At 34.3% G+C, this 72089-nt stretch overlaps 6 protein-coding genes across 6 annotated transcripts; 4 read left to right on the plus strand and 2 right to left on the minus strand.

The window, feature by feature from the left end:
* The first annotated feature begins 511 nt into the window (after positions 1 to 511).
* LOC108474496 (hydroxyproline O-galactosyltransferase GALT3) lies at positions 512 to 5111 on the plus strand. Its single transcript, XM_017776437.2, has 8 exons — positions 512 to 822; positions 1250 to 2153; positions 3009 to 3244; positions 3355 to 3633; positions 3807 to 3935; positions 4112 to 4288; positions 4364 to 4471; positions 4719 to 5111. The coding sequence occupies exons 2-8, from the start codon at positions 1337 to 1339 to the stop codon at positions 4923 to 4925; spliced, it is 1953 nt and encodes a 650-aa protein (XP_017631926.1). The 5' UTR covers positions 512 to 822; positions 1250 to 1336; the 3' UTR covers positions 4926 to 5111.
* A 4502-nt stretch (positions 5112 to 9613) lies between these two features.
* LOC108474583 (probable protein phosphatase 2C 13) lies at positions 9614 to 11617 on the plus strand. Its single transcript, XM_017776552.2, has 2 exons — positions 9614 to 9868; positions 10374 to 11617. Exons 1-2 carry the CDS (start codon positions 9767 to 9769, stop codon positions 11367 to 11369), a joined length of 1098 nt encoding a protein of 365 aa, XP_017632041.1. The 5' UTR covers positions 9614 to 9766; the 3' UTR covers positions 11370 to 11617.
* Positions 11618 to 12359: 742 nt separating this feature from the next.
* LOC108476075 (dihydrolipoyl dehydrogenase 1, mitochondrial) lies at positions 12360 to 15025 on the plus strand. The gene is made up of 2 exons (XM_017778145.2): positions 12360 to 12885; positions 13538 to 15025. Exons 1-2 carry the CDS (start codon positions 12607 to 12609, stop codon positions 14786 to 14788), a joined length of 1530 nt encoding a protein of 509 aa, XP_017633634.1. The 5' UTR covers positions 12360 to 12606; the 3' UTR covers positions 14789 to 15025.
* A 1187-nt stretch (positions 15026 to 16212) lies between these two features.
* LOC108474623 (uncharacterized) lies at positions 16213 to 18685 on the minus strand. The gene is made up of 5 exons (XM_017776606.2): positions 18430 to 18685; positions 18021 to 18110; positions 17768 to 17892; positions 17417 to 17671; positions 16213 to 16914 (listed from the first exon to the last, which is right to left on the minus strand). The coding sequence occupies exons 1-5, from the start codon at positions 18461 to 18463 to the stop codon at positions 16549 to 16551; spliced, it is 870 nt and encodes a 289-aa protein (XP_017632095.1). The 5' UTR covers positions 18464 to 18685; the 3' UTR covers positions 16213 to 16548.
* Positions 18686 to 20247: 1562 nt separating this feature from the next.
* Positions 20248 to 22748, plus strand: LOC108476000 (30S ribosomal protein S1, chloroplastic). Its single transcript, XM_017778036.2, has 7 exons — positions 20248 to 20625; positions 21005 to 21280; positions 21409 to 21489; positions 21671 to 21952; positions 22036 to 22146; positions 22301 to 22387; positions 22489 to 22748. Exons 1-7 carry the CDS (start codon positions 20335 to 20337, stop codon positions 22591 to 22593), a joined length of 1233 nt encoding a protein of 410 aa, XP_017633525.1. The 5' UTR covers positions 20248 to 20334; the 3' UTR covers positions 22594 to 22748.
* A 216-nt stretch (positions 22749 to 22964) lies between these two features.
* LOC108475999 (uncharacterized) lies at positions 22965 to 28746 on the minus strand. The gene is made up of 14 exons (XM_017778035.2): positions 28516 to 28746; positions 28283 to 28395; positions 28108 to 28204; positions 27909 to 28033; positions 27174 to 27720; positions 26835 to 27020; positions 26390 to 26683; positions 25980 to 26132; positions 25578 to 25732; positions 25150 to 25255; positions 24231 to 25052; positions 24000 to 24087; positions 23546 to 23899; positions 22965 to 23467 (listed from the first exon to the last, which is right to left on the minus strand). The coding sequence occupies exons 1-14, from the start codon at positions 28618 to 28620 to the stop codon at positions 23268 to 23270; spliced, it is 3345 nt and encodes a 1114-aa protein (XP_017633524.1). The 5' UTR covers positions 28621 to 28746; the 3' UTR covers positions 22965 to 23267.
* Between the last annotated feature and the right edge of the window lie 43343 nt (positions 28747 to 72089).

A 72089-nucleotide genomic window follows, 5' to 3' on the forward strand; every position in this document is an offset into this window, starting at 1 on the left:
AAATTCTTTAGTATTAAATTAAAATAAATTGTATTTGAGTAAATATACAGTTTCTAAATAATGATATATTCATTTTAGTACCAATTATAATTTTCTAAAAATTAATTTGTAAATTATTATATTTTAATTTTTAATCATAATTTTCAAAACTGAAAAAAATAAAATATTATATGAAATAATTTAATACAATTTAATTATTAAATATAACAATCCCATGCGATGCATGGCTAAAGAAACCAATTTCTATTACTTAAATATTTTTTAATTTAATAAAATTATATATTTTATTATTTTTAAAAGTAATCATATTAATATATTATTTTTAAATAAGGATGCTTTTTATTTTATTGTTTTGATATTAATATAAAATTAAATATTATAATATTTTGTTATTTTTAATATTTTAATATTTTTAAATTATATTAAAAATAAGACAATTCATTAACAAATAACACTTTATAAAAATAATATATATCACAATTTTCAACGAATAAACCCTTTAATCTACTAACATTTAGTTTTTTTTATCTATCTTTTAATCAACCTGCCTATTTGAAAATTCGAAAGAGTTTCAGTACTCTCGTAAGGGAGTCAAAACGCGGCGTTGCAGCAGTAAAAGTTTTTTTTTTTTTTTTTGGGGGGTGGGGGTGTTGTAGTTCAGACAGGGAAACAGAACACGAAGAGATCTTTGTAAGAAAACGACAGCTTCCCTTCCATACCTTTCAAGTTTCTAGCTGTTGAAGCTTCTAAAGCTTAGATCTATTAGTGTTGGGTTCTTTGTTTTTAACAAGCCTCTTCATTTTCTTAGATCTCAGGGTTGAGGTAAGCTTAAATTATATATATAACCCACTTCATTCCATACTGTTCATTAAGAAACAAGAAGTCTTATTTTTGTTTGAATTAAAACAAATAAATTCAGAAGCACTGGATTTAAATATTGTAGAACTGCTTCTACCTGGTTTCTTCTTTGTTTTCTAAATGAGGAGATGATTTTCCAGATTGACATGCAATATTAAACTGTGAAGGGGTGTCTTGCAACAACCTCTTTGCAACTTTTCTACATATTTATTTATAAAAAAAAAAAAGGCCAACAACATTATTCATGCTGACTACTTATGCTTAAAATCTACTTGCTATGTTTATAATTTCTGCTTTCTGATTTAGATTTTTTTTTTGTAATGAACTGGATGGATCAGTTTATTTGCATATAATTGCAGCTAAAAGATTTGTTTTTATTTTCTTTCCACAGTGAGGAAAACCCTGTTGGAGCAAAGGAAAACAAGGTAAAGGACAATAATCCAATAATGGGTTATTAGGGTTTGCACTTTTTTCAGTGATGAAACCATTAAGATCAACTTTTGGGTTATTCAAAATGAAGAAATGGTATGGTGGAGTGCTGATTTTAGTTCTTGCTATAGTCATGGTTTTCAGTTATAGCCTTAGAGAAACCCAAAGGCCCCAACCAAAAAAAAAGCAGTCAGCCTATGATTTCTTCAATAACCATCCACCCATAGATTCTCATAGAAAGGGAAATGATTCCTTTAAACTTCCCAAGGTGGAAGCTAAAAAACCATCCTTAATACAGAAACCCAAACTTATCAATGTTGAAGGGCTTGACGAATTGTATGCTCCAAGAAATGTTTCTGAACAGGAGTCAAATGTCTTGCTTTTGTGGCCTCATTTGCACTTGCTATTGTCGAGGTCTGATGCTTTACCTGAAACTGGTCAGGGGATTAAAGAGGCTGCTAAAGCCTGGAAAGAATTACTTGCTTTGATCGAGGAAGAGAAAACTACTAAACTTAGTAATAACATCCGGCTGAAAGAGAAAAACTGTCCTTTCTCGGTTTGCAGCCCGGACAATGCATTGTTTAGTGGTGGAAATATACTTGAACTACCTTGTGGTCTAGTTGAGGATTCATCCATCACATTGATTGGTACCCCTAATGGGAGCTACCGGAGTTTTGAAATTGATCTTGTGGGATCAAACTTTTCAGAGGAACCGAAACCTCCTATTGTATTGCATTACAATGTCAGTGTTGCCGGAGATAACATGACAGAAGAGCCGTTTATAGCTCAAAATACATGGACTAATGAACTTGGCTGGGGAAAAGAGGAAAAATGTCCTTCTCATGTATCTTCTAACAATTTAAAAGGTATAAATATTTTCCTTAAACAGTCCTTGACTCATGTTATAGACTACCCGGTCTTGCTTTTTTTTTTTTTTTGCCTCTTCTCAGTATATTTTGTATGGTTATTAGGTACTGCAGCATATCTACTGTAAGATACTGTGCTTGTGAGATACAGAAAGAAGTAAAACCATAGGAAGACTTTCGATGGTCTTTTAGTACGGTGATATTTAAAATGGGAACAATCAATAATTTCTGCAAAAGCATGCAATAATACTTAGACTCCAACTTCATGAAATGAAGCTCATATTATGATAGATCAGTTTTGAATCAGCTACCAATCATCTTGAACTGCAAAATCTGTAATATGATTAGTGGAAAGCATGAAAGATGTTGTATGTTTCTATGATTTGATTGAGTTTATTACACTTAGGTGGTGGCCGATGTGAATGCCGTTGTACATGGCCACTTATGCTACTCAATCAACAAGGCTTATAGTCAAGATTTGTGCTCAAGCTCTTAACCTTTTTAAGCATGTGCATGAATGATGATCTATATTGATTATATATCACATTTATGATATTCATGCAGTAGTTGCTATGCATCAACTATTTCTGGGCTTAACTGATCTTGTTCTTAAACAAATATGAGACTATGTCATTGTAAGTTGTATTCTGAAAATTTGATGGAAAAGAAAGATTGGAGGGTGAAAAGGGTACATTTCCACGATCAGCAATTGAGTGTATTTCATGGGACGTTGTTTGATAATACTCCAGTACTACTTCAGCCCATACCATCTTGTTTCATTGTAATATCTTTTGCTCTTGTTTACAGAAGGATTCTTTTATTTAGTTACCTAACATATCTAAGCACATTTTGCAGTTGATGGACTTGGTCTTTGCAATGAACAACTTGTCAGAAGCACCATGGAAGAAAATCAGAATGTTAGTGTTTCTAGTGGCGATGCCGCGACAAATGCTTCCCAGCAAAGCAGCCATGCAAGTGCTAATTTCCCATTTGTTGAAGGGAACCCATTCACAGCTACCTTATGGGTCGGTTTAGAGGGGTTCCATATGACTGTAAATGGAAGGCATGAAACATCATTTGCATACAGGGAGGTAAGATATGAGTTTTATGTAAAATGAAAATGAAAAGCAAGTGTATTTTTCAAATTGTCCTATATGGATACAAGCAATCCCTCTGACCCTGTGGACGATTACATGTGCAGAAACTTGAACCATGGTCAGTTAGTGGAGTCAAAGTTGTAGGTGGTTTGGATCTCTTATCTGCGTTTGCCAAAGGCTTGCCTGTTCCTGAAGATCATGATTTAATTGTCAATTCCAAGATACTTAAAGCTCCTGTGATTACTAGGAAAAGACTTGTAATGTTAGTTGGGGTCTTCTCCACTGGAAATAATTTCGAGCGTCGTATGGCATTGAGAAGATCTTGGATGCAATTTGAGGCTGTACGCTCCGGGGATGTAGCAGTCCGGTTCTTTATTGGCCTTGTAAATAACAAATTTTTGGTTTTTGTTCTAGCAAGATAATAATCACATTCTCCTCACAATTCTTGAATTAAGAATGTTAAAGGGGCCTAAATCAATATGGATCAGCTTCATATAACAATTTTGACTGCATACAAATCTGTTTTCTGTCTGATTTATTGTTTTTGTAACTGCAGAATAAGAACTTACAAGTCAACTTTGAGCAGTGGAAAGAAGCTCAAGCATATGGAGACATCCAATTCATGCCCTTTGTTGATTACTATAGTCTGATCAGTTTGAAAACTATTGCAATTTGCATTATGGGGGTGAGTTGATGCATGCATTTAAAGCCATATTTCTGTCTTTGTTTGTGTCGGTATGACATCATATCCTGAAGCGAGCACGGAAATCTCTGCTCTCAATGTCTTATATTCATGGAAATGAATTCTACATTGACTAATGGATATCTATATTTTCCTTTTTCCTTGAATCGAATATGCAGACTAAGATCCTCCCTGCAAAATATATTATGAAAACAGATGACGATGCCTTTGTCAGGATTGATGAAGTTCTCTCCAGTCTCAAGGAAAAGCCATCCAATGGCCTATTGTATGGCCTTATAGAATTCGATTCATCTCCTCATAGGGAAAAAGACAGCAAATGGTACATCAGTGATGAGGTATTTATCTCACTCAAACTTTACTTGCATGTTAATCACCTTTGTGGACACTTCTAATGAATACTTCTTTCATAGGAATGGCCACATTCTTCGTATCCACCATGGGCCCATGGTCCAGGTTATATTATCTCTCGAGATGTTGCAAAATTCATTGTCCAAGGACACAAAGAAAGAGAACTCAAGGTAAAACTTACAACTTTTATGACTACCATATGTATAAATTTCGGAGATCTATCGAGGGAACTGAAGATGGTTTGCTAACCAATATATTTCCAATGATTCCATCTCGGAAATTCAGTAAACAACTTAGATAACCTTTAAATCTTTGTTAATGCAGTTATAGTGAGTTACATTGAATATTTGCACCGGAAGTCCAAGGACTGTATATCTATAGAAGCGTCTGTACGTTCTTAACATGTTCTTTTGACAGCTTTTCAAACTAGAAGACGTTGCAATGGGTATATGGATTGAAGAATTCAAAAGAAGTGGTCGAGAAGTGCATTATATCACCGATGACAGATTCTACAATGCCGGCTGTGAATCAAATTACATTCTTGCGCACTATCAAGGCCCAAGGATGGTGTTATGCCTTTGGGAAAAGTTGCAGAAAGAGCACCAGGCCTACTGTTGTGAGTAATAATTTAACCATACTTGAAGCTTCATACAGCTTTTACATGTAACATCATGTAACATTGAAACCAAAGCTAACCTTTTTAGGGAATAGTGTATGCGCAGTTCATGTAATTACGAGATTTTAAGCACCGGGAATCTTACATTACAACACCAATTATTTGATGTCATATATCATTTGTTCATTCGTTAATTCTTTAGCATTATCGTCTATGTTGGGTGTGACGATACATTGAAAGATTGTCCATGGAACTGTTTTTTTTGAGCTTATGGGAACTCAAAACTGAATGATCATTCATATATATATATATATGAACTCTTGAACTACCACGTAATTGTGGAACTACTCTTCAACTAACCTTTTTCTGCAAATTGCAAACTGCCAAATTATATGGGTATGGGTATGGATAGGGATAGTCCCTTCCCTTTAAAAGGAAAGTTTATTATCATGGCATGCAAGCATATGATGTTGATGGTGGAATTGAATACCTCTTCCCTTTTAAGGGTTGGTATGGCATGACATGCAGCCATCAGGTGATGATGCTGGAAAATGTGGTCTGTCCAAGATTGAATTATAAATATAAAGGGGAAAAGCAAAAGAATTTTATGCTAAAGGGCCAAGATTGAATTATAAATATAAATTTACCATTTTATTTCCTTGTAGTTTTACTAATTTATAGAGATAAAAAAATGATTTTAACAAATCATAGGAGTGCGAAGTAATGATAGCAAAACTTGAACCAGTGATAGCAAAACTTGAACCATTAAATGGATTTTGAATTGATTCACTTTAAATGAAGTAGATTTTAAAGATAGATATGGATGTGAAAAATGGGTAAAAAGTAGTTATTGTAATTGCTTGATTTGTTCTACCGCACCCATAATGTGAATTTATCATTTTACCTTTATATTATAACTTTTATATGGATAAATTTATCATAATATATTATAAAAAAATTATATGTGCCATTCTACCCTTATACATATAAGGGTTAGAAGGTTGTAAAAATGTGCTGCACATAAAACTCATCCAATTTATGTTTTATTTTTTTAATAATTATGTTTAAATATTTACTTCTTATAAAAAATTAAACATATTAAAAATAATTAGTAAAAATTGAAATTGAAATGTAATGGGTGGAGGTGGAGTAGACTTGATCATGGGTCGAATCAAGTCGAATTCGAACCGAACCGAACCAATGTAGAATTTTAAGCTCGCTTTCTAGGTTCAAGCTTGTCCCAAAATGGGCTAAAATTTTGCCCAAACTTGACCCATATTAAAAATACTAAATCCGAGCCCGACTCGGCCCGACAAGGATAATTTTTTAAGATTATTTTTATATAAAAACAAATTTAAAAAATAAAACATTAAAGAGACTAAAAATATTAAAATAAATATTTCCCAACAAATTGAAAATATAAAAAAATAGTATAGATATGTGATTCGGGTTGAGCTCGAGCAAAATAAAATTCTACTCGACACCCGACCCGTTTAAAAAATGGAGTTTATTTTTTGTTCAAGCTCACTTTTCGGATGGACCTTCAGACTTGAGAGGATGACTCAACTTAGGTTTAGGTTTTTCAATTTAGTCCTTTATAAATTTACACTGTGGCCCTCCCAAAAATATAAGTAGGCCCCCCAAGATTTTAAGATTTTTGCAATTCTCCCCTTTGTATATATATTATGGCCCTCCTAAAAGTATAAGTAGGTCCCTCCAATATTTTTATAGGATTAAAAATAATATTAAAAATTTATTCTTGATAAAAATAAAGAGAAAATCTTCTTGAAGAAGCTAAATTACCAAATGATGACTTTTGAATAATATTTTGTTAAATAATAATAAATTAATGTTTATTTAATAGTTTACTTAACATAATAATATTTTAAAAGAAATATAATAATATATATAAAAGAAAAGAAAAAATGAAGAGACTTTTATCATCTTTCGTTTCATATTGGTGCTTAGCAAGAAAAGAAGAAGAAAAAAATTCGTTATCATTTTTCCTCCAAATTTGAAGTATAAAGTATGTTTTTTTCAAACTTTTCATAGATTTTGAATATTTGAAACTTGTTTTACATATATGTACTAATAGTTTTTTTGTTTTATCAAGTATATTAAAAGTTGTCATTGAAGGATATTGATAGAACTTTGAAGCTTATAAGATTAAGTGAAATGTGTATGTTTTTGGATGGAAGATGATTAGGAGACGGTTTCTAACTTGTTAAAAGTGTAAAATGAAAAAAAAATAGTTAGATAATGTTATAGTAAATTTCAGCCAAAGTGAAGGAGAGGAAGAAAACATTGGCCACTTTGTTTAAAATTATCTCAAATGATAACTTGTGAAGCAATGAGCATTCCTGTGAAAATGGAATAAAAAATAGTTAACCAAGACAAATGATAGTTATTTTGTCTTAATTGTTGGAATATTGCTTCTTATGAATATATTTTTTTATATATTTAAATCGGTTGTCATGTTAAAATACTACTTCTTCTGAATCGATTGTTTATATGTTTAAATTGATTGTTACATAACATTTTTAATTTTAACTTGACCCCTCTCAAGATTAATATTCTGACTCTGCTATTGGGTGTAGATTAGTGTGGAGATATATGCATTTAGCATCCATAAAAATAATAGTAATTTTCAAGTATCGAAACCTACCGAACTGTTTAACCGTTTACTTTCATCTTCCTAACGTCAAAACCCTACTTATGGTGGCCTATATTGAATTACATATCAGGGTGTTGTCAAATAATATCATCTCGATAAGTTTGACATCCCCCATTTTGACTTTATAGCTTACAACACCATTGTCATAAGAATTGGTTGGTTGTGTGCCTTTTAGCTCCAATCCACTGAACTAGAAAACAAAGATGCCATCTCCACCATGGTTGTACCATTTAACAATGTCTTCTCTTAAATTGATTGGTAGAACTTTTGGTTTGTGGAATAAGGTAAGTGACTGGTGGTGAAGTGTCCCCACTTGAATGGTACTGATTGTAAAAGAAAAAAAAGAAAAGGAAAAGACAAAAGGCTATGATGTAATTGTGATGTGTGTTCCAAACTTCCACTTTCGAAAGTTATATTTCTCAGTAGGACACGTTATAAGCTTTAATTAAGAATCCCTTTTTTTTTTTTTTATGATTGTGTGGTTGGAAATAATTAATTATTTAAAGAAATAAAATTAACAAAAAAGAGAAATATCTAAATGATCTTTTTGTGATTGTGTGGTTGGATATAATTATTTGAAAAAATATTAACAAAAGAAATATCTAAGATAAATATCTAAACAAGTTACTAGATACAAAGTTATTAATTATTAGGATTAGTATTTAATATAAATTAGGGTTCAACTTATATGTCTTAATTTTTAAAATATTTGCATCAATCATGTAATATATCTATACATTAACTTAGGTATTTCTTAATTAATCTTCACTTTTAATAATAATAATATAAAGTCAGAGAGAATGGATAATTAATAGTTGCAATAATTGAGCTCAATGGGAATTCAATTAATCATTCTCTTTTTAATGAAAATTTATATTATATCATAATTAAATAAAATATAATATTAAATTAACATTAGGTAAGAATTTGTAGATACTAATCCAACTATCTTGATGTTGATATTTTTCTCATTAAACACATGAATTTTTATTTATTTATTTATTTTATTAATTTTATTAATTCACATAATAATTTTCTCAATTAATACAAGAATTACATCACCGCCTTTGAAAAAATAGCGATATATAGTTAAAATAAAATTAATATTTTTTAATTTAATAAAGTTAATATATTAATAAATATATAAAAAGATATTTTTAAATAGTAATTAATGCTTATGAACGCCAATTAAACTGAATATTTATACTACTACCAAACCAAGTACAAAAAAGAAGTTAGTTTTGAAATAGAATCTCCATTATTTTTACACTTCTTAAAGGGAACGCAAAACTTTTTTTTTTTTCATATATTTATCGTTTTCTAAGAATAAATAAAAATCTAATTATTATCCTGCAAAATGTGAAGGGAAAGCAACACAAAAAAGTCAACTACTCAATGCCCCCATTAGCCGCATTCTACCAATAAAAGAGGGTAAATCCGTCATTTAAATTCATCACGGCAGGTTTACAACTTTACATTACTCTGAATTCGATCAAATTATGATTTTGATCCCTCTACTGTGCTCTTAATTTAATATTTAGTCCTAAAATTCAATTTCACATAATTTGGTTCAACTAGTGAACACAATTAAATATTTTAGTTAAATGATGAAAATTAATTTTTCTTAAAATCATTATTTCCAACACCAAAAATACATTCCATTGCCATCATGATGATTTGGAAGTGATGTTTTTAAAAGAAAAGTTTATATCTAACATTTTAATTAAAAATTAAGTCTAATAAACTATTTAAATTAATTAATGATATTATTAAATTTTAATATTGTGCGTTGAAACTCTCTCTCCTTCCCTTTTCCCCATTAACAAAAATATAGTCGTAAAATTTGAAATGTTTGTTTTGGTAAAAATAAAAATATGGTATAAGGACTGAATCTCATATTTGAGCATAATAGAGGGACCAAAATATAATTTGACTATTCTGAATCCCAGTGGATCTCAATCTCAAACTTCACCTACACGTGCCGGTACCGACTAATCCCGTCTTTCATATGCCTTACTATATATCCATAAATAAAAGAATAATTTCAAAGCACACAACTTTCCATTTTGGCTAAACCCTAAAAAGTGTTCTTTGTTATTCTTGAAAAGAAAAATATTAAAGTTTACAGAGTTTGTTCATCAAGGAACGAATTTGTACGATTCGTCGTTTTAAGAGATGATTGTCAGTTCAAATATGGGAGCCGAAGCCGATATCATATTTCGCCACCAAGTTGTTGATGTAATGTCGATTTCCACCCAAGTTTCTCGCTTCGATTCGGTGAGTTTTTTTTCCCCACTTTTTCTTCTTTATTTCCTTGGATTATCTTTTATTTTCCTTATGAAATTACTGGGTTGAATTTTGCTATGGCAATTTCTTTTGATTAGCCGCTGTTAGGGTTTGGATCTTATTTGATGGGTTGGGATCTTATTTGATGGATTGATCGAAAAAGGAAATTTTCGCCCATCTAGTTTTGGTATTTTTAATAATTTTGTTGTGAATTTCGCCCACAATTATGCGACTTTGATTCTACTTTTTTGTGGGCAATATAGAATTACTGGATTTCAATTAGGGGGCAAAAGAAAAAATTGTTTATGCTTTGCTAGCTATTGTAGATCCAAAGTTCAACCATAGATTTTTCACGGGTTTTCTTGTTTATGGATGAATTATGCTTGTTTCCGTTGAATCTGATTAGAATCTGGAATCACAATGTAAAGATCTTATTTCCAGTTTTTTACGTGTCTATGAACCGGCTTAGGCTTAGCTTTTTCTCTCGTTTGTGTAGGTTGCAGCTTGTGCTGAGACCATTGGAGATGCTGTTATTGAGTCATCTGTTGTCAAATTTGTGCCAAGAATTCGTTCTGGTAGCTGTGCGAACATCGGTCCACGGAGATCTATGGAGGATGAACACATAAGGATTGATGATCTATCTTCCCATCTGGGTTCTATCTTTAATCCTTCAATTCCAACTGCTTTTTATGCCGTTTTTGATGGTCATGGTGGTGTGGATGCCGCTGCTTATATCAAGAGCAATGCTACAAGGTTATTTTTCGAAGATTTTGATTTTCCGCAAGTATCTGATATTGATGCTGTTTTCTTAAAAGAGTTGGAGGATTCTCATAGGAAGGCGTTTTTGTTGGCTGACCTTGCCTTGGCTGCTGAAAGCAGTGTTAGCAGTTCTTGTGGAACAACAGTGCTGACTGCTCTTGTACTTGGAAGGCATTTGCTAGTTGCAAATGCTGGTGATTGCCGAGCTGTTCTTTGCCGAAAAGGTACTGCTGTTGAAATGTCTCATGACCATAGACCATCTTACTTGCCAGAGCGCAAGCGAGTTGAGGAATTGGGTGGCTTCATTGATGATGGGTATCTTAATGGTTATCTTTCGGTCACAAGGGCTCTTGGAGATTGGGACATGAAATTCCCTCTTGGATCAGCATCTCCTCTGATTGCAGAGCCAGATGTTAGACAGATTGTATTATCAGAGGACGATGAATTTTTGATCATTGGTTGTGATGGCATTTGGGATGTCATGTCAAGTCAGTTTGCTGTCAGCCTGGTTCGCCGTGCTCTAAGACGACACGATAACCCGGAAGAATGTGCCAAAGAATTAGTCAATGAAGCATCGCGCCTGAATTCATCAGATAACCTCACTGCAATCGTCATCTGCTTTTCTTCCCCTGCTCGTGTTGAGTCATGCCCTCCCCATCGGCGAAGGTTTAGGAGCTGCAATCTATCTGAGGAGGCTAGGAATAAGTTGAAGAGCTTGTTAGAAGGCAATTGAATCTAAATGTGCAGGCAAATTTATTTCTCGTTTATTTACTGTTCTTTTTGGGTTACTCCTAGAAACTGTTGCAATCTGTTTTTAGGCTGTTTCAGAGAGTTTAGGAAAAAAAGCAGCCGACAGTTTTGTAGGTGTGAGAGAGTAAAAAATATCGGATTGTGTTTTTTATTTTTATGATGTTCTGGTGGTGTAACAGTACATTGCAGGATTATTTTTAATTGGTTGTAATGGGTTTTTGTTCACTCGAATATTGGTCTCATAACATTGATAACATCCTCCTTGTGAATGTGGTCTGATTGGTGGATATTTGAAAGATTATATTTTTATATGGTGTTTGAATGTGTGTCCCAGGAGATTGCTTATAGGGTTAGAATTGAATATGTTATCGTTTGGCCTTTTTGTCTGCCTCTGTATCATGAGGGGTTAAAATTTGCTTGGAAGGTATTATTATTAGCCAAAATGATTGGCGGGTGTTGCAGAACAATCTGATATCCTTAGCAGGAGAGGAACTTGAATTGCCTGCCATGCATGCAGTGCACTCAGCTTGTGAGGCTACCATTTTCTTTTCTGGGGATTTTTATTATCTTCCAATCCAAACACTATTCATGCAGAAACCAATGACGGTAGGATACAAAAATAATCCCATGCTGCATCTGTAATCACAATAAACAACAAACGAGCCCATCATCCAAGTTCTTATTGCTCCTTCCACCTCATTTAATATTTTTTGTTATATGTAAAGAACTAATCAAATTTATGAACTAAAAATGATTATCTACAATTTAAGCATATTTAATTTCACTGGGTTTTGAATAAAATTTTAAAATTTAAACAAGTGCTGTACAAAAAATAGTAAATTTAACCTAATTAAATCAACGGTTCAGATTGTGTAAGTGGACCCCACCTACCAAACTTCCAAACTGGCGTGCTAGGTCAGTCAATCTCTTACGGTCAACTAATCCGACATTCCAGATGCTTCATCATACACGCGTCATTTCTTTATTGGGAAGAACACATCTAAGTCATGCACAGTCACCGCAGAGAATCGCCAATTACAGAAATCTGAGGAGCCCCCAGATGGGCCAATGTGGCAAAAGACATTATAATCTGAAGTGAAGCAACGGTTTTGATCAGTACAGACCCAAAATTTCTCGCATCTTTGTTTGTTCATAAAATAATAGTATAGTTTTCTTAGAAAAACCAGAGTGAAAGAAAAAAAAAAAGAAGTAAAAGAAAAATGGCTTTGGCAAGCTTGGTGAGAAGAAAGGCATACCTTTTGTCTAGAAACCTGTCGAATTCGCCCGCAGATGCGTTGAAATACTCTTTTTCACTCAGCAATTTCTCGAGGGGTTTCGCTTCAGGATCTGAAGAGAACGACGTCGTCGTCATCGGCGGCGGACCCGGCGGCTACGTGGCAGCTATCAAGGCTGCACAGCTAGGTCTCAAAACAACCTGTATCGAGAAGCGTGGTACCCTCGGTGGTACTTGCCTTAACGTTGGTTGCATCCCATCTAAGGTATGCTCTGCGGTTCCAATTTTGGATTTTTTTTTTCAAAATTTATAATTTCTTAATCGATTTTGATTATAAATCTGTAGTAAGATTTGGATTTATTTGTATGGGTTCTTTCGTTTTTGTCTTTTTAAGGTTGTGATAGGTCATGGATTATATGGTGAGATGTATATAAAGCTGATCTTGGTATTCAAATGCGTCTCACTCTTGTTGTGAATACCTTAAGAAACTATGATATGATATGATATGATATTCTATCCGTAGCTGTTGGGTCAAGTGTTAAGGGGCTTGATTGTTTGGGTTTGAGTCTTGTGCATGTGAGAAAATAGCGCTGAGAGAGTTTTGCCTTCCGGGTTTGATTCAGCTCGACTTCGGATTTAGTCTGACTTAATGCGGCTAAATATATATAATCTATTTCTATCTGTGATTGGTATATTTGTTTTATGAATTTGAAGAGAGAAAAAAAAAAAAAATCTCATCTTCATGGTTATCTTTAATGTTGTCATTGTTGAAAATACCCACTTGATTACTACTAGCCTTTATCTTAGTCTTAATATGAATTTGGATGAACTTTATTAGTTGCCTTAAGAGCTTTTTTGTTTTTTAACGTTGCAATTTTTTTTCTTTTTTTTTTTGTGTGTGTGTGTTTTACATGTAGGCGCTTCTTCATTCATCCCACATGTACCATGAAGCTACGCATTCATTTGCTGGCCATGGTGTGAAATTCTCCTCTGTTGAGATTGATTTGCCTGCCATGATGGCCCAAAAGGACAAAGCTGTTTCTAATCTTACCCGTGGTATCGAAGGTCTGTTCAAGAAGAACAAGGTAAACTATGTCAAGGGCTATGGCAAATTCATTTCTCCCTCTGAAGTTTCTGTAGACACTATTGAAGGTGGGAGTACTGTTGTAAAAGGCAAGAATATCATAATTGCTACTGGTTCCGATGTCAAATCTTTACCTGGTATCACCATTGATGAGAAGAGGATTGTGTCATCGACTGGAGCTTTAGCTTTGCAAGAAGTCCCTAAGAAACTCATAGTCATTGGGGCAGGGTACATAGGGCTTGAGATGGGTTCAGTTTGGGGCCGATTGGGGTCAGAAGTTACTGTTGTTGAGTTTGCCCCAGATATTGTTCCATCAATGGATGCAGAAATCCGCAAGCAATTCCAACGTTCACTCGAGAAGCAGAAGATGAAATTCATGCTCAAAACTAAGGTGGTAGGTGTTGATACTAGTGGAAATGGTGTGAAGTTGACGGTTGAACCCGCTGCTGGTGGTGATCAGACCACACTTGAAGCCGATGTTGTTCTCGTCTCTGCTGGTAGATCTCCATTCACTGCCGGACTTGGCTTGGACAAGATAGGAGTGGAAACTGATAAGATAGGACGGATTTTAGTCAATGACAGATTCGCTACAAATGTGGCTGGTGTTTATGCTATTGGAGATGTAATTCCAGGGCCTATGCTAGCCCACAAAGCAGAAGAAGATGGTGTTGCTTGTGTCGAGTTTATAGCTGGTAAACATGGTCATGTTGATTATGACAAGGTCCCTGGAGTTGTCTACACTCATCCTGAGGTTGCATCTGTCGGGAAGACCGAGGAGCAGGTTAAGGCACTTGGTGTCGATTACCGTGTTGGGAAATTCCCTTTCTTGGCAAATAGCCGAGCCAAGGCTATTGATGATGCTGAAGGAATAGTCAAGATATTGGCTGACAAGGAGACAGACAAAATTCTTGGAGTCCATATTATGGCACCAAATGCGGGAGAGCTCATCCATGAAGCAGTCCTTGCCATTAATTATGATGCATCAAGTGAGGACATCGCTCGAGTGTGCCATGCACATCCTACAATGAGTGAGGCATTGAAGGAAGCTGCAATGGCCACCTATGACAAGCCAATTCACATCTAGAAATATGGATTTTTACATGTTATTCTTCATTTTGATTTATGTTTGAAAATTTTCGAGATTGACTCGGCAGCAGTCAGCACAACTGTTCATTTTCTTGTTTGTCCTTACTCGAAACAGATGGCGTGCTTGAATAGACATTTGCCATTCATCGTTTACATTTTCCCAATGGCATATAATAACTCAGCATGTTCAGTCCTCTGTTTGATCATTGATATGCAATTAATAACTTGAAGCAAATTTCATGTTCTGTTGATTTCCTGTTTTACATATATTGCAGTTTTCTCCTATCTGAGTTAATTTCTTGTTGGCCAATAGGTTCGTTATGAAAGTGAATGCAATTGTTTATTGAAGCAAAACTGTAATGATCCGAGAGAGTAATGAATTCTAAACAGGAGCAATGAATTTTACATTGTTGTGAATTAGAGATCAGGTATAGAAGTGTTAAATACTTTCAACTTGTAGGTATTTACCGAGGAGCGATGAATTCACATCGGGTACGTGTCACGGGTTGAGACTTTCGCGCGAATCATGACATGCGCAACACTCTCTTCAACTTGAGAGTCGTAAAATGGATCTTTTATGGACAAATTTGTGAAACTTAATAGATCAAAGTAAAAATTTACTTGCAAGTTGGCGTGAATTGTAATATATGGTATCAAAACCAGCTTTAGGGTAATAATCAGAAAAGAAAAACAAAATCAACGTTGGTGTATCATCATAGTGGCATTGAGAACAATTGAGTGAATGGTGAATTTACCCGTAGTTAATGTAAAAATATCAGTAATGATAAGATTAGTATAATAGCATGAGCAAAAAAATATTTATACATGTGTATTACAATGGTTAGGTATAAAATAAAGAATAATTCATATAAATTTAAATATGAAATTAAAAGATGAGTAAACTTTATGAAAAAAATAAGACATTTTTAAAATAAGTAAAAAAATTCTTCCTCTTTTTCCAAAACAAGCAATGTGAATAGCTAAAAATTATGAACTGAAATTAATTTATTGCTAACTCATATGCTAAAATATTTGTAAAAAATAATGCTTCTACCAAATATAACATTATTATTTAAAGATTTACTTATCTAAACGGCACTTATTTTATGGTACCTTTTCACAATGATACTTAAGCTGCTTTTGGATAAAATGACTTTATTATCCTCACATCTCTGAACTTTTTCACCACAATACCAAACACCATCAGGACCACACTTATTAAACACGCTTTTTCAACCCAAACTTTTGCTAACAAGAATGCTAAATTAGCTCTAAGCATACGTTTGCACCATCTTAAAAGTGCCTTTTTGGTGGACAAAATCTTGACACACAATGAGCCAATGCAAACATAAGAAATCCCAAAACTGGAGAACGATCTCTCTAAAAACATTAAGCAATTTTTTAGGTTCAGTGGCACTGGCATTTTAGATTAGCAAACATCATCATTTAGTACTAAGCTAACTTGGGTTTGTAAACTTGCATATTAAATGGCAGCGCCATCGGTGATGTTCTTTCTGAAAAGAAACATTAGATGCATACATTACAAGCAAATAACAAATATGACTGATAGAGGGAGAGAAGGAAGACCTCAAAAATATTTATTTGAAACACAGATGAGTCAGAAATGTATTTGCTAAAGGCTTCCATCTCTAATTATGGGAACAAAAGGCTGCTGCACAATTGTCAACAACTCCGGGTTTTTCCTACTACAGCTCGGGCACAATGATGCAATAAAAAGCAAGTCATGAATGTACACAATCAAGGGTCCTCCCGCATTTCCGGTCTCCTCCTAGCCTGTAGAGCAAGCCTTGCATCTCTCTCCCTCTCAAATTCCCGATAATCAGTCCGCTGCAAGAAAGAAACCTTATCCAGATACTGGTTCGAACTCTTCTTGTAAGCATCCAACTCGTCCTCCATCCCCTTATTTTCTTCCTTGAATTCTCCCCAATCTTTTTTCGTCTTGTCAAGCACACTGAGCTTTGGCTTCTTCTTGATTTGTTCAAGAACAGCATCTACTGCAGAAGGTGCATAAGCTTTTGCCTTTTCAGCTGCCTCTTTTGAACCAGCATGGATTCGCTTTTTTATTTCAATTTCTTGACCAGCGAAGTCTCGTACCTCAGTGATCTGCAAAAGGGGAGATGAAATTAAGAACATTGCTTGACTATGCAGTTGACTCATATACTTACATTCCTATGTCTTCGAGTTTATCAGTTGGATGCCTCAAAATAAATTGACCACAGTGCTTAGAAGACAGGACATAAGTAATCTTTTGGAGTTCTCAAGTACTGAAACATAGTTCAAGCATTTAGTTAAAGAAAATTTTGAAGCTAAGTCAGAACCTAACATTGACGGAAAGTAAGAGTGCTCAAGTATTGAAACATAGTTTAAACACTTAGTGAAAGACAATTTTGAAACTAAGTCAGAACCTAACATTGACAGAAAGTAAGAGTGCTCAAGTATTGAAACATAGTTCAAACATTTAGTTAAAGACAAATTTGAAACAAAGTCAGAACCTAACATTGACAGAAAGTAAGAGGTCCATAGCCATACTTGCATGCTCAATACCATGGCTAAGTCAATTGGCAACTACAATTTTTTTCCTAACAGTGGTGAAGGATGCGCTTACCTCAATTTTCCCTCTATTTGACGCAGCTGCTGCAGCGGCTGCAGCATCTTTCACTGCTGACAGGGCAGCAGCTGCAAGCTTCTTTGCCTCATCACTGACATTGTTCTGCACCACAGTAGCTTCCTTCACTGCTTTATCTTTATTAAGCGCTTCAGTTTCTTTGGTGGCACTTGGAGCCTTTGCCTCTGTCCATCTTTCTTGCATCGTATCGCCAGCAGGCACTGCTGGTCTCATTTGCAGATACTTCATCCAATTCTACAAGACAAATCCAAGGCAAACAATTACTACAAAACACAACTATGATCTAATATGCAGTTCTATTAGAAACAAAGAGCATAAGAAACTGCTCACATTGGAAGCTTTGTGCGAAGTTTTATTTGTGGCTGAAGCTTTATTGCTTGAAAATTGTCTCAAAGCATCCTTAGGTATCCCCTTATTCATTTGCTCCCACATCGCTTCCACTCGTGATTTCACCTCTATCGTAATGAAAACAAACAACTATTCATACCCTTTGGCTCCACAAATGATAAACATAACACTCTCACCAAAGAAAAAAGGGGATCATTAAGGGAATATACAAGTTGAGAAAATCATAATAACTCACCAGTATTTTCACGTTGGAGCTCTGAATTCAAAGCCATAGCATTTTCTTTCACTGACTCGTTCAACGTTCCCTCTTTTCCATTTACATTACCTGAAACATCAAAGAGAGAGGAGAAGAAAAAAAAGGTTTTTTTTTTCTTTTAAAAACCAAGAAAACAGAAAATGACAAATACCCATACATAAAAAAGATTCAAAAACATAGAAACTAATGCAATTAGTCTCTTTGAATCAACAAAATAAAATTACTAGAACCCAATCCAATTCTATTTTCCTACTTTTCATGCATAAATTAAAATCCTAAGTAGAAAAAAGAACCCAGACAAAAAACCGACATAAAAATGGGATCTTTTCCTTGTTCTAAGCAAGAAAATAACAAAAGAGTTAAATTTGTGGGGAAAAGAAAAAAGCACCTGAGTCGTCAGGGCAATTCGAAGTCGTAGCCATTGTTGAAACCCAGATTTAGGATTCTATTTGAAGAGAGAATCTAATTTTCCAAAAGATTCAGCTGAAGGCGCTGTTTGGATAAAAGGAAAAAGAAAAATCAGAGAAAACTGGAAACCCTTGCGAGAAGGAAAGTACAAAGGAGAAGGAAAATTGGAAGATTTTGAGTTTGCAATTACATGCTCCCTCCTTCGTCTAAAGGAGTGAAACGATGTCGTTTTTGTTAACTTTTATTTATGGTGATTGATTAAATATAGACTAGTAACTAGGCCAAAATAGATATATAGGCTAGTAATTCAAATATTTACATTTTCTATACCACGTGTATAAAATTTATAAGTGACATTGTTACTCATAAGTTGAAAATATAATTATTGCTCATAAAAATAATTTTTAGGTTCAATTGTCAATTGAGAAAATTATCTATTTTATCTTGTTAGGTGAAAATTGAGAAGTTAGTCTCATTGTTCATAAATATATGCATAAATATATGAATTTAAATATAGGGGTGAATATTTAATCGAGTTTAGTTAAATTGAGTAAAATAAATTTAAATTTAGTTGAGTTGATTGAATCCTATTTTAATAGCTTAACTCAATTTAAAATTTTTGAATCAAGTTAAAAATTTTCAGTCTAGTCGAGTTAAATAATAATTTTACCTTTTTAACTTAATAGGTAAATATTTATCAAAACGACATAGTTTTGCATTTTTTATTCAAATTTTGGATAACTCGGATTGTGTAATATATATTTGAGTTAAACCGAAATTTTTAATTTTTATTCAATTGATCTTAATAACTCAATTAACTTGAACTATTTAATTCAAAATTTATAATTTTATCAAATTTTTCGAATAGAATCAAATTTTGTTCATTCCTATTTAAAAGAGTAACAATTCATTTTATTAATTCTTTACCCATAAACTATTAAATTACTAATTTTCAAGTAATTTAATGACAAAGTTGAAAAATATTATCCAATTTAATTAATTTTTAATTTTTGTAAATTGTAGGGTATCGAATTTTGAAAAATTAACGTAAATATATTAAATTTTCGATTTTAGTAAAATCATCAAAAATAAATTTTTATATTACAATATAATTAAATTGGGAAATTTTGTTTTAACAAATGCATTGTTTAATATAAAATTATTTTTATTATTGTTTTGAATCATTCAAGTAGTTTGCATTACAAATGAATGATCTTTGTTACAAAACCCAGATTCTTTTACTTGGCTTTATTTAAAAAATGAGTTGTTGAAGTTTGAATTGTGAATTAATTTTGAAGAATTAAATCGTATTAAAATTTATATAAGTTAATATATAAAATTAACATTTCATAAATCAATGTATAATATAATTAATTGTAAGATTATTACAGAATTTTTAAAATGCTAATTAAAAGAAAATATATATTATTTTTACATTTTTCTATGTCACTTTCTCATATTTTTTGAAACATTTTAATTATTTTATTATTTTAATATTATTAAAAATATTTATGTAATAAAATAAATATCTATTCATTAATTTTCAATTCGATTTCTCAAAATAAATTTTATAATTTTCATTACGAAAGATACATTTTTCTTACTTACTACAGCAATCAATAATATCAACACAAACAATGAACATGACATTAATGGCAAAAACTATGGTATATCAATTTACTAATAAAATTATAAAAATAAAGGATTAAATTATATAAAATTAAAACTGAGAGATTAAATTTAAAATTTACACATAGTATAGGGACTAAACCAGATTTAGACCTCCAAAATTGTGACATGAACCCGCTCTGTCTTCACCTTATCTCTATATTATTATTTCATCGACGAGAAAACACAGAAACAAAACCGAAGAACTAAAAGAAAAATGGCGTCTTTGGCTCAACAATTCACAGGTCTAAGATGTCCACCACTCTCCTCATCTCGGTTTTCTGTGAAACCAAAGCAAACCCAGAAAGTGGGCGCTTTTGCTTCTCCTATAGTTTCAGCCGTCGCTGTCTCAAATGCACAGACCAAAGATAGGCTTGAACTCAAGAAGATGTTCGAGGATGCTTACGAACGCTGTCGAACTGCTCCTATGGAAGGCGTGGCTTTTACTGTTGAGGATTTTCAAAATGCTCTTGAGAAATATGACTTTGATTCTGAGCTTGGAACCAAGGTTTGGGGTTTTTTCTCCCCTTTCTTTTCATTTGGTTGTTTTATTTCATTCAAATTCTTAAAATTTATCCATTTTAGATTGGATTAGGAATTGCTAGCGGATTATGTGGATTGGGTACTTATTTTATTGGCCATTTATTTGAAGATAATCATTCAATATGAATTATGTTAATGTATGAGCTCAGATGAGGTAATTAATGTGAATTATGTTGAAATTGTGTTTGAGGGTAGGTTTGGTTGGAATTTGTGTTTGGATTTTCTTTTTTTAGTTCTGCTGGTGTTTCCTAGGTGTGAAAAAGATTAATTGAAATTCTACAATTTTACTTGTGTTTGTGCTTGAGGTTTATGATTTGGATAAAAAGAAATGTATATGTTTTCAGGTTAAAGGAACAGTTTTCTGCACAGATGGCAATGGGGCGTTGGTTGATATTACTGCCAAATCTTCTGCATATCTACCGGTCCAAGAGGCCAGCATTCACAAAATTAAACATGTAGAAGAAGTTGGTATAGTTCCTGGTTTAAGGGAGGAATTTATGATTATCGGTGAAAACGAGGCTGATGATAGCTTAATTTTGAGCTTAAGGTCCATCCAATATGAACTTGCCTGGGAAAGATGCAGGCAACTTCAAGCTGAGGATGTTGTCGTGAAGGGCAAGGTGCGTATCTTCTGCCAATTGTATCTGATTGAAACTCTTATAGGTCTAGAGCTTCCAGAAAAATTTTATACTTAATTCAAGCATTCTCGCGCACTGCTCTTTGACTAACTGGTACTTGCAAGAAGTAGGTTGTTGGTGCAAACAAGGGTGGAGTAGTGGCATTGGTGGAGGGTCTTCGAGGGTTTGTTCCTTTCTCACAGATATCATCGGTTAGTTATGTGATCCAATTGCTGTCCTTATCTATGTTGTATTTTGCTTTACCAAATTCCCTTTAAGATCAAAATTTTTCACTAGTAGGTTAGCTGCTAGTTTGTATTCAAAATGTGATTTTATGGTGACAATAGTTTTGTGAATCTTTCGTCATAAAATTGATTCTTCATGTCTCATCAGAAAGCCACTGCAGAAGAGCTTTTAGATAAGGAGCTCCCTTTGAAGTTTGTAGAGGTTGACGAGGAACAGTCCAGGCTTGTCTTCAGTAACCGCAAGGCCATGGCTGATAGCCAAGCACAGCTCGGAATTGGGTCGGTTGTCCTCGGAACTGTTCAGAGCCTGAAACCATATGGTGCTTTCATCGACATTGGTGGAATTAACGGCCTTCTTCACGTCAGTCAAATTAGTCATGATCGTGTCTCAGATATTGCTACAGTTCTTCAACCTGGTGACACTCTGAAGGTGAATTGTGTTACAGCAATATTTAATTCTTGGCGAGAAATTCTGCTTCTTAGAAATGGATTGTAAAAACCGTGTAACAACAGGTCATGATATTGAGCCATGACCGTGAAAGAGGCCGAGTAAGTCTTTCCACAAAGAAACTAGAGCCTACCCCTGGAGACATGATTCGCAATCCAACTCTTGTGTTTGAGAAGGTAGTTCCCATTAATGGTTTCAATCTTCTTCTGCAGTTGCATCGGATTTTGACCATACTTTGTTGATATATACCACATTTACCATCCATTTCATTGTAGCTGGGAATAGATCAGCATAACTGTGAATTTGGTTTTGTTTCAATTCTTATAACAGGCTGAAGAGATGGCTCAGACATTCAGGCAGAGAATTGCCCAAGCAGAAGCTATGGCTCGTGCTGACATGCTCAGATTCCAGCCCGAGGTACGATTTTAGTTACCAGCTAGTTTACTGATAGTAGAACGGTGTTAAGATTAGTGTGTAGCTGTTAACCTGACTTTTCAATTGGTGATGGATTATTGCAGAGTGGGTTAACCCTGAGCTCTGATGGGATATTAGGTCCCCTTGCATCAGACCTGCCAGCCGAAGGTTTAGACCTCAGTGATGTTCCTGAAGCTGAAGAAGTTTAATTCATTTGGATTTGCTTTTCCAAATTTCCATATTATTTACTTTGTAAAAGTTGTCCAAGTGCTTTCTTACAGCCAAATGCCATACATTTCGCTGTAGGATATAGCTTTGAGCCTTTGACCAATCATTATTAGTATAATTTGGGAGTTTATTACAACCTCGTCTCACTATAGTAACACACAACTGCTCTATGCCTAAGTTCCATTAGCTGTAGGTAGGGTGTACGAGGTTAAAGTCATGACTTTGACATCAACTATGACAAAAAATAATTACAATACGACTCAAAACATAACAAAAAATGAATACAAACACGATATGCATATATACTGAATTTATATATTAAAGATATTATATAATATTGGATATATGATAATTGATCGGCACAGGAATCAGAAGATTTTAGAAGTCGACAAGTTTACATTTTGTGATGTCTCTATTATATATAAGAACTATCCTACGTACAAATACAAATACAAAATTCCCTATTTCAACTTATAAAGTTCTTGTCCCAAAAAGAAAACACTTAAACCCAAAGATAAGGGTCAAATTTGACTATATAACCGCAAATCCAACAGATAAAAAATAAGTATAAAACCACTTTCTCTTGTACATGAAAAAAAAAGGTCTAGAAGAAATGCTTTGATTCCTTGCTTCTACAACTACTACACTGGTACTGTTAGCTTCTATTTTCTCCTTTGCTGCTCTTCTTGCTTTTCTTTTGCTTCTGTTTCAATTGAGTAAGACCGGCTGCTGTTATCTTCACATTGCCGATAATTGCAGCTACTAGCTCGGGATCAGTGCATGCTTTCATCAATTCCTTCTCTCTATTACTTGCTTCCGGCATGTGGCTAAACAGATTCATGGCAGTCTTTGCAGCTACACAAGAATACCAACAGTTAAGTATCAGTGGAAAAAAAAACACGAACCGGAATGGTAGGTAGAACATTTTGAGACCTTTTCCTTTCTTTGCATTTCCTGGAATTATCTTTACGCGGTACTTGTATGATTGCACTGCACTATAAGGGCCACAGACAGGCACAGCATATAAGAGAATGTCATTGGGAAGAGGATTCCCTGTCAAGTAATCCACATCATTTAATCTTCCTTTCTCTTCTTCACCTATCTCGTTGACATCGTCTTCCTCCATGGCCACCCTATCCAACTCATTACTGGCATCCAAACCTGCACGGCGATCATCTGCAACTCCAGTTGCAAGATGCAAAGTGTCATCAGGATGTTCAGGACAATCCCGGGCAAGGTGGCCTACCTTTTTACATTTATAACATATTTTTGGGGCATCTTGAGGACCTGAAAATTTTTAAAAATAAGTGAATTTAAGCCCGATAACATGATTCTCCACTTTGAATCACTAGAAAATTTGGTATCAAAATTTCTGGAAAAAGCATACCACTAGCATTGGGTTTCTGGTTGTCGCTGGCAGCAGTTTTAATTTTCCCATCATCAGAACCTTCATTTTTGTTAGCTTTCCCAGATGACTGCAATTCAAAATATCATCTGTTTTTAAGTCTAGACTACAACCAATACAATTTGAGGCACGAAAACTCCACAAAGAGAGAGAAGCCTACAACATTTATAAATATTTTAAGCATGTAAGAAATAATCAAGTTGGTGTACTCACAGCTAATAATGCCATCCGAATGCTCCTCTCTTCCTCATCCTGGTCAGCATACTTCTCCTTTATTTTCTTGAGTTTGCCCCTCTGCCCACGGCTTATTTTTCCACCGCCTGGTTTCTTATTCTGCACACTATCTCCAGGTACATTGACAGCATTACCATTCTCTTTTGCCTTCTCATTGCCCTTCTCAATGTTAGCATTGGCAGCAGTACTGCCTGGTCCTTTCTTGAGCTTTCTTCTTTCAGCTTTTGAAATATGAGGTTTATCCCTAACTGTAGCATTCTTCTCTTCATGGCTATCTTCATCTGCCCAATTATTTAGAGATGTGTCGAGAACAGGAGTTTTACCCGAGAGACTAGCAGATCCAAGCACTAAAGTGCGATCAAGGAGATCCTCAAGTTGGGGACTCACAGAAGCAACATCACCGCCTACAATGTTGGAGACATTTGGGTTACCAACATCATTCAAACTAGTACTGTTCTCAGCAGCTACTGCAGGCACATCAGTTGCTTCACCACCTTTATCTGATTCTGACTCAGAAATTTCTATGTGAGGACCACTTTCTTCAATATCATTTATCCCTTCCCCCTCGCCCCTCACCCTCCTTTCATTTAGATGTGATCCCAAGGAGCTCTCATCCAAGCGAAACAATAATCCAAATCCCATTATAAGAGGATGTGGAGGAAGAAAATTCTTCTTCCCACGTATCATGAAACTTCCCACAGTAAGATATTCCCCTGTAGGAGCAGTTTTACTAACCTGGTGAGGATAAACCCACCAAGCACTGGTAACAATCTTTGAATCCCATGCCTGGCTATGACAAACCTATTTCACAACAAATGAAATATGAGCTGCAAGTATTCTATTTTGTTCTTCCTGAAAAGTAAAGTGAACTAACAGAGGATGCGGGAATATTATTTACTGTGAAACATCCTGCTTGGTTTAAAGTAAGAGGTGGTACTGGCAGCTCGAGTCTGTGATTCTTGATTATTGTACTAGAAGCCCCATGCAAATCTGCATGAACATACCTGTTTCAATATGCAAATGACTATTAAAATTGCATTATAAACCATATTTTCAAACCAGTAACTAGAAAAACGCTACAAAAAAAAATGAAGGAATGCTCATTTCTAAGGAAAGAAAAAGCATAACGAAATCTCAGGTACTTCCACTTGAGCAACTTTTAATGAAACTCTTTCCCAATGCAAATTAGACTATTGAATTTCATAGATATCTCTAATGCTCAGCACTTAAGACCAAGAACATCCAGGGGAAACTCAAAATGCAATAGCTCTGAAAGTATTGAAAAAGAAAGAAGACAAAAATGTAAACCATTAAAAGAATACTTACAGATCCCCCTTTGACATATATCTCTTGACGATCATTTCATTCTGTTGAGCATCACGTCCACTAATAACCAAATAGTTTTCACTGCTGATGAACCAATTAAATTTCTCAAACCAATGAACTTTGCGCATATGTGAAATTGTTGCAACAGTTTTTTCCTGCAATACGTTAACGATGCGTTCAGCAAGCTAGAACGAAGGACATTTAAAGAATGATCACAATCATACAACCCCAAAGAGCCAATTGAAGTCCATCAGCGTAAGAGCAAGTCCAAAGCCCCAAGTGAAAAGGCTGCTAAAAAGTGCATCTTTAATTTTACATAAATATATTTCATTATATTCTCTACCAGTGAAACTTGTATTTCTAGTTGACAACAGAAATAAGTATCTGAACAGTTACAGCTACCTGTGAAAGCTGAAGACGAGTCTTTCTCTCAGCTGCCTTAAAAGCCTTCTCATGTGCTGTGATAGTCTTCTCCTGTTTGCTCGCTTGCTTTTTCTTCATCTCGTACCACCGTCGAGCATTGGCATGAGCTGAAAGTGCCAAATCAACTTCAACCTTTTCAAAGTGAAAAACAGCAATAGCAACTCAGATAATTAGGATGCAGTTTGTGGGTGTTAAATCATTTCCTATTTTTACATACATGAGTAGATGAAGAGAACCCCTTCGAAGGAGGGAATAATCAAACTGAATAAGATATGATTAGGACAATGCATGAAAATTAATAAAAGAAGCATATATAAGCATTATAGAAACAGATAAGTATAGAGATTAAGCAGTGGCAAGGGAAACCTAAATTTAAACTGAAATAGCACCTTATCCGCTGGGAGTGTCTTTTCATCATCATCCATTTCATCAAGATTGTTGCTCAGTAGCAATGTCATGCAATTCCTTTCAAGATGCAGCTGATCAATTAGGCCAGCCACAGGATTTCCAGATTTCTTCTCTTCCTTTACCATACGAGCAAGATCCTCCCAACTCATACCCTTTGCAAGAGCTACACGAACAGCCAATATGGCAGCATCCACATCTTCTAGGTTGTACTCTATCAATTCTGCCATTCGGACACAATTATCAACTTCTTTCTTCAGTATATGAACACGATTTTCCTGTAGCAAAACATGGCTTTCATTAACATGAAAATAAAAAAATTTAAAAAGAACAAAAAAAAGAGCATGAAATGCCTTTTATGATCCTCAAGGATAGACATGCTATCAAGATCATAAAGCAACAATATATTTTTGGAATTATATCACAAACCTGATCCAAGCGAATCTTGTTTAATTTCTGATTGGCAGTGCTCTCCTTGGTCTTTTGCTGTTGCTCAACCCTTTGGCTCTCAATTTTGCTGTAGAACTCATCCAAAGCTGCATCAAATGTTTCAAAATTCACATACTCTCTTGATTTGAACTGATTCAATAGAATAGGGCAACATTCATCATACATCTGCAGAGAATAACCAGATTACAATTAGCGAGAACACACATGGATCAGGAAATTCAATCAATGTAATAGTTTTGGTAATTGTTTTTGAAGGATGAATAAACAACTCGGTTCTCAGCAAAATTGCTAACAAGTGTTACTTAATGATAAAACAACCTGGCCAGTAGTGCCTTCATAGTCGGAGCCATCCTTTCCTGGATTCTTTTTCTGCATTAAAATGTATCCTTCAGGAACCTTGTCACCCGAAATAACATCTTGCAGCCAGTCCTCAAATTTTTCAACAGCTTGGGCCAAAGCTTGAATCTTATCATCATCAAGCTTGTTATCTTTATTCACTTTTGTATTTGAAACCAGACCAGCATCTAAAATGATATGCTCAGCGAGTGCAGGACCATAACCCAATGCCTCTCCAAGAACGTTCTTCAATGTAGCCTGTTTAGAACGAGTATTATCACTGGCACTTTTGTTTGGCACAGAAGTTTTCCCACCCTTGTGACTACCCTTCTTGTCTTTTTCTTTTCCTTTAGGTGCGTCAAGTGAATTATTCCCAGCTTCAATAACCTTAGTAGCTTGATTCTCATCTGGATCACTAGAAGAAGTGAGGGCTGTCTGCAGCTTCAAGATGGTGGTTCGCTCAAAATGCCGGCAGATCTCAGTAGGGTAACGATGGCGTGACATGATCGCAACCCCTTTATCATCATCCCTGCCATGGATGAATGTGTACAATTCATTTATCAAACTAAGTTAACTTCAATTACAAACTGGAAAACATCAAAACCATGAATTTTGAAAAGGACGAAAATGCCACAACAAATAAACATCACTAAGCATGACATTCTTACTCCATTCCCAGAAAGATGAATTTAAACTGAGGATGAGAAAAATTGTTACCTATGGGAACGAAGAAGTGTCAAAACAGTGAAGTCGGAATCAGTGAGGATAATGTTTCCTTGGGCGTACAATTCCAATATTACATAATGAGCATTAGCGCCTAACCCGAATTGGAACAGAATTATCTGCGCACAAAAGCTTAATAAATTGAGAAGTTAAAAAAACAGAAATCAAAGCAAACTAATATATATATATATACCCTATCATAACCGAGTTGACGAACATCTTCAAGCCTTCTAGTTCGAATATGCTTTCTTAGTTTGAGGGTAAAGCCAGAAGGTGTATTGCTCTTATCCCTATATAACATTTCGAAAATTTATTAAATGTAAATTTAAAAGAAAAAAAAATTGACATTACAATAAGAAGAAACATACCGAACGTAAGCAGTTGTATGTAAACGGACCCCGCTCTCCATTAACAACAGTACTTTCTCGCTCTCTCCCGACTCCGTAACGCCGCTACTATTCATTAGCTTGAATATATATGTCTACAATCGCAAACCATAAGCATTAATATTCAGGTTTTAGAAAGAAAAAAAATCCTCGTTTCTTCATTTGCTGAAGAAAGGGGGAAGGGATTGAAAAAATTAAAAAGAAAAAAATAAAACCTTGGGAGTGAGATCGTAGACGTTGGAACAACGCATGCCGATCAATCTTCGCAAGCACTTGACTTCGGCGGCAACATCGGCGGTGTTAAGGCGCACCTTCACCATTTTCCCTTCTCTTTCTTTGTTTCTCTGTGTCTTTAGTTTTGGGGAACCTTTGAGCGCAAGAGAGGTGATTATGGTGTTGCAGTGAGGCTCAGTCTGGGCTTGGAATTGGGTCTTTGCGCTAGTTATTGGGACAATTAAACCCAACATGGTTGGGCTCTATTATGTCTGGGGATCGGACCAAGGCTTGAGCTCAACTCAAGGATTTTGTTTAGTTTTACGGATTATTGTAAGAATAGAATCAGAAATTAAATCGGTTGGATTTTCTGTATTCCATTCAATCGATTGAATTAGTTGAAGCAGATGGTTTAATCAATTTAAAATTAATAATAACTGAAAATAATTATGAAATATTTTTAAGAAAAAAATATGTATACAAAAAATCAAAATAATAATGAGCAAAAAATAATGAAAAATTCAAAATATTTTGTTTTAAAAAGAAAAAAACCAAAAATAATTTATTTGTCTAGTTCTTTATATTTATACCAATTCTAAAAGCTTTTAATTATTTTGATTATACATCACTGGTTCGAAATCTAATTTTTGGTTTTGATTAATCAATAGATCAGATTTACTTCATATAATATTAGATTCACAAATTATTCAATTATTAAATTCATCTAAAATATGATATGTAGTTTATAATTTCAAAAGAAAAAAAATTATGCCAAGTTTGAGCACAACTTTTATGTTATAGTCTATGCAAAAGGCCCATGATCAAGATGCATGTAACAGTTTAAGATAACTATTTGAGTGAATCAGTAATTTTGGAATCCTATGGATAGGATAAAAAAGTTTAAATTCCTTAAAATTTTATCTTGTAAATAGATTTGAATGTAAGTCATAGATATAATTCAATTTTACCATTAATTACGAGGAGAGTTGAACTATAAATAAAGGCCTCCCTCACTTTATTCTTATCTATAAACTGAGTAATTAGTAAAGAGAGCATTTACTCAAAGACATGAAAATTAAAAACAACAACATAATACTTGTCATATTAAAAGGTAAAAAAGTTGAATTTTAATTTTTTCTAAGTTACTTAGAAAATATAGTAAGATCAAATTAAAGGTTGAATCGGTTGAATTTTAATTTTAATCTAAATATTTAAAAATAAAATAAAAAGAAGAAATTGATAATAATTAAGGGTGAGTATTTGATATATTAACAATGTATTCTTTTTATTTCACAAACAGTTTAAAAACTTTACTTATAATCTATCAAATTATTTTTAATAATTAAATACATCATAAAAAACTCAAAAAGTATTTAAAATTATTAATTTTTTTTTGAAAATGAGTGAAAACATACATAATGAAATGAAATTTTTGTTTTAAAATGCTTCTTCCCATTTCTAACCTGTTTTCTAGTTTTTACAGGTTCAAAATGGTTTTGATTATCTCTTATTAGAGAAGTGAAAAGTTGGAGAAGAAGAAAAGAATCCCTCCGAAAGTCAGAGATGAGTATTTATAGGTAAGGGGACATTAAATCTAGACATGTATCCTCCTAGTTGGCCATATAATGAGCAAAATAATTTTTAGATAAGTGACGATGTGATTGATATAAATTAAGTAAAATCCTATCGTAATTCATGCAAAGAATAGTCTAACACATGTTACTCGTTAGGTGAATCGAGGGAGCTCCGCGTACTGTGCATATGCCCATCTACAAGGTTTGTAAGTGATAAAGTAATGCTTACTGGTAAAGTGATAGTGGCTAGACCTGCTATTGTGAGGTAGTGCTAGTAGAACCGTTAAGTCTTTTGGTGTAATTAACCTACTAAGATTCATGATATTATTATGAATAATGTTTTCATATTCCGAGTGAATATAATTGTGAAAATTGTTAATTTTATAATAAAAGAATAATTTACTTTTAAGTTAAACCATAAAGTCGTCTCAAGTAGTTTTAATTTTTTCTTTTCTTTTTACATCTTCATTTTAAATTAAATATAAAAATCAAATTATTCATTTTATACTAAATTAAATGTATTTTTTTATTTTGGTCAAAATTAAAGTATTTATCATTAATAACGGTGATTATCTCCTATCACAAAAGTTTTTCAAAACAATAAACAATTACTTATAAAATATACTTCATTACAATAAATTAAGATTAAATCTCGATTATATAATTAAAAGATAAAATAAATTATAACCTTAATTTATTTATTTATTTATTTTGAGGTAGACTTTTATTTATAGTCATTGACATAATAATGGTCTCTCACGTGATACTCTTGACATGACTTGTCCCGTTAGAGTACTCAACGTGAAGTACGATAATCTTATCAGATAATAATTACCATTATTCGTTTGCCTGTTTAATTCATTTGCCTGTTTAATCCTCAGTTATGCTAATCAACTCAAAGGCTTTCACTTTTCCTTTTTCGTTTTTGTTACGAGATTAGAACTCTTTGTTTATTCACTTTATAGAAACATGTCACACGCACAACATCATTACTTCCTTCGTGTTTTGTGGAAAGCTTTCTACACTTCCGTCTAATTCACGAAAATTGATAAATTACACTTTTTTTTCTTTTTGCTTTCAATTTATCAAAATTTAATTTTAATTATTTATAAAAATTTTTAAAAATTATGCTTATATTTGATAAATTGAAAAAATGAGTATTGAAAATTAAAGATTGAATTTAAATTATAAAATTTATTTAATTTAATACTTAAAATTATAATTATATACTAAATACAATTAAGTTGTTTGATAAATTATAACATAAATTTATATTAAATGAAAGAGAAAAAAAACAATTGAATCTATTTTATATTAAGTGATAAATAAGTCTCTATCTGACTTATCATTTTTCACTCTTTTTTATATAAATAAGTCTCTTTTTCATTGTAAGTTATCAAATATGTTTCAAAAATAAGTTGCTAAAAATATTAATTTTAGTTAATTGAAATTTTTTCAACACTTTATCAAACATAACCAGTCTAGTTATTGATAAGTACATGAATTTTGTTACACCCCCAACTGTGTTAAGACACGTAGCAAGCCTAGAAGACGTTTGAATAGTAAACCTACCACCAACAAGTAGGGTGGCCACCTGTGAACTCACCCTCTTAAGATGACTACTCGAACAACGGAGGGCCTAATCTTCACAGGGTATATGAAGTCGTTTGGTCACCAAACATCATGTGGGTTCAACTAGTTTATTTCATCAAAGTCAGAATGAACAACATGATTTGTCTTTTCACAAATATCATTGTCCCATCAAAGACATCTCTCCCATGCACTTCGTAATGATGGCTAGATGACAAATTCAACACGTTAACACCATATTACACGAGACCATTGCCTATAAAAACCCTCAAGAATGATGAAGAAAGGATTGACATTTCAATGAGTACTAAGCCTACACTCTGTCAACATTCTTTCGACTCTCAACCTTCAAGTTCCCTTCACTATCATCTTCCATACCCTTTACAACAACCACCCCTCTTTCTCCCTCCCCTCCGTATGTACTCCTAATTGTATCACTATATTGACAAATATAAAATGTTGGTTTTAACTAATTTATTGCATATAAATTATTGATTTTGTTAATTATTTTCATATAAATTATTTAACTGTATAATTTTATTTAACAATAAAATATATCAATATTATTCAAATAAATTTAAATTTCTCGTACAAAATTTTAACAAATTAAAATAGGAAATTAACTTCTCAATTTTCATTGAAATTCATTATTAGACCAGTAACAAAATTAAAGCATGTCGATGGCTTAAGTTGCTAACCAATCAATTAAATTTGGTTTGGCAGGCAGCCTAGTGTATGGGTTTTAACTTCTAAATTAATTATGAAAGCTGTGTACGAAGGCACAACGGATTATATATAGAGATATATATGACCAAATATGTTGATTATATATATGAATAAAATATAAAATAAAAAACAATATGAATAAAATAAAAATAAAAACAATCAAAAGTATTTATTTTAAACTTGTTCAAAGATTGGATTACGTTTAAACTAAAAAATTACTCTAAACTACGAAAGATTTGAATATAATATTAATTTTTAAGTTTTATAAAAATTCATAGTTGATATAGAATGAATAAACAATTTATATATAACAAATTATAGACTCGATGGTTTACTTAAAATTTGTTTATAACTTATTTAAAATATGAGTTGAACTAAGATTTCAATATTCATAGTCCAAGAATGATTTGTTTTTAAATTTATAAAATACATATTTTTCTTTTATATATTATACATTGTATCAAAATTAAATATACTATATTATATATAAATATTAAAAATACATTAAAATTTTTATGTTTAAAATTTTAATAAAAATTATAATAGTAGTGTATGTATATTTATTAATTATTAAATAAAATTAATTATGTTCTTTTAAATTAAAAATATGGACAAATTCATATAGGTTTTGATAAACTATTTACAAATATTGATAGACTTTAACTAATTTAAAATCAATATTTTAAATTAAACTTAAACAATTGTATATAATATCGATACTATATATAGATTCGGTCTAACCCACTTTTAATCTATGCAATTTTTAATTGAATTTATCAAATTAATTTAATTTATGTATAATCTCAAGTTTAATGATTATGGAAATACTATTTTTTGTCTATCATTAATATCACAAATGGCATGACTTAGCTAGTTGGGGTAAAAATTGTGATAAATTATGATAATTGGGAAATTGCTTACCAACAATAATATAAGTAGGGAAATGATGTATCCCTAGTTATTAAATAGATCTAAACGTAGAATTTATGCAAGCTTTTTTTTATTATTATTACCAAAATTTATGTTTTAAGTTTAATATTTTGTTAAAATCTTCACAAATTTTAAACGGATACATAAGATAAGCATAAAAAAAATTTGGAAAATGCATGTCGTTTTCCATGGAGTTGATATTAGAAGAGAAGTGACATTGAATCTGGACTTTGGATATTTTGGGAGTTTTTTTCGTTCCTTTCTTATTCATCATACATATGAAATATCAAATCAAACCTCAATCCATGCCATAAACATCACAGTCTTAACCCGTTTTTTATTTATTTCTTCAATATATATAAGATATATATACACTGTAGTTGTTGCACCTCCATTACCGTACGTCAACTTCATTATCTTTATTATCGTCATTTTTACATGTAATCTAGTCGTCATAGTTTTTTTTTTTTTTATTATCTATTGTTATACTTCTATATACATTATAACACGTGATAAGTTAAGAAAATGTTTAAATAGTAAGCCTCTCATCAATAAATTGGGAAGTCATCTTCGAGTTTACCTTCACAGGATGATTATTCGAGCAATTGATGGCCTAATCTTTATAGGGAACCTGAAGTTGTTGGTCACTAAATATCACACAAGTTCAACTGTTTTATCTCATTAGAGTCAGAATGAATGATAGAACATGTCCTGTCACAAACATCTTCGTCCCATCAAAGGCATCCCTCTCAATGCGCTTCATAATGATGGCTAGATAACAAGTCCAACATATTAATGCCACCTTACACGAGACCATTGCCTATAAATACCTCCAGTAATAAGGAAGAGAGAATCAGCTCTCCAAAAATACTAAACTTATACTTTGCCAAAACTTTTTTAGCCCTCGACTTTTATATTTAGTTCTCCACTATTCTTCACAACTCCTTGCTCTCCACCCTGACTAGGCAAATCGACATCTACAGTAACCATCACTCTTATTCTCTCACTCTTTCATATTTACTCATTGTTGTATCAATGTATCAACAATTAGTGCGGCCAACATGGACGACATGACTTCTCAATCTCAAAGTGGCATCCCAGCTGATCATATCAACCAGGCCAACAACTCAACTGACTAAGTCAACTTTTTCGCTCTATTCAACACCTTCATCCTACTTGGCCCAAGTATTTCTACTAGTTTGAACTCTACACAAACCTTTCCTTCTTTCTTCATTCTTGCTGGAGCTTATCTATAGTATGCAAGCGTCCTTCTCCCCATCTTAGAACAACTGGTGAAGGCCCTAAAAGATCCTTTAGCCTCCAACTTTACTACTACTGCTACATCAATAGGAAATGCTACTTCAGCCACCTTGACTCCCTTGGCAGTTGCAACGCCTCAATCACAACCTAGTGTTATTAATCTTAGACCTTTTGACCATATAGCCCGCTTTCGTAAAAACCTATAACCTGTCTCATATCCGTACCTTATCCTCCAACCACGACTCCCATTCCACTAACCTAGGGTTCTCACCAATAAGCCTTAGGTCCTCAACCTCATGACTTAGAGACTCGAGAAAAACTGTGATGTCTGGAAGAACATTCTCTCAGCAAGAATGCCACTTTAAAGAGCAACAAGAGCAGTACTGTATCCTTGACCAAAGGAACACTCAGGATGAGTAACTTATTGTAGAGTTGAGAGATGTGTAATAAGTCTGGATGCAATAAAATCTAAAACATTGGGAGGAGGAAGCCCAATTTGTAGTTCAAAGGGGTCATGAGCACGATAATTTGGAAGGTCTTTGTAGGCACAATGTAGACCTCTCGATGGCATCCCAACACTCTCAAGGTAGCAACAACATCTCTATGGAAGAATAACTCAAGCCTTTCAAGACAGAGATGATGCAAGAAGTAAAAAGGGGGGAAAATCAAATGAATCTATTTGGAATTACTACAATGAAAAATTAAGATAGAAGTTCAAGAAAACCACATCTCTAATTCTTTCAAGTTTACGAAGTTACTATATATCGGATCGGGGGATTTGGAGGACCACCTGGCTCGATATAACAACCACATAAATATATTGAGAGTATCTAATGAAGAGAAGTCTAGAGCCTTCTCCATGACCCTCTCCCAGGCGACCCGAAAGTGGTACCTATCACTACTTTAAGGATCAATCCATTTCTTTGATCAGTTGGTCGAGCAGTTCATAAGTCATTTTTTAGATAACAAGACATTTTGACAATCCCCGACATATTCGATGACCATCTGGCAATGAGCAAATGAGTCCTTATATGATTATGTTAAAAGATTCAATGCTGCCACCATGGTCACAAAGAGAGTCACTGATGAATGAGACATTCATGCCTTCAGTACCGGGACCTCACATCAACACCTAAGATATATCATCATCGGGAAAACTTCAACCAAGCTCTCCCATCTTTATGAAATGGTAGACAAGTTCTCAAAGGGAGATGAGGTTGGCAAAGTTTACATAGATTTCTCAACACAGTATTCTGCTAGAGCAATCATCTGAGAAGATCACCCTCAAGAGATTTCATGGCTATCAGCAGCCTAGGACCAATTCAGAGGTAGGTAGACGTAGACATGGGCATTATAACTAGTTAAGCCAGAAAAGAAATCAGTGGGTGAAAAATGTCTATGCCATAGACCGTGAGAGACCCATTCGCAATTATAAGGGAGGCCAAGATTAGTGACCCAAAGCCTCATACAAACATTTCAAAACCTATCATGAACTCAATTGCTCCCCGACCCAAATATATGATTAGGTAAAAAAACTAGGGAATCCTGGAAGTAGCTTCATATCTCCCACTCATTAAACATCACAACAATTTTAGACATCATTGCAAATACAATAATGCTCAATGGTACTAGATTGAGCAATGTGTATATTTGAAGAACGCCATTGAAATCGTCATCTGAGTATCACCCTATATTTAGCCTAGTCGCCAAGTCGGAATATCAAGGAACCACACCATTGTCTCATGTTACATACAACAGGTAATAGCTCATTCTCAACAAAACGTCTTCCATTTTAATATTTGTACAGGTTTAAAGTCTATCTTAAGCTGTAATTATCGTCGTTACATACTAACACTCATCAAATAGCTTTAAAATAATAATTAAGCATGCATATAGTCCGTTTTAGCAAAATCTCAAAACATCAACATAGGAATCGATACTAAATACATGGTATTAATATTTTGCTCAAGAGGTATCGATACTGTTTAGAAAATCGATACCAAATTAGATTACTATTTCTTGTTTCAAAAACCCAACTTTTGAAAAATATCGGTAGCATTGACAAAGTATCGATAATTTCACCCCGAGTATTGAAACTCGAGATAAAATATCGATACCTACAAGCAAAATAAACTTCCTGAAATTCGAAAATAGCAGAGGGATCATTTTTTTAAAGCCCAAATATTGATACCTCTGTTCTAGACCTTAAAAATATAACATATATCAACACATTGATCATTCTCGATTAATCCTAAATGTCATACATCAAATACCTTATAAAATATGCACTAAAATACCTCAAATGGCAGTCCCAAACATCATATTTTCAAGTTTACAAAATACCAACTAAAAATTCATAGTAAAATCACAGAACATCTACCATATTGCCTTTTATTCCTAAAACCCAATTAAACAAATAACACCTACTAATAGCAACTAAGTTTCTGGCTTGGATCATTCCTCAAGACCACACCACTCACACCAAAACTACATATTTGCAATGGTTTAAAAGGAGTGGGTGAACTTAACAAGCTTAGTGAATGCTCGGAATAACCACTAAGCAAACAAGTCGTCATATATCAATCAAACAATTTATAGCAATTTTCCAAAATGTCTTTAACTTAGTGCCATAATTTACATATTTAATCATCTTTCATGTATCCTTTTTACATATTTATATACGAATATTTAGGCATATATTCTAGTACATATTAATTACATATAGTCACATATGATCCCATTTAAACGCAATTTATAATAATTTACATAACATCCACATACTCGTTTAGGCATACAACACATTACACATATATACATTTTTAAAGATAATTTGACACTTGAGCTATGAAACATAAAAGTGAGCTCTATCATCATTTATCGAATACACAGATCTCCAACACACCACACATAGAATCGTAGAGTCAAACATATCCCATAAGTGTAGCTTATAGCTAACACTCTCCAACACACCAAACACACACGTTTCGGTGAATGGAGCTTAGGTTGCATTCCCTTATCTCTCTAAAAATTGTCCTAAGGTCTCAACACCCCAAATATCACAACACACATATAGGTGAGTACTCAGAATCCTATGGCATGGCAACTATATCCAACGGTCTCATTAAGTCACAAACCTAAAATATCCATACTGTCATCAAATACTACTTTACCGATTATTCATACATATTCTTTGCATAACCATATCATTAGCACATTATACACACTGTCACATGGTATGAATAACATACCCTCATATTTACCGTCACAACAGTCATCACAATATGTTTATATTTTGTCACATCATAAGTCTTTTTATCACAATTCACAAAGATATTTATCACATATTTCGCATAGGTAAAATAACGCTTACACTTAGAATTTAGAGAAGGGCTTTAGGCTACCTCTAAATTCCCAAATAACACAATTAATCACTTACGAGCTAATCCAAACACTCACCAAAATATATACTTTTGTCGAAAACAGAAAACTTAGACAAGCTTTTCTTTGCCTTTATCTCTACTCGTTGAAGGTTCTATTCAACAATAAGTCATCAACTTCATTAAAACAGCCACAAACATAAGCCTAAGCTACCTTATCTTTTAACCGAAACTTTCGACATAGAAAAATTTAGATTCAAATATCTCAGTCTACACTTAATCTTTTCGCACTAAATGAATTCTGTTCATCTAGATATTAATCTATGGCTAACTATCAACTTTTAAATTACATAAAACTACACTTTTTAAGATATCAAAATATTCGACAAGTTTTGGCCTTTAAGACAATAATTCATTAAAATCAAGAATTTCTTAACGAACTTTCAAAGTAACTTTAGAAAGTTTCTAATCATGTTAAAAAAAAGTTGAAAAACACTTTAAAATCAAGTTTTTATCCACAAAACCAAAATTTACCATTAATGACCCGATTTTTGCCTTTTATTTAAAACATGTGTTTCAATGGCTAAAAGTTCAGTTTAAGGGACTCGATATCATTTTAAACTCATAGAAAGCCGAATGGTTACCTGTGATGGAAGAAAACTAAGCTTTGAGAAAAATTCGAAAAACTCATGTTTTGGAGAAGATGATGAAATGGTGAGGTTTATGTGATTTTTTTGGTTTTTATGGAGATTTAAAGTTCAAGGGAGTTAGAATTCAAAGGTACTTAGGTTGATTTTGGAACAAAGCTTAACATGGAATAAAGCTGTTGAATGGGGGTTTTTAGGTTGATTTGAAATTCTAGTCTAATTGCTTCATAAAAACTCTCAGTTTTGACTATTTTACAATTCAATCATATTTTCAAAATTAAGGATATTTAAAACTCATTTTCAAAAATTTACTTGATTTTATGAAAACCATTGTCGAAAACATTATCGGTTACCAAAATTATAAAATTTAAAGTTCATATAGGCTAAAATTCCTAAAATACCCCTAACATTTTAAGCAATTCTTAACTCAAGAGCCCTACCAAACAAATAGAGCCCAAGACAGAAAAGCAAGACCACTAAGATCACAAGGTTTTAACATGGGGAAACAACCATTTAGGGGGAATATTATTATGATAGTAGGGGGCAAGCACACCAAATAGGTTTCATCAAATTTGAAGTGAGAAGCCCACATGGGATGTGTCCTATTAGTTTTTGTCGCAATCAAGAAACCCAAACCTTCCCCATTGAACCTCTGATTTTCAGAGTGAGACAAGAAATATGATTTTGACGTGGAAGGGGAAGATCCTCTAGTTATTTTGACTAATACCTCTCCCTTTCAAGTCAAAAGGATTTTGGTTGATACAAGCAACTCTGTGGATATTGTAATGGCCTAAATTCAAGGTTATTGGAATAGTGGTTTCATAACCACAAATTTGATTTAAGGAGAAATTTATTTCAATATTTTTGCATGAAAATTGATATGATAGGAAAATCGTATGAAAATATTGATAGAAAAATTTTACCGATTTAGTGGTTAGTTAGAAAAAGAAATTATTGAAGAAATTGGGTAAAATAAGGTATCGGGACCTCTATCTTGTAAAACCGAGTCAAAAATAATTTTATAAATATTTATGAAATGTTAGTAATGTGGTATTAAAATTTTGTTAGGAAATTTTAATGTTTGGATAGTTAATTAAATGAAAAGGACTAAATTGTAAAAGGTGTAAAAGTGGATGGGATGATTAAATAGCTTAAGTGTCTAATGAGAGAGGATTTAAAAGGAAATTAGACCCAAAATTTATTTGGGCTGGACGGCAAGGGCATGAAATCAGCACGAAAATTGATAAATTAAGGGTAAAATTGGAATATTGCAAAATTAACTAAATAAAACTAGGACTAAATAGGAAATATCTAGATTTCTCTTTATTTCTCTTCAATTCCAGCAGCTAAAAACGCCATAGGAGGGTTCTCTAAGCTGGTATTCCATAATTTTTTCACCAAGTGAGTTAATCCTTGCCTTTTTCTTGTAATTTTTGTGTTTCTAAGACTTTTACAACTAGGTCCTACTATTAAATTCATTATTTTTTGATTTCATGGATGAAATTGAAAGTCACCGTGGTTGAGTTATGTAAGTTTGTGATGAAATAGAATGAAATTGAAGCTTTAATTTGTTTATGAGATGATTTTACTAGGTAATTTCAATAGAAATTGATTTTTAGGACCTAATTGTGAAAATGTTTGGAATTAAAGTCTATTTCTAAAATTTTTATCCCTAAAGGTTGTAAACTAGTTTTAGGTGATATAATAAAGTGTTAATTGAGAAAAATTAGCTCAATTGAGAGGCTAATTGAGTAGGGATGAAATTGTTATTTATTAAAAGTTTAGGGAAAAATGGTAATAAACAGCTTGCACTAAAACAATATTGGACAGTAGCAGTAGACTAACTTTGAAAAATCACCATAAATTTTAGGAATTGAATTAGAAGATGAACAAAATATGAAATTAAAGCTTATTTAGTCTAGTTTTTCATAAAAGAAACAGTATAAGCAATGGATCTGTAAATCATGAGATATAATGAATTTTTTGAGACAAGGTTAGAATGAATTCTAGTTCCCCTGTTCTGACTTTGAAAAATCATAAAAAAGTGAATAAAAATAATTAGGGGCTTAAATTTATATTTATAGAATTCTGAATGAGTCTATTTTCAAGAGAAACAAACTAAAACATCATATAAGTCCTTTATGAAGAGATAATTAATTTTTAGTGAAGAAGGGTCAGAACTGTCAGATAACAGAATAGGGGTGACTTTAAAGAATAAACTGTACTTATTGGCTAAACCAAAAATTCTGAAAATTTTATGGTAAGAATATATATGAGTGTCATTTAAGGGAAAATTAACGGATCTTAATTTGGAGTTTTGTAGCTTACAATAAAAATAATTTAGTGACTATGACTTAAGTAGACAGCTTTGAATGAACTATAAATAATAATGAAATTATAGAGAATGTTGCATATGAACATGAAATGTATTAAATTGATAATTAAATTTATTTATTTAGATCCAGAAGATTCAAATATGAAGCTACATTGAGGAAAGGAAAAAGTTTGGGATTAATAAATTTTTGTACACAAACAAGTATCAAGGTAAGTTCATGTAACTTGAATTATATTCTTAAATGCTTGAAATGTATGTTATTGATGTGAATATGCTTTGAAAGTTCATTGTATGAAAATTTATGAAACATTGATATATTTGATAAAAAGGGGAAGAAATCCCGGTTGAATGAAAGGAAATTTCGATGGATCTCTGAAAAGGAATTAACGGTAAAAAGGATCTAGCCCGGACGGGTGATCCTATCTTGATATAGCCCTCCCGAAGAATATGTGGAAAATGGATTTAGCCCAGACGGGTAATCCGAATTAGGGTCTGAATTTAGCCTGGACTGGTAATTCAGATCCAAGCTCATTAGAGTAATTATCGTTGTAGGGGATTTAGCCTGGACTGGTAATCCCGACAGTACTCTATGAGTTTATATTACAGGGGATTTAGCCTGGACTGGTAATCCCGCTGTAAGGATGAGGTTCGCAGGAGTGTGCTCTCTGAAATGGAAATGTGCGAACATGAATATGAATTGACGGACCCAGAAATGTACACTAAAAGTGTACCTCTAAAAATCCATTGAAAATTCCAAGAAATCCAACGAGATAAATATAAAAAATATATATATAAGGAAATGGAAATCATGTATTGATGAGCTCATCAATCATAGTATATATTATTGGTACATGGAAATTATTGTACTAACTTGAATGTTGAGTTTGTGCATGTTAGGGTAATAATGCATTGAATGGATATAGGAATGTTTATTGTATTGTATTGAAAATATTAGGTAATTATAATTCTTGTTACATGAGCTTACTAAGCACAAAGTGCTTACCCTGTTTTCTTTTCCCCTGTTTTGTAGTGTTAAGAGCTCGGAGGTTGGATTTGGTCGGAGACACATCATGCTATCAACCTTAGGATTTCGATATATAAAAAAAACTTTATTTTGGAAATCAATGGCATGTATAAGCTAATAAAGTAAATGATTCTGTGAAATTAATGTAAGGTCAGCCAATGGTATGGCTAACAAACCTGGTTTTGGGTATGTGATGACGTTATCTTATAAATATGCATGAATTTATCTTAAAAATATGTTGAATTGGATTGGTTGATGTGGATTATTTTTGGTTTAAAATTTCACGGAAGGTTAGATATTTATAAAAGGAGTTATATTGAAAAAAAAAATTTAACTCGTAAACTCCGGTAATACCTCGTACCCTATTTTGGCAATGAATACGGGTAGGGGGTATTACAGATATTCTGACGGTTAAAGATTTCTATTAGATGAGGCTTAAGGATGCACAACTCAAACCTGCAAGCCCCGTGTGTGACTTCTTTAACGAACCCATTGCGATTAAGAGAACTATTGTCCTTGGCGATGGTACTGGGGATGGTGAGTAGATCGGTACAAAGATGGTGGATTTTCTAGTGGTTGACCACCTAGTGGCCTACAATGTCTTTTTCGGTAAGCCAACCATGAGGGTGACAAATATATGGTGGTCACCTTTTGCATGATGTCAAAGTTTCCTACCCCTATAGGCGAGAGATACATGAAGGCTGACTAAAAGGTAACCTGGAAGTGTTATATTGTCTCGCTATAGATCACTGGGAAAGATTAAAACTTTTAGCCTCTCCTTCCGGCTTGCTACATATCACACTCTCATCGTGCTACTAGGTTAATGTGATTGGAAAATTGGAAATTGATTTGGAGGGTCTTGAAACCATACTAGAGAACCAACTACCTAAAATGTAGCTAATAGATGTCCCAAGGCCCATCCGCTTATACTAAGAGAAGCATGATAAGGTCAACTAAATCGCTTCAGTCCTTCCCTCTAAAAAGAAAGAGAGCTTAAAGTCCCTATTGATAGATTGTAAGGATTTTTTTCCTGAATGGTGGCAGACATACTAGGAATTCATCCATCAATTATTCAACAACCCTTAGTGCTTGATCACTGAAGAAGAGAAAAGTTTCTAATAAGAAGGTCATTGTGACAGCCCTAAATTGACCTTAGTCAGAAAGTGGTTTCGGGACCACTAAACCGAGTCATAAAAATAATTAACCGTCATAATTGATGCTCATTATATGTACATATGCATGTGTGAAAATTTCATGTTTGGATTTTGTTAATTGTAAGTGAATTTTATCAAATAGGACTTATGTGAGAAAATTTAGAAATGTGCTAGGCAAATGCAAAGTGGCCTAATAATGCATGTTGTGAAAATGAGGGATTTGCATGTCAAATTTCCCTAAAGATAGCCTAGTGGCCGGCCATGACAAGGATGATGGGCAAAAGAAAACATGTCATAAACATGTTTTGTTAATGGTTGATGTCAAAATTGATAAAATATTAAGGTTAGTAGGAAGAGAAACAAAAAAAAGAAAATGTGAGTGTGTGGTTGCCCCCCCCTTGCCGTGAATTGAGCAAAGAAAACAAAAAAAAAGTTTGGTTCATCTTCTTCCTAGCTTAGCCGATTCTTAAAGAAGAAAAAAAAAAGGGAAATTTGAAGAGGAGAAACCAAGGTATTCGGCCATGGCTATCCTAGTTTAAGGTATGCATGGTGATTTTTCTTTTTAATTGACTATGAGACTAAATGGATAAGTACATAGCTTATTTGACCCATGGTTTAATTTCATGAGTCCATAGCTCAATATCCATTCGGCAAGTGCTAAATTAGTGTCATTTTGATAAGTTTCTTTGGGATGTTAATTACTTGTTAAGTAGCTTAATTGATGCTTGGATGAGTAGGATTCATGGTTGAAAGGTACAAATTGGAAGCGGTCGTAAGAGTGTATATACATTTTAGAAAGGAAAAAATGTTGTTGTTAGTTAAGTTGCATTTGATATTCATTCGGTCAAATGGGAGAAGAATAAGATGAATTCAAATGTTGTGGTTTATTATTTAGTTGGTTAAATGATGTGGTCATTGCCGAATGCAATGGTGTTAAAGGAAATAGGGTCAAATGTTGGTTTGATGAACTAATTGCTAATGGGTAATGTGTTGTATTGAGAATGTTTGAGTGAATTCAAAGATGTTTATATGATGAATTCGGTTGTAGATGTACATGCCTAAATAAAATGCTCACTAATGATTTTGAATTTAAGTTTTATTATGTTGTGAAAGGAGTGGTCGAGAGAGCTATAGACTATTGCCGGATGTATGTTGGGTTAGTAGAGTCTCCAAATTGATATGTGGTAAATGTTAAGTGTTAAACGAAATGGAAATGGTGTTATATTGGAACATGCACATTCGGCGACATGATTGAATACATAGATGGGTGATTTCGTGTATTCGGCTATAAGTGAGCATATTGGTGGCTTAATCTTGACTTAAAAAATCGGCTAAAGGAGAATATTGGCTAATATGTGGAATTTGATTCATGATTGCATACATATATGACTCTAATGCCTAATATATAAGGGCTAAGTACCTTGAATTTCCCCTTTGATATTCAAAATGATTAAATCAATTTATTTGTTAATATTAAGCTCAAGAGCAAGGGGGAACTAGATCCGATAAAGGAAAGGAAAAAGTAATTGAATAGCCGTTGAAGACGTTCGACAACATCCGAGGTAAGTCATTAAGCATATATTTGGTATTGATTTAAATGATCATAATATCTATGCAATTGTGTTTAATGAGATGATATGTATATAAAAATGTATGTGTATGGAATGATGACATTGTTGAATGTAAAAAGGTAGTGAAATGTGTAGAGTGTTTGGTTTCGGCACTAAGTGTGCGGGCAATAAGTGGGCGCGGTGACAAGATTGGCACTAAGTGTGCAAGCTTGAAATATATGGCACTAAGTGTGCGAACTTAAATTATATGGCACTATGTGTGCGAGCTTAAATCACATGGCACTAAGTGTGTGAAATCGATTATTAAGCACTATGTGTGCGAACTTAATGTATATATCTCCGATCGATTATTCACATGGAGGTTGTGACTTTATCGAGTTGATCATGGACAATGGAAAGAGTAAGTACCTTGAGCTCATGGCGAATAGGCTCTATGTTCACGCTCGGGGTTGAGCTTGGTAAGTTTTGTACCTATGTGATGATTACAATTGCGGTCATGTAAATAAGGTATTGTGGAATAGATGAAAGTTCATTATTTGCATGATTGTAGCGAAAATGAGATGATGTATGGAAATGCCACAATTATCCTATTGAATAGTATATGAAATGTCATTGGGTGAATTGGTATGAGATTGAACCGAAGGGTCTAAGGGACCATGGTGTAGTTCGGTATGGATGGAGTATATATCCCCGTTTCATTGTTTCATTTTGTGATAATTTTTGTTGTGAAATGCTTATGACTTACTGAGTTATATACTCACTCGGTGTTTGCTTGTCACCTATTTTAGGTCTCTTGGACTCGTCTCTTTTTGTGTGCTCGGAACCGTCGTCGAAGTCATCACACCGGCGAGCAATCTTTGGTATTGTCTTCTTAGTCGATCTAGGAGAACATTTGGCATGTATAGGCTATTTTGTTTTGTTGAATTTTGGGTTGTAAACTTTAAGCCATGTGAAAATGGCCTATGTGGTCGGTTGAGTGGGATGCTAAAACCTATAGCCACGAGTCTTAGAAACCTTAATTTTGATAAGGTGGCCATAATTTGTGTCATGTATGATGGATGATTAGTAAGGCCAAGGAAAGATTCATGAAATTGGCATAGTCTACTGCAGTAACTGTTGCGGACAGCAGCAGTGATGTGAGATCGAAAAATCACTAAAAATAGTAGAAGTGGAATTAAATGCTAATAAAATTGTTTAATCGAAGCTTGATGGGTCTATTTTCATATGGACGAAACGAAATGACCATATGAGCTGTAATTTAAGAGATATTCAAGATTTCGTGAGACAGGGCCAGAACGGTTTCTGGATCCTCTGTTTCGACTTTGAAAATTTACCATAAATTATCCAGAAACAATTAGAAGTCATGCCTTACATGTATAGATTCCCCTTTGAGTCTAGTTTCATTAGAAACAAACGGCTTGAGCATTGAAGCTCTGTACGAGAAGATATCCAGGTCGTAATGCGCAAAGGTCAGTGTAGTCAAACCCTGAAACAGGGGTGACTTTAACTAATAAACTGTACCAATTGGCCCAACCAAAAATTCTAGAAATAAATCCACGGATGGATACATGAGTTTAAATTCGGGGAAAATTTACGGAACGGTTTTTTGAGTTCTGGAACTCGAGATATGATTTTTAAGGTGACAGTGACACAGTTTGCCAGCTTGTCTGGAAATGTTAAAAATAGTCTGTGTGACACATGAGAGATGGTCTGAGAACCCCTCGTGTCCGACTCCGGCGACGGTATCGGGAACGGGGTGTTACAGTCATGGTTATTAGAGAAGAGTTAAAGAAACTTTCAGTTGCATATTTGATTTGGTGAAACATTTATATGTCTATCTCGCCACCTCTGATGAGACAGTTGCAACAATATCGGTCAAAGAAGTTAAACTACTCTCAAGTCATGTGTAGGGTCTTGCAAGATAGATAATTAAATTACTCTCAAGTAGAGAAAATCATTTTTGCCTTGATTATGTCTACAAGGAAGGTCCAGCCTTATTTCCAAGCTCACCCCATCATGGTAATGTTAAACCAACCATTCAAAGATATCTTAGGGAAAGTTGACATTTTTGGAAGGATAATCAAGTGGAGTGTTAAATTGAGTGAATTTGCATTGGAGTATTCATCAGGAAAAGTAATACAACCTCATACCCTGGCAGACTTTGTAGTCAAGTGTTCATTTTCCTGAGGAATTGAAGCTTTTGAAGAAAACAATTCCACTGACACTCCAATAGAGATAGTTAATGAAAGTCCTTTCATAGCTTCCCTTCTAACACACAAAAAAAAAACCTTGGGTGCTTCACGTCGATGGTTTCGCAGGAAAAGAAGGGTCTAGGACCGGCAATACAATTTATCTTTTGCCTTTCCATCCTCCAAAAACATTGCTAAGTATGAGGCTTTGATAGCAGGATTAAAATTGGCCGATAAGTTGAATGTGCCAGACTTTTAAGTTCACATAGATTCTTAGCTGGTTGCAAAACAAGTTCAAGGAGAGTATGAGGCCAAAAAGCCAAACCTGGCCAAATACTACTCTTTAGCTAAGAATTTGTTGAAGAAGTTCCCTGAAATCCAAGTGAACAAGGTCTTTAAAACAAAAAATACTATTGCTGATGCCTTGTATAGACTCGACTGTCAGATCCAAGATTCCATATTCGTTGCTGAAGCAATTATGATTTCATTTTTATATCAAGTAAAAAAACTTATGCAAGCTATTATTATCAATTCTTAATTAAAATATGATATGTAATTAAATTTATGCTTTAAACAAGCGTACATAAGCTCTTATGATAAACTGACGTTGATTGAGAGACTAAAATGATAAAATTTCTAAAGTATTGAGCTGACATTGAGACATTGAGGGGATCACGTCGCGACATCAGGTAACAACTATTGTCACATTTGGCACATATCGGCCCAAGCGAATGGATGTGGCAAAGGTACCATGGACTTGGAACGGTTAAAACCTGCGAAGGTTTTATTTATAAATGACAAGTTGTTGGATGTAAACTGATATGTGATTTTGTGCAAGTATACATGTCAGTTCAAGTAATAAAGTGATGAGTGAGTATCGTTCCCACGAGGATTGAATTGAGGCACAAAATTGGTCAAGTTATTATAATCTGGTTAATGCTATGGCAAAATTGATGAATAAAAATGCTATGGAAAACTAAGGTAAGTATGATATGATAATTCAAAGGTGTATGCGATAGATGGAATTGATGAGTAATTGGAAATGCTATGACAAAAATGAAAGTAAAACCGTAATGGTAATAACGAGAGTGATTATCTTAATAAAATGTAAACAAAGAAATAAACAACTAAATATACTGTGACAAAGATACTACGACAAAGAATAAGGATAAAATGATCTTGATTCAGAAGGTCGAGATTACCCAGAATCAACCCTTACTGTCAATAATGCCTTGGCAAAATCGTATCTACTTTACTGTACAAAAGACTTATAATATGGCATGCATCTCGCGAAAGCAAAACCTCAAGTTACCTTACCCGTGTCTATAGGCTTTTTAGATATCTTGCATGTGTTCTTTCTGTATGATCGTGACTCTACGTCTAGAGTCGACTACAAGTTTCTATCGAGTACTTACTCATTACATTTAATTTTAATCCAACCAATCCAACGCTTTTGGAATTAGAATCAGTTTATATCATGTGCTATCTAGAGATCGTTGCATTTTAATTAAAAACTAAGAACAATCAAATGAAACAGTAAAGTAAATTAGATATATATGACATCCATAAAAACAATTAAATTTTCATCGATAGTAATCCCAACCTTATGAGATTTAGGTCATGGGATAGGAAATAAAATTCCAAACCAAAATATTATCCGACATTGTATTCAGCTACTTTAGTCCAATCTTTCGAAGGAAAATTAATGGAAATAACAGAAGAACTTCGGGGAGCAACTTTCGCTTGTGCAATCCACACTTCAACAGCACAGCATCCTATGATGGCTAATAAGGACTACCTTCAACTTCCTGTCCTTTGCACAATCGAAACCTTATTCATGCCTAAGGATCTATCTTACTTTTTCTTCTCATTTGTGAGGTCCCCTTCATCAATTTTTATGGATAGATTAGGCTAGGTTCAGCTAATAGCTCGTGATTATCTTCTCCTCTTTTAGGGGGATTTATCTAGTACAAGTTTGAATTTGAATTTGAATTGGGACTGCTACGCCTGAAAATGTTGACTTTGTCTTCTTGGTATTGCCACGACATCTATGCTAGCAAACTATCTGCACTTTGCCCTGACAAAACTTCACTCATTTATTTCCTTGTTCCAAAACCAGTTCCTGCCATACCAACACAAAGACTCCACCACAAGCGATTAAAAGCACCTAATTCCAACACAGTCTAAGTCCTAATGCAATATTAAAAATGCTAACTAAAATGTACTAAAATGCAACAAAATGTACTTAAGTGCAAGCAATTAGCTAGGTTTAAAGGCATGAAATATAACTCTTTTCAAGAGTCATCACAAGTTTGTACCCAAAATTGAAAACCATTTTTGTTATTTTCTTTGTACAATTCTGAATAGCATAAATAAAGAACTATAACTTGTCATTCAATTTTTTGTCATACATCATAAGCATTTGCACTCCCCCATGTATGGAAACAAGTGCCCCTAAGCCTTCCTCATGGTTTGGGAGTAGGACATTCCATAAGCCTTCCCGTATGTATCGAAGTAGGGCCCCCGTAGGCCTCTCCCATGCATTGAAAGTAAGACCTTTTGTAAGCCTTCCCCCATGTGTAGAAGTAAGGCCCCTATAAGCTTCCCCCCATATGTTAGGAGTAGGACCTTTTGTAAGCCTTCCTCACTTGTGAAAGTAGGACCCTGTAAGCCTTCCCATACATTGGGAGCAAGACCTTCCGCAAGCCTTCCTCCATGACTGGAATCAGGCTTCTTCCCCTTGTGCATTGGGTGTAGGACTTTCTGTAAGCTTTACCCTATGTGTGTAAGAATCCCCCTATAAGCCTCAATAGATTGGGAGTAAGACTTTTTTTAAGCCTTCTCCTATGTGTGGAAGCAGGCCCACTAAAAGCCTCCTCCAATGCGTTAGAAGAAGGAATTTTCATCAGCCTTCATCCGTGCATGAAAGTAAGATTATTTATGGATTGTTATAAAATTTCCAAATACAGAATATTCGAACAAGTCATCTCTGTCATTCAACTTCAAAGTCCAAAAATTTAAAATATTGAAATGGTCATTCAAGGAATCCTGCTTAGTACAAATAATCACAACAACTTTCCATCAATATAATACGACATATATATATTTTTTAAATTAATAGCTTTACAAGTTTTACAAAGCTAACAAGGTAAAGTTTAAGTAACGCAAGGTTGCAATTAAATTCAGTTTGCTTGAGATAAAAAAAAAAAGCATTACTAAAGATGTAAAAAAACAATAAAAGCATAAATAAATGAATGAAAAAATGAAAATTTTATTGAATTAATATTCTACATTTACAAAGGCTTCAAGCCCAACATTACAATTATTATCCTAGAAGGGTCAACAATATTTTTTGAAGGGGCAACGATAGAAGAAGGGCCAGCACATACCAAGTTGCCACCATTTGCTTTCTGCTAAGCTGGTCACCTTTCGTAGAGGTGTTGCATCAACAGAGGTTTCCTTTGGTGGAGTAGTCAAGGGAACTAAAAGCTTATCTCGAAATTCTTGCCAATCTTCATCTTCAAGATACATATTGTGCAGGCCAAAGTGCATCGCTTCCAAATCCTCCTCTATAAGAGGTTTCATGTTCACGCAATGAAAATTGAATGGGTTATAAACAACCTACAAGGCTAGAACTAGTTGGTCCTAGAATGAGTTAAGCAACTTCCCCTGAGCCAAAGTAAAAAAGGGTTCATTAAGAGCACGGGACTCTTTCTCTTTAGCTAGCCAATAACTTATTCTTGTCTTCCAACTCCTTAACCTTCTCCCTTAATTGATGGTTCTTTATTTCCATCTTTTTCTTATTCTCCAAATCCTTCAAAGCTTGCACCTCCTTAGTAAGGCTCTTCCCTTTCCCCTTTAGGGCAGAGCTTGTTTTCTTGGCATTAACGCCACCTCTCTTTTTATCTTTTTTAGAGGATTTAACGATGTCTTTCACTTTATCTTTGGCTGCCTGAAGGGGTGACACCTTTTGGGCAACTTGATCACATAATAGCCTCAAAACCAACACGAGCTTCATAGAGCCTATATAAACAAACAATGTTAGCAAAGGAAAATGTAAGTTAACCAAGATGACAAATTTTGCAGGAATACCTAAAGCAACACCAGCTATGGAAGAAAGCACCACAATAGGGCACGCAGGAGAACCAATTTTAGTGAGAGGATTCCTACTCACAATAGCTAGAATAGGAGAACCACTTAAACTAGAAGAGATGCCACCTAAACCGACAGTGATGGTAAGGGAATGAGTAAAATCGTTGCCATCACCACCATTTGAAAAATTAAACTCAACAACAAGGTTCTCAGTTTGGGAAGAAATAACCTTTCATTCCCACTCCTACGGTTTCTTCGAAATGAGCCCCTTCCTCTTCTTGTTGTCCCGTATCCTCGAGGCAAGAAGAGAGAGGCCACCTCCATTAACATGCTCCTTGCCTTAGCCTCAACCTTTTGTTGAACTGTTTCATTGTCCATGGTAAACCCTGCACAGACAAAGAAAGTCAAACACAAATTAATAACTTAACAAATACTGAAAATAAGATTTTATCTTATAACGACTTCTTCTTGCTGACTGATCAAGAGGGAAAACATAGATAACCTCCTTCAAAACAATTTAGTCTAGTCTTAGATGGTCTCATAAAAACCTCTGCTCGAGGGAAAGAGGGCCAAAGGATCTGCTACTACTGACTCAGGCGTAGGCCATCAAGATGAGCTCTTATAGCCACTGAATAGTTCAAAGGGTTTAGACCTCTCCCTATTATCATTTATGCTATAGGGCAGCTACTAGTGAAAGGGAAAAATTAAGCTTGAGGTCTCCAACATTCTCTTGTATCAAACCCTTTTACAAGATCTTTATATGTGTACCCTTAACCTCTTGCATAAAAAAAAGAACACTTGAAGACCTTTCGAAGGAAAATATATTGAGGAAAAACACTTGATTAATGATATTGAATTGCAATTGATCCTCCAGATCGTCAGCTAGAGAGGGTTTGAAGTTGCAAATATCTCTTAGAAGTAGGAGCCACTTAGTAGGGAAACCAACACCATCCCCAAAATTTAGCTGACAGTAACATACTTGCAATGATCAATGCCTATGTTGCTTGTTTTCCCATATAAAATGTGCTTGGCTTAAGGATTACCCTACTGGCGATAGAACCATATGTCGGAAAAACTTCAGTTTCAAAACAGTTTTCTTACATAGCGAAAAATTAAAATTTTGAAAAGCAAGTCAGTTTTAATATTTATAACAATAAACTTTTCCTGAAGCGACACTTGTGTTTTTGGCTAGATGGATTCTTGTCATTCCTGCCTTTGTTCAGAATGGCTTTCTCTGCTATTCTAGTACCACAAACTATTTTGAGTGTGGGCTCGAATGAATTCAAATCAAACACAAAACCTTAAATTATTTACTTTACTTTCAGTGAGAAAAAATCTCTCTTCAATAGAAATTGGTAGAATTGTTATTTCGAAAACAAAATTTATATTTAGAAATAAATTATTACTTTTTTTTGGGTAAAATAACAATATTTCATAGTTAAGTAAAACTTATTGTGTATTCAGCCCTACCGGTGCCATCTATTTATAAGGAAAAAGTGAAACCCTTGTTAAATTAGTAGAAGTCTATTTCAATAGGAAAAACAACTTCCTAGTTGAACTAGGAGAGAGTGAGAGAGGTTAGCAGGGTGTGCTTCCCCTCATATATATTATGAAGGGGATTCAGGCCTCTCATGTATTGAGTCCAATTATATTAGTTTCTTGAAATTTTAAACGAACACTTTATAATTTAATCCAACCTAGTATATGTTTTTCTAATTCTAAAATAGACATTATTTGTTAAATTAATTTTAATTAATTAATTTTCTAATTAAATAATTTTCTCATCCCGCTTCTAATTTCGTTAAAATCATGGAAATTTTACTGTAAAAGAATCTATGAGAAAATATATTTAATTTTTCTACATTCAACGGATTCACTATGACCAATTAATTTAATCTCATTTTTGAAAGCAACTTGATCAATGCTCGTCCAATGACCTTATCATAAGTGTTTTACCTTCATAACATATCCTTAATCTTTTTAGGATAAATTCGCTCTTCCAATATGATCATATTTTGTCCCTTGGAAACCATTAGATCTTCCTTTATGAAAAGTTAATTACTATCAAATAATAATTCCAATGAGAGGATATCATTTACCTGTGCCTTAGGCCATGAATTCCTTTTTTTAAATGATGCTACACTTTGAAAAAGTCGTATACTCAACACACCAGCTTCCGGTTCCTTATCTATTTTAACTCAGGCTTTTGCTTACATCAAAGTGTACGAGTCACGCATACAAAGTCCATCATCCACTCAGGATTAACGTATGCCACACTTTGAACGTCACAAGTGAATAAATCAATAAATGGGTTTAAGATCTATTCTTCTTGGGTACAATCTGATGTACTGTCAGTCCAGTCAGTCACATCTCCATCCCTATCTTCTAGGAGTCATCCTTTCTGATGCCCAAGACAAGGCATCTCTCCAGTTGGATTTGATAGACAATATATTAGTCTTCAATTTTTTTGCTAATTTTCGATTAAACTAAGGACATATTTATGTTTGTCTACTCATATAAGTTGACTTTTCGTATTACGATCCGACCACGTAATACCGCTTAATGTTAGTTGAAACATTAGGCAACCAGAGAGCTAATGATAAACCGTAATTTATACATATTTTTACCCAATGCTTAGCACATTTTTGGATGATTTATCCTTAGATTTGGTGAATTCGATACTCCTAATCCTTTAATTTCATGTTTTATACTTAGATGAGCATAGAAGAGTAAAAAGAGCGAGAAACGGGCCGAAAACAGAGAAAATAGGCCAACATGGGAAATCAACATGACCTGGACTTCCCCACACGGATAGACCACACGCCCGTCTCTATTTAACAGAATCGAGCACGATTTACACGGGTAGACCACACGCTCGTGTCTATTTAACAGCCTTGAACACGGGTTGAAGAAATCGCACAAGGGCGTGGCACACGGGCATGTCTCTATCAAGCCCAAGTCTAATTCTATTCGGAAAAGGGCACTTCGGAGGGCTTTTAGGCATTCTAAAGCCTATTTAAACACCCTGGGAGGCACATAGAAAGGACACATGGAGTAGGAGATAAGGAATTACTCGAGGAAAATAGATTGATCCATCTTAGAAGCCGGATTCACCTTCAAGACTGAAGATCTCCCTTCAATTCCCTTCAAGAGTTATTGGGTTTTCTTTATGTTTTGTTATCATTATTCTTTTGAGATGTTTTGTTTCATAACTATGAACTAAACCCCCTAAATACCTAAGGGGAATGAAACCTAAGACGGATCTTGTTATTATTTTTTGAATTGCATGATAAATATTTGACTTGTTCTTAATTATTTGTTCTTAATTATTGCTTTAATATTCTAGAATATTGATTCAAATATTGATGTGCTTATTCAGATGAGCAAAAGTCCCTGTCTAAGAGTAGATCTAGCATAATTGAATGGAGTTGATTGCACGCCTAGAGATAGAGTGACAAGATTTTGTCAGATTAGGGTGAAACCTAATAAGGGAATCCATAGATCGAGTTAATGCAACACTAGAGAGTTAATTAGAAAGAGATTGCAATTAATAAACCTAGGGTTAGATGTTGTTAGTCTCGAGAGAGATAAGAATATAAATTAGGAATTTCTACGGATCAAGTCAAATGAATAAATTGTCTGATTCAGAGTCAAATAACAAGTGAAGTCTAGGTGGATTTTTCCTTGGGTATTGTTTTAATCATTCAGTTTTCCCAAAAGCTATTTCCCCAATTTACTTTCTGTGCATTCTTAGTTTAGTAATTAGTTTAGATAAAGCAAACCTCTTTATTTTTAGGCTAGATAATAAAAAGAAAGTTAATACTAGTACTTTTAGTTCCTTTGGGTTCGACATCCCGGTCTTGCCATAAGCTATACTGCTATTCGATAAGGTGCACTTGCCTTTGTCATGATAATAGTTAGTTTTCAAGAACGGACAATCATAAATTATAGAACTTATCACGATTCACAATATGATCAAGTTTTTGGCACCGCTGCTATGGAGCTAAGATATTAGGAACACTTGATTTTTATTACTTTAGCCATTTTACTTTTATTGCAATTTAAATTTTTATTTTCTTTTCTAATTTTTCATTTATTCACTTCTGGCAGGTTTTTATAGTGCATGACTAGAAGAAACTCGTCAAGACCATTACTTTCTGACAGTGAGATCGATCGCACAGCTTGCAGAAACCGAAGAGAGATAAGGCTAAGCCTAAGATACACAGAGGAAGAGCAAGAGGACGACGTTCACACCACAACCGAGGAGATGGCTAAAAATCAGGAAAATCCACTACCTTCTGTGATTGCTGCTGATTCAGTAAATCAAAATCCTGCTCCACTCGCTATGAATGATTATGCTAAACCTACTTTAACAGGAACTGAGTCAAATATAGTTAGGCCTGTTGTTGCTGCAAATAATTTTGAACTGAAACCTAACACAATTCAAATGATCCAACAAGGCAACTTATCAACGCAGCTGCTGGTGGGACTATCAATAACAAAACACCTGAAGTGGCTTACGAATTTATTGAAGAGATGTCACTGAATAATTATCAGTGGCAAGTTATGAGAACAAAACCAACTGTGACAGCCTGAAAGTGACCCTAGTCGGAAAGCGGTTTCGGGACTGCTAAACCGAGTCACTAAATTATTTGAGTATGATAGTTACTGTCTAAATATGTGAATATGCATGTGTGAAAATTTCTTAATTGAATTTTTTTTGCTTAATTATAGGTGAATTTTAGTGATTAGGACTTATGTGAGAAAATTTAGAAATGTGCTAGGCAAATGTAAGGTGGCCTATTAATACATGTGGGGAAATGGTTTTCCTTGTATGTCAAATAACCCCTTTCCTAAGGTGAGTGGCCGGCCATGACAAGGTGATGGGCAAGGAAAACATGTCCTAGACATGTTGGCCTAGTGCATGATGTAAGGAGAATAAAGAAATGAAATTGGAAAAAAAGGGAATATGATGAAAACAAAAGAAAAAAAAAGTGTCCATTCTCTCATTTTTCTTTGCATGGCCGAATGTACTAAGAAGAAAGGGGGGGAAAGCTTGAGAAAATCAGCCATGGGTGCTTACTAGACTAAAGTGTTTTGATACAAGAAGGTATGTTTTATGCCACTCTTGAAAATGCATGCATAGTTTGGAGGATTGGTTCAAATTTTTCCTTGAATCTTGGATCGAAACTAAGTTGTTAGGTGAGTTAAATTTCGGCCAAGAATGTTGTATTTCCTAATTAGTGTTTTGATGTTGTTGTGATGAAAGCATGGAGATGAGTGAGTTCGAATGTTTAACAAAAGGAGATTTTGTGCCATTGAGTTCTTGTTGTTATGTGTGTATGTGCATGAGTATTCGGCCATGCTATAAAATTTATGTTGCAAAATGATTTAATGCTTAATGTGATATATAATAGTACTTGTGTATGAGCTTGAGAGCACCTAAATTATTAGTTGGAAGTGCCGAATGTAGTCTTGGATGAATTTTAAAGAACAAAGAAATTTTGGGTGACTAGAGGTCAAGGACATTCGGCCAAAGGCTTGTGTGCTAGCAAAATTTGGCCTAGATGGGGTAAATGTTAAGTGTTAAATGCAATGGAAATGCTAGATTAATGTTGCACATTCGGCTATAGTTAGGCATGTTTATGATCTCATTTAGACGATTAGACATAAAAAGGGTGGTAATGAGGTTGAAAATTGTTGAATGGCTAGTTGGGTAATGAATGTAGCATTCGCCATATGGGGTAAAATGGGTCAAATGTTCGTGAAATAAAACTTTGTGAATTGATGAATCAATGATGATAGTATTGTTGATGTCATGTATATATGTATAAATATTTGGCAAGACGGTTAAACTAGTTAATTTATTGATTAGCTCAAGAAGCTAGAGGGGGAGAATCAAGCAAAAGCAAAGGAAAGAACATCGAATAGCCGAGTTGGAACCATTTTACCCAACACAAGGTAAGTCATTAAGCATATATTTGGTATTGATTTAAATGATCATAATATATATGCAATTGTGTTTAATGAATTGATGTGTAAATGGAAATGTATGTGTATGGAATGATGCCATCGTTGAATGTATAAAGGTGGTAAATTGCATAAAGTATTGGTCTCGGCACTAAGTGTGTGGGTATAAATGGACACGGTGACAAGATTGGCACTAAGTGTGCGGGTATAAATGGACACGGTGACAAGATTGGCACTACGTGTGCGGGTTTAAAATTTGTACAGCACTAAGTGTGCGAATTTGATTATATAGCACTATGTGTGCGAGCTGATTTTATAGCACTAAGTGTGCGGATTCACTATATGCTCTTGCATTACAATTGGCACTGAGTGTGCGACATTATCGAGTTAATCTCGGACAGCAGATCGGGTAAGTACCTTGAGCTCATGACGAATAGGCAATATGTTCATGCTCGGGGTTGAGCTTGGTAAGCTTTAAATCTATGTGATGATTGCAATTGTATGATTGTGGTGAAAATGAGTTGGTGTGTGAAAATGCCTCAAATATCTTATTGTATAGAATATGAAATGTGGATGTATGACTTGGTATGAGATTGAACCGAAAGGTCCGAGGAATTATGGTATAGTTTCGATATGGATGGAGTACCTAGCCTCGTTTATCATTTCATGTTGTGATAATTTTATTAATGGATGGTTGATGAATGCTTATGACTTACTGAGTTATAAACTCACTCGATGTTTTCTTGTCACCCATTTTAGGTCTCTTGGACTCATATCGTTTGCGTGCTCGGAACCGTCGTTGAAGTCATCACACCGGCTGGAAATCTTTTGGTATTGTCTTCGTAGTTGAACTAGGAGAACATTTGGCATGTATAGGCTATTTTGTTTTGTTGAATTGTGGGTTGTAAACTTTAAGCCATGCGAAAATGGCCTATGTGGTCGGTTGAGTGTGATTCTAAAACCTATGGTCACGAGCCTTAGAAACCTTAATTTTGATAAGGTGGCCATAGTTGCATTATGTACGATGAAATAGTTGGCCATGGAAGAATTATGAAATAGTCATTGTTTGCTTTAGTAACAGATGCTGCCAGCAGCAGTGAGGTGAGATGTAAAAATCACTAAAAATAGTAGGAGTAGAATTAAATAGTGAATAAATTATGAAATTGAACCTTGATGAATCTATTTTCATATGGACTAAACAAAACGACCATATGAGCCGTATTTTAAGAGATATTCGAGATTTCGTGAGACAGGGCCAGAACGGTTTCTGGATCCTCTGTTTCGACTTTTAAAATTTACCATAAATTATCCAGAAACAATTAGGAGTCATACCTTATATACATAGATTCCCCTTTGAGTCTAGTTTCATTAGAAACAAACGGAATGAGCATTGGAGCTCTGTACGAGATGATATCCAGGTCGTAATGCGCAAAGGTCAGTGTAGTCGAACTCTGAAATAGGGGTGACTTTAACTAATAAACTGTACTAATTGGCTTGATCAAAAATTCTAGAAAAAAAATGTGTAGATGGGATTATGAGTCTAGTTTCAGGGAAAATTGACGGAACTGATTTTCGAGTTCTGGAACTCGAGATATGACTTTTAAGGTGACAGTGATGCAGTTAGCTAGCCTGCCTGGAACAGAAATTAAACATTTCAAAGAGAGGAATAAGGGAAGTAAGCCCGGTAACACCACGTGGTCAAATCCGGTGACGGTCACGGGTTTGGGGTGTTACACCAACGAAAGCAGCCAGTGTTTTCAACCTGGATATGGTTACTATGCTATCTAACCAGGTAGAACTCTTAAATAAAAAGATTGACGGCTTGTGTGTTTCTATACAGGTACATCCAGTGATGAGGTGCGATTCAAATGGAAGAGGAGTATACACGGAATATCAACCCTTCAACCCTAGCACCGAAGAGGAATAAGTTCAAAATATGGGAAATAATAATTCTAGATCTCAAAATAACAGATATAGGAACACATATAATGCGGGTTGGAGGAACCATCCCAAATTTTCGTGGGGTGGTCAAGGGAATCAAAGGCCAAAACATCCTTCGGGTTTTCAACAACCACCTTACCAATAGGAAAAGAAGCCGAACCTTGAGGAGATGCTAACAAAGTTTATCTCAGTGTCGAAAACTCGCTTTCAGAATATCGAAACAACACTTAAAAATCAACAAGCATCGATCCAATGGCTCGAAACTCAGATAGGATAGCTCGCTAAATTAATTTCTGAACGACCACAAGGTAGCCAGCCAAGTAAAACTGAATCTAACCCAAGGGAACAACTCAATGCAATTACCATTCAAGATGAGGAAGGGGTAGTCGAACCTGAACCAGAACCAAGGCAAGGAATTGTGGTAAGTAAAAGCAAAAGTGAGGTAGACCACAGTGAACAAACACTGGTAAGTAAAGAGTACAAACCTCGTGTGCCATACCCCAATGCGACAAGAAAAGACCGCACAAACAAACAATTTGATAAATTCCTTAAATTATTAAAAAAATTACATATTAACTTACCGTTTATTGAAGCTCTTTCGCAGATGCCAAACACAGCCAAATTCTTAAAGTAGCTTTTAACAGATAAGAGGAAGTTGGATGAGGCGTCGCATGTGGAGTTAAATGCAATTTGCGCATCCATACTACAGAATAAGCTGGCCAACAAATTAAAAGATCCAGGGAGTTTTATGATTCCTTGTTTAATTAGTGGCTTAGATGTTAAAAATGCTTTAGCTGATTTAGGGGATAGTATCAATGTCATGCCTTATAAAATGTTTAAACAACTATGTCTTGGGAAACCCAAATATACTAGGATGAGCATTCAGTTAGCAGACAAAATAATCAGATTTCCTAGCGGTATTATTGAAGATGTACTCGTTAAAATTGACAAATTCATATTCCCAGTTGATTTTGTTGTTCTAGACATAGAAAAGGATAGTGACATGCCTTTAATTTTAGGAAGGCCCTTTTTAGCAACTGCTAGAACTATAATTGATGTGGGCACAGGTGAACTCACACTTCGTGTGGGGGATGAAACAGTCAATCTTCAAGCTCAAAATTCTACTAATACTGATTATGTAATGCAACCTTCTTTACAAGAAACACATTCGAAGAGCATACATGAGCCTTGTTCAAGTAACAATAAAGGACCCATCTATAAAGAACGAAGGCTACAAATCGAGGAACTAGATGAATGGCAGACACATAAACAGAGGACACACGATAAACCAAAACCATGCTATGACGAGCTCAAAGTCTCACCAAATCAACTTAAGGTTGGAGACAAAGTACTACTGGATGCAGCAGACCCTCATATTGCCACTTCCGAACCTAATGGAGCAACCCCTCTTACAGTACTTAGCATTTTCCTATATGGTACAGTCGAGGTAATTCATCCCAAATTTGGCACTTTTAAGGTAAATAGTACTCGTTTAAAACCTTATTTTGATAAGATTGATAGCAGGAATAAGGAGTGTAAACTCCTCGAACCACCATGACCACAAAACAAGAGAGGTAAGTTGAGCTTAGACTTTAAATAAGTGCTTCTCGGGAGGCAACCCAAGCACTAACGATGTTAACTTCTTTAAATTTTTGTTTCTAACATTTAATTCACTAACTGAGTCACTAAACACAGGCTTTCCAGAACCACACGGCTAGGCATACGGTGTGCCTTAGGCTGTGCCTATACCACAGAAGCCAACACGACCGTGCGATATAGCCATGTGAAAACAAGGCAAAATTTGTCCCCAACACGGGAGTCGATAAGTTGGCACAGCCGTGCGACATAGCGTACGAGAATCTGTCAAGAAAACATGGGCGTGCGACACGCGCGTGTCTAGAGGCCATGATAGAAACTGATAAAACAACACGGGCGTATAACACGCCCGTGCTCACTACTCGTGGTCGAGAATGACAAAATAACACGGGCGTGCGCCTATACACACGGGCGTGGGAGAAGCGAACGCAGTAGAACATGGTCGTGCAACACGATCGTGTGTACCAACAGGCCCAAGAAACACGAGCATGGGCCTAATTTCAAACATGCCTAAATTTGAAAATCATGAAACACATGGGAAGAAATAAGGGGACACGGGCGTGCCCCATGGCCGTGTGCCTCAAAATCTATATAAACCCCTCACTATTCATCATCCATTTCCCCAAATCCTAACCCTAGCCGTCAGAATCCTCTTTCCCACCACCAACCGGACACCCCTAACTCTCTTATCTTCTCCCATTTTGCTCCACTCTCTTTCCCCTCTCTCCTCTTCTAACCCCTTGTGCTACTCACACGGCCTCACTACCCATGCCCATAGCCAACCCCAACAACACCCAACCTTCACACCGTCGCTCCTCCAACCACCGATCCTCTTCTAATGTTTTTCTCTTCTCTTTTACTTTCTTTTAATACTTACTAATATGATTTTTACCTTACTATTTGGCTACCAGTTGATTATCATAGGAATTAGTTCAGATACCTTGTTTTATTTTTAAACCATGCTAGCTACTCTTATCTAGTTCATTTTGAATTTAGTCACGCTTTCACTTTGCTACCTGCCATACAATTTCTATAGTCGAATTTGATTTCCAATTGGTTGAGTATAGGAAGTGTTAGTAGTTTTGGTTGTATTTATTAGTTTAATACATGTTAATTCCTTTTTGAATTTGTTAGGATGTTCTATTCTTTTCTATTCATTAGGATATAATAATAGTTCTTCTTGCAGGTATATCATGTCAAATTCATGAGGCAATAAAACAGCCGTCCCCTCCTCGAAGAAGAGGAAAAGAGTAGCATCATCGTCGGATCCTACTGCGAAAATCAGGCATCCATTCCTTCAGTTTCCCTCGGGACCACAGGAGGAACTTTTTCAAATACTACGAGCCCAACCACTAGGTGTGGGCCGTTGTATTGACTGGGCCGCATTTGAAAAAATCTAGCTGGCTAACGTAGTCCGAGCCCTTTTGACGACTGACCCATAAGGGCTCTTTTTCGAGATCATCGAGCCGATGTACTTCGAGCTTACACTTGAACTCTACTCAACCTTCTATCTTAAAGTAGTGATGACAAAGTTCAATAATCCTAGAATGGTCCAGTTCCGTCTCGGCGGTTTAGTCCGCCAGTTGAGCTTACTTGAGTTCAGTGTCGCTTTGGGGTTCTATACGGAGGAGTTCATAGACGACGATGATTTTGACACCTTCCATCGCCACATCCACTTGTCTCCCTCCAACTACTGGAGGGCCATCGTTCCTGCTTCGGCCACCTATGACCCCAGCCGCTCTAAGGCATTGGCCATCACCCCATCCCTGAGGTACTTACACTCCATCTTAGCCCACACTCTGACAGGGAGACGAGAGAGCACCAGCATCGTCAACACTCACAGCCCCTACTTTTTATGGAGTATGGTGAGCGGGCACGTCTTCGACCTTACCTATTTCATTGCTCTCGCCATTCGCCATCAGACGGAGTGGCATATGAAGGGAGTCATATCCATCGGCCCTTATGTGACTCGGCTGGTGCGATATTTCGGCCTTCTCAATATGGCAGCGCAAGCATCTTCCCTCACCCTTATTGGTCAGATGTCCCCACAGGGCATCTCGAGTATTCTACATATAAGGATGATCGAGCGTCGACGTGGAGTTGACCCTCCCTAGTACCGCCTGGTCCAGTTCGCCGAGGAGGAGAACCCTGAGGACATTACTGATGATGTCCCTCTATATCACGAGGACCCACCGTCTCAGCCACCACCCATCCATCGTCCAGTTCATGCGGCGACTTCATACTCTGACATCTCTGAGCGCCTTACTCGATTTGAGCAACAGTGTTTTCAGCGCTTTGATCACATTGATGCTACTCTACATTAGATTTGTCAGCACCTTCACATCTCATCGCCACCACCACCTCGCGAACCATTCGGCGATGACGATGTTTAAAGACTTTTCATTTATTATTTTTATTTTTGTTTTTATCTTTATTTATCTTCTTAAAGTACTTTTTATTTTATTTTCCTTTAATACTATTTCACTTTTAGATTTTATAATTTTTATTGAACAATTTTTATTTTCGGCTATTTCTTTACGAGTAATTATGCTTCTTTATATTCCCTAAAGAGTTCTTGATTTTATCACAGTTATAAAGAGCTTCAAAGCTCACCATCACTTAGGAACTTGAAAATCCACTAGAAAAGGTTCTCCACGACTGCCATGTCCTGCCCGACCACCATGATAACCTCTTCGCTGGACATTATGGTTGTGGAACCCAACCTCTACCACCACCGGAGTATCCTTCTCCAATCTCATCATTGCCTTGGCCGATTATTCTCCATAACTCCAACTCAAGGATTCCATTATTATTCAGGAAGTTTCACTTCTCTCCCCATCTCATGATCTTATATCTATATTTCAATAAATCTCGCTTTGTACTGAAGCCAATGTATATTTTAAGTATGGGGGGTCTTTTATATCATTATCAAAAAAATCCTTGAATTTTGTCTTATTCTTATGTGATATTCTCATATCATTATTAGAATGAATTTTGATTAATTTATGATTTTCATTGATATATCTTGGATTAAAACATAGGCATGCATGCATTGATTGTTTAAACTTTAAGGAATTAGAGAATCAAACAGGATAAGTTGATTTTTGAGAATTAAAAAAAAAATTAGGTTGTTTCCCCAAGTTTTGGTATTATCTTGAGTTAAAATTCACAAGTTTAAACATCAAAAAGCCATAATTTTTGTGAGATCTTGAGCCTGTAGAGCATATATCTTTTCTTTCATTGTCACTTCTATTATTGCTATGAGTGCGTCAATATTGAATTATTATCCTAGAACTTGCTTGATTATACATGTCAAGACCACACCTTTGATTTGATATGTCGAGATGATAAAGGCACTTAGGTTTAACCTACTCACTCCACAAAAACCTACCTTCATAATTAACCCTTAGTGAACCCTTTTGAGCCTAACAAACCATCCATTGATTTACCCTCAATATTAACCTATAACCTATTATTGTTGAAATCCCCTAAATTAATTTGATCCCTATTTTTGTTGAGATTTGATTTGAATAAATTGCTTAGCTATGTTTTATTTTTGATAGTTAGCCATTGTTATTTGATTTGTTGTTCTAAAAAAAATACAATACATACATTTATATTAGTAGTAATTCTTTGTTTTTGAGCTTAAGTGTTAATTTCATATTCTGAGAAGAAGCTCACATGTATTCAATTGATGGTTAGTTATTTTTCTAGTTAGGTAATTTTTCAATTCAATCTCGATTCTAACCTTCTTTTTCAGCTTATAAACACACCCCTAACCAAAGCCACGTTACAACCCTTTAAAAACCATTTGATTGATGTTTCATCTCAATTTATAGTGGTGGAGATTTGATTTTCATGCAAGCCTATGGTAATAACTTTTCATATTGACTGTTGAGTGCTTAACTTGTTGTCCTTAAACACCTCGAGTGATTTGAGTGAATCCTTAGTGAGGATGTTAAACTCTGTGATATTTTGAATCAAAGCTGATCACTTAGATGAGAGGAGACACCTATGTTTTCGGGATAAAATGCTCAAATTGGAATGTTTGAAACTTTGATGTCCTTTCAGTTGAATTCTCAATGTATGATTACTTATGGTTTATTTTGAGATATTATTGATAGGAATTATAAGTTGAGAAAAATGAATTCTTAATTGTGAGTTGATGATTTTGCTTGAGGACAAGCAAACGTTTAAGTGTGGGGGGTTTTTGATAAACCGTAATTTATACATATTTTTACCCCATGCTTAGCACATTTTTGGGTGATTTATCCTTAGATTTGGTGAATTCGATGCTCCTAATCATTTAATTTCATGTTTTATTCTTAGATGAGCATAGGCGAGTAAAAAGAGCGAGAAACGGGTCGAAAACAGAGAAAATGGGCCAACATGGGAAATCAACATGGCCTGGAATTCCTCACACCGATAGACCACAAGCCCGTGTCTATTTAAAAGAATCGAGCACGACATAGAAGGGTAGACCACACACCCGTGTCTATTTAACAGCCTTAAACACGGATTGGAGAAATCGCACACGGGCGTGGCACACGGGCGTGTCCCTGTCGAGCCCAAGTCTAATTCTATTCGGAAAAAGGCACTTAGGAGGGCTTTTAGGCATTATAAAGCCTATTTAAACACCCCATGAGGCATATAGAAGGGACACACGGAGTAGGAGGCAAGGAATTATTTGAGGAAAGCCGATTGATCCATCTCAGAAGCCGGATTCACCTTTAAGACTAAAGATCTCCCTTCAATTCCCTTCAAGAGTTCTTGGGTTTTCTTTATGTTTTGTTATCATTATTCTTTTGAGATGTTTTATTTCATAAATATGAACTAAACCCCCTAAATACCTAAGGGGAATGAAACCTAAGACGGATCTTGTTATTATTTTCTGAATTGCATGATAAATATTTGACTTGTTCTTAATTATGTGTTGTTAATTCTTGCTTTAATATTCTAGGATATTAATTCAAGTATTGATGTGCTTATTCAGAGGAGCAAAAGTCCTTGTCTAAGAGTAGATCTAGCATAATTGAGCGGAGTTGATTGGACACCTAGGATAGGGTGACAAGATTTTGCCGGATTAGGGTGAAACCTAATAAGGGAATCCATAGATCGAGTTAATGCAACACTAGAGAGTTAATTGGAAAGGGATTGCAATTAATCAACTTAGGGTTAGATGTTGTTAGTCTCGAGAGAGATAATAATATAAATTAAGGATTTCTACGGATCAAGTCAAATGAATAAATCGTCTGATTCAGAGTCAAATAACAAGTGAAGTTTAGGTGGATTTTTCCTTGGGTATTGTCTTAATCATTCAGTTTTCCCAAAAGTTATTTCCCCAATTTACTTTCTATGCATTTTTAGTTTAGTAATTAGTTTAGATAAAACAAACCCCTTTATTTTTAGGCTAGATAATAAAAATAAAGTTAATACTAGTACTTTTAGTTCCTTTGGGTTCGACATCTCGGTCTTGCCGTAAGCTATACTACTGTTCGATAAGGTGCGCTTGCCTTCATCGTGATAATAGTTAGTTTTCAAGAACGGACATTCATAAATTATAAAACTTATCACGATTCACAATACAATTAGCTAATATTTGTTTCTATTTTGCTTTGCATGAAAAAACTACGTGCGAACAATATACAAAGGGTATCAATGTAATTCATAAATAATTTTATTAACCAACCTATTCAAAAAAAATTACCAGTGTATAAAAAAAGTGCTACACTTAGGGCACTAGATCCAACACCATAGTAGCCTAAGTTGTTTCTTCTGATTCCCCTCGGATAGCTGATATAGATTTTGAAAGACCTTAAGCTTTAGATTCATTCCTCTTTCTTGACAAAGGATGATGAACCAAGTAACCACTAGGAGGTCTTAGATCACTACTTGGGAGCTATATTATAAAATTTTAGTACCTCTCATGCAAAATGATGCAACAGAAGAGTAAAGCCCCCTTTTGAAGCATGCAAAGGGGGCAGCAGCCATAGAGGATTCTAGTACATCGTATTAAGATTGTTTTTCCCCTCCACTTAAAATATATTGTACATGGTTGTCTTGTAGTGGAGCCTTTTGGCCTGCAGTAGTGTTGTAGACTCGTCAAAGGTGATGGTGCACCAAAAACACCTACTAGGAGTGACTTTTCACGTCATTCGAGGAGGATTCCTTACCCTACCACAATCAGCACCTCTAGAAGAACTCGCTTCACTCCTACAGTTTTGGTGATCGAAGATCTAAAAAATTTTGACGAGCTGGATTGAGTTCTAGAAGAAGACATCATAAACAACAACAACAACAACAAGAAAAAGGAAACTCTTACCCTAAGAATAAAACTTATATGAACAAGAAAAGAAATGATGTGAAATTAAGAGGATTCGAGTAAAAGAACGATGAAAAAAATAGTAGAATATCAACACAATAATAAATAAATGAAGAAGAAGAGAAAGGTTTTTATAGACCTCTCTATCCAAACAGTGTGTTTCAATTAAATAAATGGTCCCGACACCATCCAATACAAGAGTGACATGTGGCCAAACGAGACATTTTAGGTAAGATGCCATCTTTAGTACCACATCCCCAAACGTCATTCTCAGGCCCTAAGTAAATGCTCTAAAACATACCTAACGTTTTTTCCAAAAGACTTGCCCAATACACTTCAGCTTTCTGAACCCATATGCCAAAAACTGGCCCTTCCAAGAAAGTAAATAAATATACCTAGACACCTGAACATGAACCATCCATTTTATTATCGATTCAAATTACTCAAGTACACAAATTATACACCTATTACTTCATAGCACTAAGGGCTGTCCGAAAAAGAAGACATTGTACACCCTTAATTAGGTCCGATCGTCGGACCCGAGTTATAGGATGCTACATCATATAACAAAACTATTACATCCAAACTTGACATTTAACAATCAATTCAAACGTTAAACATTTTATGTTTTCAATAAATAAACAAAGTAAATCATAATCCATGTTTTACATGATATACAAACAAATTCGAGTCTCAAATGAGCTAATGAAAGCTCTTAAACCAATTTGGAAACAAATAAAGACTTAATTGAACATATACCAAATAGTATTGAGAATTTATTAAAACAGGGATGAAACGACTGTGTGGCCAGGACGAGTGAAAGGTTATGACCGTGTGTGCAATAATCACACGTCGTGTGTGGGATACATGCATTCCAATTCATTAAGAACACAAGATCGTATCATTAGCCCGTGTGTGACACATGGCCATGTGTCAAACTGTGAGGTCAAGAATATGTCTCCAAATGCCTAGTTTTGCTCAAACACTCAATAAAGCCTAAAATGCACTCTTTCATTAACATCAAAACCTGCACAAAATATACACATTAACATGCCAAAATGCATCTTAAAATGCCTAACCAATATGCCACATTTGACACCATATTTCAACCAAAACCAAACCAATCCAATGCCTACTTATCATCCACACCATTCATTATTTAAACATCACCATACCAATACCATATCAAATCCTAATAACACTTTAATTTAAATATACTCAATATCACAAGCATATAAACATATGCACGAACCAAACCTATTAAAACAACATCGACATCTCTTTTATTCATTACACTTATAACATATCAATATGGGCATGTTCATAAGTTTCAAATTCAAAACTTATATAGACATTAACACCTATTACATGCCAATTTAGAACATAGCCATTCAAGTTCCTTATATGTGATCAAAATACCAAATTCCTATCATTTAAAAGTTTACCATAATTCCAATCTAATAGGCTATTATTTGTCAACAAGCATAAGTTCACATATCATACTAATGACATACAATTTAACCATCAAAATGTTATACCATAGTTACCAGACAAAATCTCCCATTTTCTATTATTCCATATCATGATCAAACTTGCCAAAACCCCATAATAATCTATACCTCATTTACATAATTACATTCAAAATTACCATTTCCAAGCCATAAGATATCATATCCATATGCCAACAAGCACACATAATGTATACAATACCATTAAACTCTTTACTTTCAATCCAAAACACATAACGACAATTCAACTGCTATTTACATGCCACATAATCAAGTTGAATGATTAAAGGTCTACCAAAATGAAATTTGGATAGTGCTCTTTAGGATGACCCGAATTACCTAGTTCCACAAATTTCAACTACAGAAAACAGAAAATGAAAAAAAAAGTAAGCTTTAAATAAGCTTAGTAAGTTCATAGGACTGAAACCTAACTCATATCAAATCACATTAATCTATACTGAATTTAACTAATTTATCTATATTTCTATCATAACATATCACATTAACAAGGTGAGCATTTTGTACATATAAACTATTAACTATCCATTCATTTCGATGTCATTTCTAAGTAACTGTTAAACATATACTCATCATTCGTTCAATTCAATCATCTAACATTTCAATAAACATATAAACATATCCATTTCATATATCTCATGGAATCAATCAATACTCTTTCTTTTAAACTGTTGGCCCAATAAACTAAATAATAAGATATAGATACACGGGTAACTACACCACACCTGATAGCTCAATAGAATGATAACTATACCATACCAAGGCACCATAATGCAAAGCCAGTAGGCACAAATATCATATCCTACAATATATCATTCCTCCATCACACCAAATATTTTGATAGAGCGATAACTATACCACACCAAATTATTTGTAGAGATAAAGCTCGCAATCAACAACAACTGCAGGATTCTAGCATAAATAGTGATATCTCCATAAGATCTTTTACTCTACATCATCTTTTAAACATATCACGTACTAGTGTGCAATCAACCTTATTGGCATGTCAATTGTATCTTATCCTACATCCATCCGCGGTCTATTAACATATTAAGACAATTGTTTACAGTTCAGTTATTTTCCCACCTTTGTATCAATTTGAATACAATTTTGAAATATCATATATATATATATACTAAAAAAATCATAATTTAAATATATTTAACACATTTTTAAATCTAATATCCCATATGAACTTACCAAGTATAAACAGCAGTAGGAGAAAGGTCAGGGACTAATATTTAATTTTCTATTTTCTTCGGTTATCCACCGATTGGTTCGATTCTTGATCTATATAATAATTAAGTTCAAGATATAAATTCCATATACTTTATAGTACTCAAATACATGCATTTGAACTTTTAATTTTATTTTCTACAATTTCCTTAAACTTTTACATTTTATTCAATTTAGTCCCTAAAATCAAACTATTATATCTTTTAAATTCAAGATTTATTTTAAAATTATATTTCAATTCCATCCATGTACAGCACTCTAAATACATAAATTTTATAAATTTCATATCAAATTTTATATTATTACATTTTAGTCCCTAAACTCAAAACTAACAAAAATTACTTTACAAATTAGTCATTAGACACATCTAAGCTTATAATCAAGCTATTAAAAATCATAAAATTTACGAAAAACGGATAGCTAGAGGACTTACATGCATAAGAAAAAGCATGAATGAACTTTTTCTTCTTTAATGGTGAAAAGGGCAATGAAGAAAGAAGAAAGATGATATGATTTGCGTGGTTTTCTTTTTCTTTAATTAATAAAATTTTAACATACAAAAATAAATAAAAGTGAAGACTTAACCATCCATGTTATAGGATTATGGTCTAAATACCATATAAGTCCTTACACATTTACCAAATAAGAAATTTAACTAATAAAATCAATAGTGCCTAACTTTTATAATTTTTACAATTTAGTCATTTTTCCTTAATTAACTATCAAATCATCAAAATTTCCTAGCCAAACTTCAATCCACTTATAAAAAAACTACATAAATATAAAAATATTTATGAGCTTGGTTTATGAAAGTGAGGTCTAGATACCTCATTTTCCAAAACCACTAGCTTTCGGTATGAACCACTTGTACTTTGACTAACTGACCAATTAATAAACTCTATCAAATCAAAATTCACAGTAATACTATATGTAACTTGTAAATATTAAATAACAATATTTATGAACTCACTTGTCGGAATTGTGACCCTGAAACCACTATTTCTGACACCACTGAAAAATAGGCTATTACAACTATCCCCTCTTAGGAAAATTTCATCCTAAAAAATTTTACCTAAAAATAGGTCCAGGTATTGTGATCTCATTAACTCTTTCATTCCTCACATAGCTTCTTCATTACCATGTCGATTCCATAATATTTTCACTAACGATACTTATTTCTTCCATAATTCTTTTACTTTTTGAGCCAACACTTTCACTAGTTCTTCACTGTAAGTCAAACTTGTAACTCTATCTCATCAGGAGTTGTAATAACTTGAAAGTCAGTGGTGTCAGAATACGTGGTTTTGGAATCTCGTATTTGTAAATCGAACTTGTAAATATTTTTATTAAATATTTACAAACTTATATTAGAAGTGAATTGAATTTCGGTTAAGTAAATTTTGTCAAATTGGTGATTAATTAATGTATAGGGATTAAATAGCAAAAGTGTCAAAAGTTTAATTAGTAAGGAATCTTTAATAAGGATTCAAGTAAGGGGGCTCATATAGTAAGTATCCCATTAGAATGGTTATAGTGTAAGGTTTGGGGAATTAAAATATGAATGTATATGTTTTAATTTATAAATTAAATAAAAATAATAAGAATAAAATATATTAAAACTAGTTAGTGGAGAAGAAAAATAAAAACATTTCCATTTGTTTTCATACAAACTGAACCTTAGGAGGAAGAAGTGTGGAATGTCCAATTCTTGGGGGTTTGATTTCAAATCCAAAATTGCTAACGTTAACCCGGGTTCCTCGAAAAGAAAAGAATAAGGCAAAGTTTTCGACGAATAGCTCGGAGTTTATAGTTAGTGTTTCTATAATACGAACTCTTTATAAATTGCTGCATTTTAAACTGTTTGTGTATGGTAAGAATACGAGATGGGTCACTTGTGATAAGAAAATGATTTGGGTTGAATTGGATTGATTTATATATCTGAGGACTGAATTGAATGTTTATGAAAAATCTGTATATATTTTTCAAATGTGAAATTGAGTATGTAATGTGATGATATAGTGTTGTTATATGTAAGTTTATATGTTTATGATGAAAACAAAGGTGAAATGAGGATGCTAATGAAATATGAAATGGGAACCTATTTAACTGTTCAGGCAAATTGGGATATAGTTGGTATGCCATAGGATAGAAAGAGTTCAGGGTTATTTCAACTACGAGTTGATGAGGCACTGGGTGCCAATTTACTTCGGTTTAACTGATGAGACACTAGGTGTCAACTTATTTATAGCGTTTGGCGTAACTATTTGCTTCAGATTTATCTGATGAGACATTAGATGCCAAACGGGTGTGTTGGTTGGATTCTTGTATCTGTCAGAGTCTGAGTCGTGTTAATTGGGAAATAAACAGTAAAATCAAGATAATGACATTGAAATGGCAAATGATATGGAAAGGAATTGAAATGTGAAATAGAAAATGTTATGGTGGATGGAAATGTGAATAATGAATAATGATGATCAATGAATGTATATGAAATTAAAAGGTTAAATGGGATAAGT

This window comes from Gossypium arboreum, chromosome 3, assembly GCF_025698485.1.
Source record: "Gossypium arboreum isolate Shixiya-1 chromosome 3, ASM2569848v2, whole genome shotgun sequence".
Lineage (NCBI taxonomy): Eukaryota > Viridiplantae > Streptophyta > Magnoliopsida > Malvales > Malvaceae > Gossypium > Gossypium arboreum.

Coding starts and splice junctions, on each gene's coding strand:
- LOC108474623 (XM_017776606.2), bottom strand. CDS start 18,463: ATGGCTACGACTTCGAATTGCCCTGACGACTCAG. Junction 18,111..18,429: donor GAATTGCCCTGACGACTCAG/GTGCTTTTTTCT, acceptor TTGATGTTTCAG/GTAATGTAAATGGAAAAGAG. Junction 16,915..17,416: donor CAAATAGAGGGAAAATTGAG/GTAAGCGCATCC, acceptor CCCCTTTTGCAG/ATCACTGAGGTACGAGACTT.
- LOC108475999 (XM_017778035.2), bottom strand. CDS start 28,620: ATGGTGAAGGTGCGCCTTAACACCGCCGATGTTGCCGCCGAAGTCAAG. Junction 25,733..25,979: donor CTCGTCTTCAGCTTTCACAG/GTAGCTGTAACT, acceptor AACGTATTGCAG/GAAAAAACTGTTGCAACAAT. Junction 23,468..23,545: donor AAATGCAAAGAAAGGAAAAG/GTCTCAAAATGT, acceptor ATTCTTGTGTAG/CTGCAAAGACTGCCATGAAT.
- LOC108476000 (XM_017778036.2), top strand. CDS start 20,335: ATGGCGTCTTTGGCTCAACAATTCACAGGTCTAAGATGTCCACCACTC. Junction 21,490..21,670: donor CTTTCTCACAGATATCATCG/GTTAGTTATGTG, acceptor ATGTCTCATCAG/AAAGCCACTGCAGAAGAGCT. Junction 22,147..22,300: donor CAACTCTTGTGTTTGAGAAG/GTAGTTCCCATT, acceptor TTCTTATAACAG/GCTGAAGAGATGGCTCAGAC.
- LOC108474583 (XM_017776552.2), top strand. CDS start 9,767: ATGATTGTCAGTTCAAATATGGGAGCCGAAGCCGATATCATATTTCGC. Junction 9,869..10,373: donor AAGTTTCTCGCTTCGATTCG/GTGAGTTTTTTT, acceptor TCGTTTGTGTAG/GTTGCAGCTTGTGCTGAGAC.
- LOC108476075 (XM_017778145.2), top strand. CDS start 12,607: ATGGCTTTGGCAAGCTTGGTGAGAAGAAAGGCATACCTTTTGTCTAGA. Junction 12,886..13,537: donor TTGGTTGCATCCCATCTAAG/GTATGCTCTGCG, acceptor TTTTACATGTAG/GCGCTTCTTCATTCATCCCA.
- LOC108474496 (XM_017776437.2), top strand. CDS start 1,337: ATGAAACCATTAAGATCAACTTTTGGGTTATTCAAAATGAAGAAATGG. Junction 3,245..3,354: donor CATCATTTGCATACAGGGAG/GTAAGATATGAG, acceptor TTACATGTGCAG/AAACTTGAACCATGGTCAGT. Junction 4,472..4,718: donor ACAAAGAAAGAGAACTCAAG/GTAAAACTTACA, acceptor TTCTTTTGACAG/CTTTTCAAACTAGAAGACGT.